This window comes from Ochotona princeps, chromosome 5, assembly GCF_030435755.1.
Source record: "Ochotona princeps isolate mOchPri1 chromosome 5, mOchPri1.hap1, whole genome shotgun sequence".
NCBI classification, from domain to species: domain Eukaryota; kingdom Metazoa; phylum Chordata; class Mammalia; order Lagomorpha; family Ochotonidae; genus Ochotona; species Ochotona princeps.
Genome location: NC_080836.1, coordinates 19815269 through 19876216, shown reverse-complemented (window position 1 = coordinate 19876216; position 60948 = coordinate 19815269). Strand labels below are relative to the sequence as shown.

The window sequence follows — 60948 nt, the reverse complement described above, 5'->3', positions numbered from 1 at the left end:
GCTTTTTCTATCCTGGTGTTGATCCTTCCTTTCTCCCCAGTACGACTGTGGCTCTTCCAAAGTAATGATCAAATTGCTGTTACTCCTAATTTAAAATATAGATGCCAAGTCTGGAGGAATTGTAGGATTTCTCTCTTTTGCAAGCTGATAGCTAAAATTGTTATAATATTTTTATACATGAAAAAGCAAACAGGTGACAGTAAAGGCAGAATGTTAGACTACAGCCATCCACTACTTCGTTGGCTCCCGTATAATTTAACTCATTTCTTTTGCTCCTGCAGGGGACTCTATGGAAGTAGCAAGATGAATAAAAATAAACTTATTCATGATTTCCTGGAAGTCGTTTCCAGAGGTGATGTGGAGCTCATCTGTGATCACATCGCCCAAGTCCATTCAACGCTTGGAATCCTCGACTTTCAGCACCCACAGACTGGGAACACACCGCTCATTACGGCCGCAGAAGGAAATCTAGCAGAGGTAACACATGGTGTGCTGGACTGAGGGGAATGTTCTTCCAAGTTAGAATTCTGAGACTGAGATGTTTCTGAGTAACCCCACCCCCCATTTGCACAAAAGAGATACCCTGGATTTAGACAAACACCGTCAGTCAGTCCACAGATACTCCTGCGATGTCCAAGGCAAGGGACTGGACTTCCCATGGATACAAAGGCACATCAAACAGTGGTAGCACTCACAAGGCTGTTAGGCAGGTGGGACCACACAAGAGGTTTTCTTCCTTCCCCACTCTCCTCTCTTAGCTCTATAAGTAGCTGGGAATTAAGTCTCTGTTCTAAAAAAAATAATCACACTTCACCTAAAGTAGGAGAATAGGAATAAATAAGTGAAGACTGCACTCTCTGTTTCCTGACTGCATCTCCAGGTCCACAGAGTTGACACATCATTGCCAAGTGAACAAATCGAAGACTAGACTCCATTCAGGTCTTACTAATAATGTTTATCATTGTGTGCAGGAACTTGTAAGATCCTTCTCAGCATGGTAGGCAATAGTGAGAAAATGTGAGCGCTTGGAGTTGGGCAGTAAGCACAAGGGGAGATCCTGTCCCTGTCTTCCAAGACTGTTTATTGTACAAAGAAGTTTGAAAAATAGTCTGAAATAAAGGCAGCCAGTGCCTCTGCTCACAAGAATTTCAGAAATGTGGGAAACCCATGGAGTTTTGTCAGAAATGTCTACCACTCCTTTTTATATTGTCTGGGTGACTTTTCTTGTGAGCCCACTGCTCTGTTAGCCATGCTGATTGAGTTGGCCAACATTTAGATAGAATCTCTGAATCTGTCTCATGCAACATCCATGTCAAGGTCCTGGGCTCCTTCATTTGAACAAATTCCCTAACTCATCGGGATCATTGGCCCCAGGCATCAATGAAAGTAGAATAACATGTATTAACAATTACACAGACTTCACTTCAGCCTGCAAAGAGGAAAAAGTGTAAGGTAATTTTATCATCCTTAATCTCTGTGCTAGTAATTTGAGCTAACGTGAACGCCATCAAGGAAAGAGATGGTGTCTTGGAGAACCAAAATCAGGGACAAAGTTTCTTGTACCTTTTCCTGATTGCTGATGCCTGTAGTAAGGAGAGGTCATAGGTGACAGGCCAGCCATCCCTTTGTGAAAGCTCTGCCAGGTAGCCAACAGAAGCTTCAATCATCTGAGGGCTCCATTCTCTACTGCTGGTATTTGTTTTCCTTAAACATTAATACCTATCCAAAGGTATTAATCATGTTTTTAGGTGGAAGGCAGGTTAAATTCTGGCTTTCATAACACAAATACACTTTTGGGGATCCCTCTGAGGGAAATAAGGTGATGTTTGACATTTTGCCACCTCCCTCACAAGCAGGATCTACAATGCTTGGGGGTCACAGGTTGATAGTACCTCTAAAGTGGCCTCTTGGTTCTCAGTTAGGTTTGAATCATTGAATCTGGCCCTCAGTTCTGGAAGATTTTCAAGCTTGCCTGTCCATGTCAAGAACTGAATGACATTCATGTGCCCTGTGAAGTAAGATGGCTTTGGAGAATGGGCACGAGGTACTGGCAGGATTTTACATGGAAGGTTCAAGAACTACAGCTGTTGGTTGCTGTTTCTAGGGAGATTTCTCAGTAATGTTAAGGGAACTGGTGACCAAACTGTGATCACAGGCACCTGGGGTAGTAGGCCCAGCAGCTAGTAAGTTTTTTTTTTTTTAAAGATTTTTATTTTTATTACAAAGTCAGATATACAGAGAGGAGGAGAGACAGAAAGGAAGATTCTCCGTCCAATGATTCACTCCCCAAGTGAGCCACAACGGGCCGGTGCGCGCTGATCCGAAGCAGGAACCAGGAACCTCCTCCAGGTCTCCCACATGGGCGCAGGGTCCCAATGCATTGGGCCGTCCTCGACTGCTTTCCCAGGCCACAAGCAGGGAGCTGGATGGGAAGTGGAGCTGCCGGGATTAGAACCGGCGCCCATATGGGATCCCGGGGCTTTCAAGGCAAGGACCTTAGCCACTAGGCCACGCTGCCGGGCCCAGCAGCTAGTAAGTTTTAAGTAAACTTAGACCAGGGTCCAAGAGAGCCACACACTGCAATATTTTTCTTCCCGAGGAAAGCTCCAAGGTTGGTTCTGGAAGACAAAGATCATTACACACTCTTCCTTTCCCTGGACTTCCAGGGGCCTAAGATGCTTTCTTCCTAGATAAGATGGTTGTTGGTCTCCCTCCACCACTACAAAGTAATATATTCTGTTTGAGGAGTTCCAATTTTACCCCCATGTCAGAAACATGGAGTCCTTCACTTTGTGTCTCTGATGATAGTGCTGGCCTGTGTGGGACCATGATGAATCCAGGAAGTAATAATAGCCAACTTTGAAGTATTTGAAGTCATTCCCCATTTGAATCTAGCAAGTTAGGCTGACACAACTAGGATCCTTGCAGAAAATGCAAGACTCCTGAATTGGAGACAGGTGAGAGTTTATTACTCACAATAGTCAGAGGTGAGACACCAGCATTTGCTTCACTTTGCTGAGCCCCAAATTGCCCAAGGCAATGTGAAAAGAGCAAAGTATATTCTGCCCATACAGAATTATTATGGGAGAGGAATTCTCAGCTTTAGGAATCTGAATCTTCTGAGTGGATAGTAAGCATGCTTTCCAGTTGTTCCCGAGGGAGATACCATCTCTGTCTTCCAAGGTTCTTCACCATGGAAACATCTGTCTAAAACAACAACAGTGCCTGCCTGAGACCTGCGTAGAGACAAATGACTTCTAAAGAATATTCTACCAGCCTATCCACAGTGCTTCTAGTTCCTCATGTTCTCAGACTGCTGCAGCCTGACATGTGTTTCTACACTCTATTGAAACGGCTCTTACCAATGTTATGCCCCACTTTCAGCGCTTAGGAATCTTGAAGGCAATTTTTTTTCCTGTTGTTTTTTCTTCCATTTATTTCTTCCTGATTTTTTTCCCTTTGAGTTTCCTGAAAAACTTGCTTTAAAAATTAATCTACTCATTATTTGAAAGAATGAGAGAGAGAGAGAGAGAGAGAGAGAGAGAGAGAGAGAGAGATTTTTCCACACACTGGGTGGGAATGGCTGCACTGGGTCCCAACATCAGGGGCTTGGTCATGCTGGAATAAGGGGCCTGGTACTACATTTAGGTCTCCTTTGTGGGTGCAAGGGCCCTAACAGTTGGGCCATCTACTGCTACCTTCCAAGGCACGTTAGGGGAAGCTGGCTTGGGTGTGGGAAATCTGACCTTAACCAATTGTGCTACAAAGCCAGCTCCCCCAGCAAACTTCTATCTGGCCTTCTTGATAGGTTCTTTTCATCCCTGAAATATTGGTGTCCCTCAAGCATGTGGAAACAGAAAGACCGGTGGGAACAGAATTTCATCAGTTCGGGTCCCTTGAGGGACTATGGTCATTTGGTCTACAGAAGCAGCAGAGAAAATGCATAAAAGTGTACCAGAGGCAGAAACTTAGGTGTTATTCTTGATCTCTGGCTTGCCATTAGCTCCCCTCCCTAGTCAGTGACCACACCCTGTACACTCTGTCTCCTAGATGTTCCTTGATTTTGCCCTCCACCCTTCCATCACCAATGCAATGTTCCTGCCTCTCACCACCACATTTTCCGGAGTCCCCACACAGCCTCCCCACTTCCACTCTTCCCTCACATCAATCGATTGCAGCAGAGTGATTTCTAAACACTGATACCTAATTTCTCCAATTAAATGTTTCACTAGTTGCTTGTTATTCTGAAAACACAGCTCTGACTCTTCATAGGGGTTAATAAAGCCTTTCAGGGTCTCATGGCAGCTGACTTCTCCACCTGGGTCTCCTTCCCTTCCTCCTCCTATTTGAGCTCCAGCCATATATAATTCCTTCTAGAGTTTTGATTGTTACTTGCCCTCTAGTTCACAGTACTTGATTCACAGTCTGTGCTTTACTTGGAACATTTCTGCTAATCTTTACCTGGTTATCTGCATCTAATCAGATCCCAGCTAAGACATTATCTACTCCAGAAAGTCTTCCTGGGCATAATGGCTTTCTTCCTCATCTTTTAAAAAATATTTATTTATTTTTATTAGAAAGGCAGAGTTACAGAATGAAGAGAGAGAGAGAGAGAGAGAAGACTTGAGCCACTTTCCACTACTTGTCCAGGACATAAGCAGGGAGCTGGATTGGAAGTGGAACAGTTGGCATTCAAACTAGTACCCTTATGGGATGCCTACACCACAAACAGAGGCTTAGATTGCTATACCACCACACCAGACCCAAAAGCTTTCTTCTAAGTGATCCCCTCCAGCCTTCTGTTTTCAACTCCACCGTTACATTCACCACACTGTATTGCAATTGTCGTTTTATTTGTCTCTGTTCCTTTGCTAGACTACAAATACTTTAAAGGCTAGCTACTTGTCTTTTTCATTCTTGGAGGCTCAACACTGGGTATAGATTTTGATACACAACTGGAGGTGAAACCATGTTTGTTGAGTAAATTACCTCCTCAGGGGTTGGGTATTTGGTGAAGACACTGTCAGGATGCTTGTGTCTCCTACCAGAGATCCTGGATTCAATGTCCAGCTCACTGATGATGTGGACCCTGAGAGGCGGCAGTGATGGGTCTAGTGACTGCATTCCTTTCATCTGCGTGGGTGTGGTGAGGTCTGAATGTCACAGTCTAAGTTATAGACAATTGTAAAACTTTCATGTTTTGTGGATTTAACATACATTATGAAGAACTTTACTATACTATACTATACTATACTATACTATACTATACTATAGTATCAATATAGAGGAACTCAGTGAGGAGGGAGAGATTTGGGGAGGGGATAAGGGAAATCCCAGTGCCTATGGAACTGTATCATAAAATGATAATAATAAAAAGAAGTAAATGTCTAGTCTTGACAAATCATACCCAGACAATATCCACATTTGTTTCCTATGTTTAAGAAGGAAAGCAGCTACCTTCATCTTACTCAATCTTTAATTTCTTAATTCCTTTCTTGTTCTCCTTTCCTGTGTTATAAATCCAAGCCACATCCGTTTTCTGCCTGGTCCTGAGAACACAAACAGTATTTGACAATAAGAACATTGTGTTGCAGGTTGTTGAATTTCTTCTGGAAAAGGGTGCGGACATCACTCTCTGCAATTATAGCAACCAAACGGCTCTCCATGTGGCTAGCTATGCTATCCAAAGGCAGCTCTTGGCTATCAGTGGAAACCAGGCTCCCCAAAGGCAACTTCTGCAAAGTGCATGGCAAGGCAATCTCAACCAACTTCAACATTTACTGGTTAGTTAAATGGGTGTTTGTTTCTGCCTGTAAGTGGGTGGATGGCAAGAAGGGCACAGGCCTACAGGGCTCCATAGGAAGAAAGTTAAATTATTTTCAAACTCAATCCCAGAAAGTTTCTGGCAAGACATTGGAGAGGAGCAAATCAAACAGGATATTGGAGTGAAAAACAAAATACTAAACGCATCTCACAGTGGCTTATTTCCACCTTGCTACGACTGGATGCTAGCAGTCACGGAGCACCCTGGGGAATGCTGAGCTCCCAGGGAAGCCCCAGAGGACCACTGCCAGCTAGCTCACAGATGCTCCCCTGACATCATTGCCATTTGCACAGTTGCTGTTTAGATCCCTCTGGACCAGCTGCAGTTATTATCTTTATCCCAAAAAGGAAATCAAAGAGCCTATGCCTTACGTAATATTTAGCTGTGACTCAAAAAGTTAAGAGGACCCCCCCCTTTTTCAAATGCTGCTTCCTTGGGTTATTGATCCTCCTGTTAAGATTTTCAACTTCCAGCTATTTTTCTCCCCAAAGCTTCAGTGAGGTCATATGCATCATCAAGGACCTTAATTATGGGGTTGCCTACTTTTGGCATTTATTTTCACAGATACTGTCTAGACCATGTGACCTTCCAACTGAAGGAAAATCAATGGCTGCTAGGCAACCACTTTCTCTAATCCCTTAGGGGAAAGACAAATATAGACAAAGAGAAATGAAAGCCATTCTAATCTTGTACAATTCAAGGATAAATGTAGTAAAACCTAAAGACACATTACATCTGTTTTGTTGCGTTAAATGATAGTCTTAAATTGACATGTATGGTGAACCAAACCTTTGAAATATTTTGAAAGATGATAAATTTTATTTTAATGGTAGCTTCAATAGTTGAAATTCTAACCTGTTATCTATTTCCATTCATGTGTTTCTGCTCGGTTTTGAGAAATGGTGACTATAATGGTTTGCAGATCGTAAGCACCAGATGAATTCATGTGCTATTGCAAGACTATTCTCGGCTCAGAACTTTTTATTTGTTCTAACTAACAATAAACACTGATGTAAGAGGTGATTTCTTTTTGGATCTGAAAAAAAACGAATTCCCTCAGCACCCTGCTGAGGTAATATCATTACCGCTTTTCCCTAGAGAAGCTGGGGTGCAGGCACTAAATACGCTAATGTGACATACAATGAAGTGTGGATAGAAAGTACTGGATTTTGTCTGCAAAATAAGCAATTTGGGTATCTTGAGCTTCCTGCAGTTTTCCAGTTCTATATTATTCAAAATAAATTTTACTTTCATTGAAGCAACAAGTAGCATCCACATACCCACTTCCACTTGATTATACAAGTGTAACTTAATGAGCAACCTTATTATGCTAATTCATTTATTTATCTAACCAATGCTAACTGAGCATTTACTGTTAGGCATTCTGATAAGTGCTTTTCATATTCCATTAAAATAATCAAAACAACCCTAGAAGGAAGACTCCAGTTTTCCAACTTCTCAGGTCGAGGACCCTGAAGTTCAGTAGGTAAGGTTGTTAACTTTTGCATAAAAAAATACAGGATATCTGGTTCAATTTGAATCTGTGATCAACAATAAATACTTAATTTTACTATTTGTATGCCCCCAAATAAAAATTAATCATCATTTAACTGGATATCCTTTGTTTTATCAAAATAACTGAATTGCTATTGAACAAATGAGGCTGCATAAACAACTCAGGAAGCTATGATCAAAACCAAATCTGTCTTTCAAACTTCTGTTCTTTGGCCACAACACCTCCCTTTAAGGGTAGATTTAGGAAAAGAATACATTGAAGCTAAATGAGAAATTGGCCAAGGCATGGCAATGTCATTACTAATACAAAGAGCCAGACAAAAAAAAAAACACAGTGGAAACAAAACTTCATGTTTTTAAAGGCATCTGAAGAGTTCCTGGACATTAATTTTCCAAACCAACATGGCTTGACCCCTCTGATGCTTGCTGTGAGAGATGTCGACCTGTTTGAGAGTCTTGAGATGTCAACAGTATACAGACCCGCTGAAGTTCTGTCTGAGCTCCTCAGGCACCATGCGTGAGTATGAGGGGTTGGCCAGAATCAACAACAAGTTGTCTTTTCCATTGTTATTTACAGAAGTCACACATCAACTAGATGCATAGATTGTTTTTCTGTTATGTGAGAGGCTTCCCCAAGCTTCTGAACACTATTTTTTTAGTTTTGTGATTCATTTTCCATGAGCTTTTGGAAGTGTTCTTGAATTTACTAAATGCACCCTTGCATCATCATAAAAGGGAATTTGCAACTGCAAAATGATGTACAGAAGTAACAATTTGATCTCTATTACTCTTTCGGTACCAAGTTCTTCGTTTCAGTAGTTACTATGAATGCCAAATAATGCTCAAGTATGCAGCAGCTTACCCTCAGGGCATTACTAATTATCTTGAAAAGCATTGTCAGTCTTTTGACTGATTAATAAGCAGTCTCTTCTGTTAGAATTATAGTTTCCTAAAGCTTTATATGGATATCTAGGTATCAAATAAGAACAACGGTTCAAGCTGTTTCTCAGTATTTCATATAATTTCATTGTAACAAAAGAAAAAAGAAAAAGAGCTTCAAGGAAAAAAACATACAAAAGGATGCAAGTATAATGGAATGAAGGTGGAATTGTAACAGTTACCAGCAGCTTTAGTGTTAGAAAACAGCAGAGGTGATGTTAAAACTGGAGACTACTGCGCACTACCGCAGACAGGGTTTGGATGGAGTCCTCAATATGGGAGATCAAAATATGCTGTATGGGGCCCGGCATGGTGGCCTAGAGGCTGAAGTCCTCACCTTGAATGCGCCGGGATCCCACATGGACATGGGTTCTAGTCCCGTCAGCCCTACTTCCCATCCAGCTCCCTGCTTGTGGCCTGGGAAAGCAGTCGAGGGACACTGCACCCGCGTGGGAGACCTGGAAGAGGTTCCTGGTTCCCGGCTTCGGATGGGCGCGGCACCGGCCGTTGTGGCTCACTTGGGGAGTGAATCATTAGACAGAAGATCTTCCTCTCTGTCTCTCTTCCTTCCTCTATATATCTGACTTTGCAATAAAAATAAATAAATCTTAAAAAAATATGCTGTATGGAGAAACAGTAATCTAGGCAGATAAGCCAGGCAAGACCCAAAAATTTAAGTGAGCTGCTTAAGGCCACATATTAGGCTTGTGGCAACCTATACTATAATTTTGAATTATGACCTTTGATGAAGAGGTCCAGGAGAATATCATGAAGATCCATGAAACAAATTCGAAGGTTTTAGGTTGAGAGATTGTGATCAACTTGCTTCTTATACTAAAGCACGACAAGTAGGATGAGTTTTAGCATTGTTCCCTTACTATAATCTATTAATAATTTCTCATCATGTCTCCTTTATTTCTTTAAGAGGATTTTTGTTTTACTTGAAAGAGTTGCAGAGAGAGGGGGTAGGAGGAAAGGAGGAAGTATGGGGGATGGGGAGAGATATCCCTAAACTGCTGCAGTGTCCAGAGCTGGACCAGTCTGAAGCTGGGAGCCCAGAGCATCTTCTGGGTCTTCTATGTGGGTTTAAGAGCCCAAGGCCTTGGGCATCCTCTGCTGCTTTCCCAGGCCCTTTAGCAGGGAGCTGGATAAGAAGTGGAGCAGCCGGCACTCGAATCAGTGCTCATATAGGATGTTGGTGCTACAAGGCATAGAATTAGCTTATTATGCCACTGCCCTGGCCCTATCATCATTTATCCTTTAAATTTGTGTAAACTGATAGCTAATGCTAAGATTCAACACAACAGAGAGAATTCTAAACTGTGGTTCATGTTCCCAAATGTTTATTTTGGCTGGGGCTTATGCAGAGCCAAAGGTCGGGACTCAGTTGGATCTGCCATGTGGGCAGCAGAAACTCAGTCACTTGAGCCACCACCAATGTCTCCCAAGGTCTGCTCTGGCAGGAAGCTAGAGTCTGTCGCCAAACTTGGGAATCAAACCTAGGTTCTTCAGTGTTGGATGTGGATATCTTAACTACCAGGGTCAATGCTCACTCCCATTATCAGTTTGATTTTAAGAGAGATTCAATACTATCCACCATTTTAAATGCTCAAAAAGCTATCAGTGGGCCTGGTGTGATGCCCTAGTGGCCAGATCTTTGGCTTGCATGTGCCAGGATCCCGTATGGTGCCAGTTCGTGTTGCAGTTACCCCACATTCCTGCTGGCCCCCTGCTTGTGGTCTGGGAAGGAATAGCAGACGGTCAGAAGCATGTGGGAGGCCCGAAAGAGGCTCCTGACTCCTGGCTTCTGGCTTGGGATCGGCTTAACTAACTTCAGCCGTTGCGACCACTTGGGAAGTGAACCAGCAAATGGAAGATCTTTCTGTATCTCCTTCTCTCTGTGTATCTGCCTTTCCAATAAAAATAGACAGATCTTAAAAAAAAAAAGGCAGCAGTTAGTATTAGGAAAACAAAATAAAAGTATTTAGTCAAGCCTCTGGGGAAAAATGAGTGATTTTGGATGATAAGAAAACAGTTTATTAAGATATTTTTCTTTACTTGATTTATGTACCCTTAAAGAATTATGGAAAAATTTCTCCGAAGTTGAATGTCTTCTGCAAATCTGTTGTTAGAATAGGGAAGGGGAGGAAATAGGTATAGAACATACACCTTTTACTTATAAGTTTTAAGAAAGTTACCCCTTGTGTGTAACATTTTAAAAGTTACACTTTTAAATCCCTATTTGTAAACGTCATAAATTATTCTGTTGAATATCAATGTTTTTATCTCTCATATTAATTTTTCTTTTTTAAAACAAGTTTTGCTAAACCAATTTTTGATGTTGATTTTATTCTTTATAGAGATCCTAAACTCTGTGATTTCAGCGGAAAGTCAGCAATACATTATGTGGCACAGATACAGAGTTTGAGGAAACAGCAGTTATTGGACATCCTAATGAATTCTATGCCGAAACCAGGTAAATATTTCAATTCCATGTGCAGAATTCTTTTGCTGAAAAACAAGAAAAAGCTCTATTAGAAATCTTTTTTTCCACAGTGGTCTGATGGGTTGACTTAAAGAAATCCAGCCCACACTGTTACTACTCACTGATGAGGCCCGTGGAGCTGTCAGGGGACTTCATGCTCCAGACTTAGAAAAGTGTGAAAACAGTCAGGGTATGTCACTTAAGTGAGAGTTAGAGAGTGCTGGCTGGTAAGGGGAGCAGGAAAGTTTAGTGGTTCTTAAACTCTGGTGAGATATGGCAAGGTTTGATACACATGTAGAGGAAGGATCTCAGAGAAGGCACAGACACTGTCACAGGGCAGGGTGTCCTGAACTGTGTGCCACTGAGCAGCCGGTGACTTGGGAGAGCTGCTTGGCTTGACTGAATGGCTTTCACGTGAAGCTTCTCAGGCAGCAGACAAGCTTATGCCTAAGAAGATTTCCTGAAACAGGTAAATCTCTGATCCTTGCAAAGAGGAAGGGATTTGATTTTGTGGTACAGAGGCACTATGCTGTGAGTGAGCTTGGCTTATCCCAGAAGCCCCCGGAAACCTGGAACCAAATGTCCACATCATTAGACTACTAAAGAAACTCAGGACAGACTTACGTGTTAGGCTGAAGGACGTGTGTCCCACAATAAAGTGGAATCACCGAGGAATTTATTTATTTTGTTAAAAATCATTTGTTTTTATTGGAAAGGCAGATCAGATTTATAGAGAGAAGGAGAGATGGAGAGAAAGATCTTCTGTTCGCTGGTTCACTCTCCAGGTGGCCACAAAGGCTGGAGCTGAGCCAATGCGAAGCGAGGAGCCAGGAACTTACTCCAGGTCTCCCACACGTCTCCCAAGTTTCTGGGCTATTCTCTTTTGCTTTCCCAGGTCACAAGCAGGGAGCTGGATGGAAAGTGAAGCAGCTGGAACATGAACCTGGGCCCATATGAGATCCTAGGCATGCAAAGCAAGGATTTAAGCAGTAGGCCATCGCACTAGGCTCAGCCACTGAGGAATTTTAACCCTGAGAATGACGAAAGCCATGTTCTAGGAAAAATTCACCTATTTTTACTGTGTCAGATGGATTTCAGGGAAAAGGCAGAGATCTCATTTAAGAAGTCATAGAAATGCCCATATATGGAGAACTAAGGTCCACAACAAAAGAGTCTTTGGATGGAATGTGGTGTTGCATCGAGAAGTATTGGGTTTGCTGAATCTACTGTACAAGAACAATTCACAGAACTTAGAGATGTAAAGTTGATGGAGAAGACACAGAAGCAAAAGCTGAGAGAGATGCATTAAACAGGCCCAGGGCTGGGCATTCTGTCATAGCATAGCCGCTTGGGATGTCTACAACCCGTATCCGAGGATCTGGGACTGAGTCCCAGCTCCTGTACTTGTGATCCAGCTCCCTGTTAATGTCCCTGGAAAGCAGCAGATGATGACCCAAGCACCTGGAGTCCTACCACCCCTGTGGGAGACCCAGATGTGTTTCTACTTGAACAGTCCTGGCTGTTGCCAGCCTTTATTGAGCAAGCCAGTGGATGGAAGACGTCACTTGCTATGCATGTTTTTCCCTCTCTGTGTCACTCTGACTTCGAAATAAGCAAGCAAACAAATCTTTTAAAAATAAGTAAATTGGGCTCAGAACGGTAGCCTAATGGCTAAAGTCCTCACTTTGCATGCCCCGGGATACCATATGGGCGCCGGTTCTAATCCTGGCGGCCCTGCTTCCCATCCAGCTCCTGCTTGTGGCCTGGGAAAGCAGTCGAGAACGGCCCAGATCCTTGGGACCCTGCACCCGCATGGGAGACCCAGAAGAGGCTCCTGGCTCCTGGCTTCAGATCGGCTAAGCTCCAGCCATTGTAGCCACTTGAGTGAATCAGCAGAGGGAAGATCTTCTTCTCCATCTCTCTTCCTTTCTGTATATCTGACTTTCCAATAAAAATGAATAAATCTTTAAAAAAATAAATTAAATGAAGATTCAGGCCTCAAAACTGAAGCGATAGAAACACAACCAACAACATAGCCTAATATTCTGCCATAGTAAGGGTATGGGATGGGAAGGCAATGAATTTAAAAACACTGACTTTGAGAAAAGCTTGAGAATTTCAGGTAGCAGCTTTCTATAGGACTGGAGTGTGGAAAAGGAAGGCTTGAAGGGTCCGCTTGGGGTTCTCTGGGTAAAGGAGAGTATGAGGATTGGAAAGTGCGTGAGATTTTGAAGGGTGGATGATGGTGAGAAAATGGCAGTGTTGAACCGGGGAGGTGTAACCACTCTTAGAGAGTGATGAGCACCTTGAGATTTAGGAGAAAATGGGACAGAAAGGTGCTGGGGAAGGGAAAGAGAGAGAGAGAGAGAGAGAGAGAGAGAGAGAGAGAGAGAAACAGGCCAAACTGGAAAAAGCTTACATCTCAGATATGGTAAGGAAGTGAGAAATTTCAAGGGCGGAATAGAGGCAGAAGATAGATTGCAAGGAGTGAAAAAGGAATATACGATGAAGAAATGGAGAGTCCAGGCATAGATTTTTCAACTAAAGATGAGTAGAAAAGACACAGGGAAGCTCAGTTTTGTTATGAAGAGCCCATCCTTATTTGAAGTGGGCAGGGTAGCGGGAGAGGAATACGTAAGACAGCAATGTCTCCTGGAGACTCATTGGATATCACACTGCTCTGTGTTGAGAACCCTGTAGATTGGATGTGGTTTCAAGTGCAAGGTGTGGAAGAGCTCTCCTGGCAACTGTGCAGCAAATGTGATTTCCAGCTCCCCATAAGGGAACTAACTTAGCAGTTTTGTCTAAAACACACCTGCTCACCCCCAAATGCTTGAAGTGGTAAGTTGACCATTATTTAATTCAGTATCTCTTCTTGCATTCACTAAAGACAAAAGCTGTATGCTCTAATTTTTAAAAATTACTCAGTGGCCTGGACAACTGTGGCTTAAGTGGCTAGCCTTTTTGTGTTGTAATCATCCTTACTTGCCACAAAATGACTGCAAGTGGAGACTCGAAGAATGAAGCTTCTGCACTGACTGAGCCACTACCTGGCCAAGGCAGGCAGGTGTTTCCACCATTAGGTGGGAGAAACCAAGAAACGTTTTTTTTTGTCCATCATGAGGGACATCCTTATGAAACGTGAAGGCTGAAATGTGTCCTTGCTGTGTGTGTGGACCTCTATCAAAGAGGGCACCATCTCCCTGAGGCAGCTGTTAATCATTTTAATGCTTAAAATGTCTTCTTTACATCCCAATGCCCACAGCAGTGCTTCCTTGAGGACATTAAGGCTGAGATGACTGGATCTATGTCGAATCAAAATGTGATTCTTGATTGCTTTCAACTCTTAAGGTTTGATAGGTGCTTGGAGGTTGAGTGATTTCACTCTAACTCTTAAAAATATATCACTTGCTCAAAATATTAAATATCTGTTATTTTTCTCTCTGAATAATAGCAGTTGCAATTTTAAAAAGATTTTTAGAAAAGATTTATTTATTTTTACTGGAAAGTCAGATATACAGAGAGGAAGAGCTTCCATCTGTTGACTCACTCCCCAAGTGGCTGCAATGGCCAGAGCTGTGGCAATCTGAAGCCAGGAGCCAGGAGCTTCTTCCCAGTCTCCCATGTAGGTGCATGGTCCCAAGACCTTGGGCTGTTCTCAACTGCTTCCCCAGGCCACAGGCAGGAAACTGGATGGGAAGCAGGGCTGCCGAGATTAGAACCATCGCCCATGTGGTATCCCAGTGCATGCCAAGGAGAAGACTTCAGCCACTAGACTACTATGCTGTGCCCAACTGTTGCCGATTTTTACAAACTGTAAATCATACATTCCATGGACTTGTTTTATTCTCATACCTCTTCCCATAAAAATTATTACATGGAGGATCAACATTATTTAGTTGATCCTTCAACCATTTCAGGAAACTCTGTGACAAATGGAGCTGATTATAGACTCTAGAACAAGATCTGCATGTGCAATTGCTGGAAATGAATCTTTTCAATCTTTTCTCTGACAGAAAAACATGCTGAGTCATTGCTTGACATCTGTCATGATGCGAACTCTTCTCCAATGGATGTAATGACAGTCACCGAAACCCAAAACATAATCTTGCAAAGTATCAGTGACAGTGAGGTAAGAGGCTCCTTTTAAAGAAACTAACAAAGGATGGATACTTCCCCTGACACCGATTGCACCATCTGTGTTGCTTGAATTTTTTGGTAATAATCGTATATTATGATTATATTTTAATGTGTTCATAAAAACTAAATTGCTAAAGCACAATTAGAAAGATAGTCTTCTGAGTTTCTTCTCAGAGCAGTAATCAGCTGGTCTGTGCTGAAAATCACACTTAGAATTGGCATATGTGTGTGTATGTGTTAGTCATTTGGGATTACTATTTAAAAACTACCATAAATTGAGAGGGTTATAAACACCAGAAATTTATTTTCATTGTTTTGGAGGATGAGTGCCTGCGTCAAAGTGCCGACCTGGTTGGGTTCTGGTGAAGGCTGTTTCCAGATTGAAAAATGCCAATCTGCTCTTGTATTCTCATAGGATAGAGAGAGACCTGGCTAAATCTAAGAGGTGTCTTCTATAAAGGTACAGATATCATCATGAGGACGCTTCCCTCATGGCCTCACTTCCTCCAAAAGGCTTCACTTTCAGCCACAATAGGATTTTAACAGATACATTTTAAAGGAACACAAACAGTTGGCACAAAACTGTGTGTGTCTAATTTCACAGATTTTTGCAGCTGAATCCATAGTAAGTAATTAAATGTAGTTGGTCTTCATGCATATTAATATTGAAAAGCAGATCATTAATCTGGTCATATCCATTCCATCATAGGAATCCATAAAGAGGGCATCTCCTGTGGCCCTTGTCGTTATTCTGCCCTGATTAATGATTCCACAAAGTGTCCTGTTCAACACAGCAAACAGTACTAGTAACAAGCATCATGACCCATAGAAAACTGAATTGTAGCACAATACCCAAGGTACCTTACAAGTGGTACAGTGACTTCTCACAGAGAGAAATTTAGATATACTTATTTCTACCTTTTGAGTGTTTGTGAGAGTTAACTTAAGGGCCAACCCTGTAGCATAATAGGCTATATTATTACTTGCAATGCAACTGTCCTATTACAGTGTGCTGATCTGAGTCCTGTGTGCCTTGCTTCCAACTGAACTCTCTGTTAATATACTGAGGAAAGCAGTGGAGAATGGAGTGTTTGGGACCCCTGTCCCCATTTTGGAGACCTAGATGGAATTCCAGGTTCCTGCCTTAGGCCTGGCCCAGCCCTTGCTGTTGTGTTCATTTGGAGCGTGAATCAACAAATGGCAGCCTAGGGTGATATCCCCTTGCTCACTTACTCTTAGAGGACTAAGCTGCCACACATAGGGATTCTCCAAGGTCCACCTCCCTCTCCCCCCTGTTACTGCAGGCTTTCAGGGGTCAGAACCCTGGACAGAGGGAGTAACAGGAGGTGAAAAGAAACATCAATCAGGCCTTGACTTGGGAGTGACCGATGAATAGGGAGTGGGAGAGGTTCCGCTTGATTTTTTGTTTGTTTGTTTCTATTAATTTTGTACCGCTATGTTTGAATCAAGGGCAGGAGTAGTGACCAGACAGAGAGAGAGAGAGAGACAGAGCGAGAATATGAATCTTGATTTAGGTATTAACTCAGCTTCTGATTGTAGCTTCTTATTAATGGATATTTGATCAGCAAATAGCTCAAATGCCTGGACCTCTGCCATCCACATGAGAGACCCAGATCATACACCAGGTGGCTGCCCAGCCCTGGTTGTTGCAAACATGTGGAGAGTGAGTTGGTGGATAAAAGCATGTTTTCTTTTTCTGTCAAGTAGATGAAAACAAATAAAACAAAAACAACCCACAAAGTGAGAAAATATATTTACAAAACATTTAGTTGTAATGACTCTGGTATTTATTGAAGGAAATAAATTTTAAGTTTAATTCAAATGATATTTGCTTAGTATATTGCTCATGAATTTATGCTTATCTTAAGTGAAGAGTCCACAGTAAAAATTATGTGTTGTAGCTATATTAGGGAAAAACAAAAGAAATATGATTTTTATGTTAGCAGTGTTTTCTAGTTTGGAGTACAGCTGACTTTCTTCTCTTATTTTCTAAAAAAAAAATGTTCTCTTTTTTTGCATGTAAAGATAAAATCCTTTTCTCTGAAATTGGATAGGAGAGAGAGAGGGAATTACTCAGAAGCTGGCAGAGTTTTTAAAATACAATGAAATTGGCAATGGTCTAGGGACAGGGTGAACCTATGTGTTATTGCCAACCAGGATGTTCTGAGATGTAATACCAAATCTTTGCCGGTAGGCTAATCCACTTTTAAAAATATAGGAATAAGCATTTGGTCTCACAAGCAAAATGCCAGTTAAGACACCCGTGTACCATCCTGAAGTTCCTGACTCTTTCCACTTTCACACGGGAGGCTGTAGTGATCACTCCAGTGACTCACATGGGAGACCAGGATTGAACTCCTGGCTTTGACTCCATATAAGCCCCTGCCTTTGGAAGTATTTGGGAAATGAACCAGTAGATGAAAACTCTATCTGCCTCTGAAATAAATGAATAGAATTTTATTTTTATTTTTAAAAGTATGGGGAGGGTTAGATGCAGTGGATTGAGCTACCCCTATCCTAGAGTATCTGAGATTGAATCTCATCTCTGCTTTTGATTCAACTTCCTGCTAATGCAGTTGGGAAGTGACAGATGCTGGCCCAGGTGTTTGGGTTCTTGCCACCTGTGTGAGCAACCTGAAATAGAGTTGTTGGCTCCTGGCGTAGGCCCGGTCCAGCCTGGGCTGCTGTAAGCATCTGGGGGAGTGAAGCAGAGGAAGGAAGATATCACTCCTGCTCCCTCAGTCTCAGCCCCTGTCACTCTGCCTTTCAGATGAATTAATCTCTTTTTTTAAACAAAGTGTGGGTTGCCACATGAAAGTAAAACATGGCAACTAAGTTACTGATTAAATATCTAAAATATTCTAACAGCAATATTCATGGAAAGATTTTTTAAAGATTTATTTTTATTTTTCTATTGATAAGTCAGATATACAAAGAGGAGAAACAAAGAGGAAGATCTTCTGTCTGATGATTAACTCCCCAAGCAGCTGCAACAGCTGGAGCTGAGATGATCCGAAACTATGAGTCAGGAGCCTCTACCAGGTCTCCCACGCACGTGCAGAGTCCTAAGGCTTTGGGCCGCCCTCACTGCTTTGCCAGGCCCCAACCAGGGAGCTGGATGGGAAGCGAGACTGCCGGGATTAGAACCGGCACCCATATGGTATGGGATCCTGGCATGTGCAAGGCATGTACTTTAGCCGCTAGACTACCGCACTGGGCCCTCATGGAAAGTTTTAATTTTATTATTTCCAATGGTAATTCAAACCAACCTATGATAATGTAGATCTGTCCTCAAATCTGCTTTAATCCTTGAGAATAAATGAGCAAAAAATCAGAGACATTTTGTGACTAGCCACTTGTCTAAATTGTCAGATAACGGGCATCTGAACTCAGGATAAAGCCTTTTTATTCCACAGTCCCCTCAAAAAGGTGAGTCCCCCAGCTCCTGAATGCCAACAAGCCAGTTGTACCCGCTGGATAGTGATGGGATGCTTTACCAGCACTTGCATGTGCTTCTGTTCCAAAAATATAAGTGTACAAAATCACCAGCAACCACTTCTAGCAAAGGGATCTTTGGACAACGAAGAAGTCCACTAAGAAAGCTTTTTTCTTTAGGGAGTTTGGAAAAGTTTTTAGAAATTGAGTTGGCATTCAGCCTTATTTGCCATCAGAAGGGATATATTCAAGATGGTAAAGAGGCAGTTTGAGATGTTGCGTGCTGTGATTAGAACAGCAGACTATGCTAGGGAATGCTCTAATTGGCTTTGCTGCCTGCCTTCTGTGTGGGACTCGATCTGCAGCTCCCACAAAGGCACTGCTTTCCATCCACACTGTAGGTAAAAGATTCCCCGGGGGAAGGTGGTGAGGAAATGCTCGCGTTCACTGTGACTATGGCCAAAGGATTTTTTCCAGTTTCCCACTCTGATGGAATTTGTGGCAGCTTAGCAGCCTGGATGCTGAAATGATGAAGTATGAAATATCGACTTTCTGTGTGTTTGTGTGATTTCAGCTTTGATCTTCATTTTTGATTATGCAATTACTCACATCCATGGCTGTTTGAGCCTGATGCTCCAGGGGGCAGATATTTTCCCATTATTTTAGTTCTAAATACTTATCCTATTTAAAAGAAATCCACAGTGTGAAACTTCAGCTCTGAAAAATCAACAGCCACTCTGCCAACCCAGTAGAACAGTGAAGAGCTGAGCTTTTCTGTTATGCTTTTGCAGGGGTCTGACCTAGATGAAAACTGCAGTCACTCCATATCAGTTAGAGAAGAAGGAGACCGCAGTGGCGCTGTACATAGCGGACAACCCAGGATTGAAGGTATCTGGCTTTTGTCCTTGATGTGTATTCACAGATAACATTAAAAATTTGAGTGACCCTCTTAATTTCAGAAATACTTGGTTCAGAACCTTGAAAACACAATGAGACACAAAGGACTATCGAGACCACTGCTATCTATAAATCTGAATAAGCCAGTCTAGACAACCTACATCCTGCCATTCCAGCAGCTGTCTGCTGGATCGTTGCCTTAGTCCAGCCCACTCCCGCCTCCCCTCTCCCCAATCCTGTCTGCCGCTGTCCTTCTGCCTCAAATCATGCTTTCACTGTTGCATTTGGGCCAGTCTGCTTTCAGCTCCAAGGCGCTGTGCCCTTCCAGAATCCCACATTTCTCCAACAGCTGTTGCCCTTGAGCAGTTGTTCCACTTCAGGGGAAGGTAAAGCATCAGTGTCCCACGTCTCAGTCTTTTATTCTTTGAGGCTGGACGTCTGCAGTTTTCCACAGCACTCGTTTCAAATACAAGGATATTTCACAATGTTCGTGGGGGCTGGGGGTGGGAATGGCATTAGGAGATAAGTTTGGGGCAGATGTTTAGCCTAGCAGTAAAGGTACCCTTTAAGATACTTACATTCCTGGGTGAGGGCACCCACCACCAGCTTCTGATGTCTAGCTTCCTCTAATCATGGGTGCAGCAGATGCTAAATTGAGGAGCTGTGTTCCTGTCACCCACATGGAGACCTGGATTGAGTTCCTGATGCCCAGCTTCATCCCAGCGCAGCCCTGGACGGTGCAGGTGTTTAAGGAATGAACCAGTGGATGGGAGCTCTACCTGTCTCTCGAATTGACACAACAAACCCTCGTGGTTTATTTGAGTGCAAAAGGCGTTTGAAAGTTATGCCTGCATGAGGTATTCAGAAAGCTCATGAGAAATGAGTACGATGTACAAATTTCAACATTTTCTTGCACCCACGTAAATTAATCTTTTATTCTGTTTTCCACAAACCTTCTGAAATCTCTTCATATGTTCCCCAGTGATACCCATAAGTGCCCTTGTGCTTAGCTGCTGCAGACATAGTTACAGATTCTTGCTTTGGAAAGCAGTAGCCAAGGTTATTCCATCTGCCTGTCATCTCTGTCTATATTCCATAACTCGCTTCAATGAAATGCTGATGCAAATGGCAACAGTTTTTCCCGGGCAGTTCTCTGGCCTCTTCTCACCCTCCAGGGAAGCTGCTGTTGTAGAGGCTGCTTCTTCTCATGCCCTTGGGCCTCCTCAACGGCTGTCATTTCTTCCCTCCTGCTGCCATCCACTGTCCCTTGTACCCAGGTGGACATCTTCCACCTTCCTCAAACGCACTGAGAATCTTTTTCCCCTAGATTGAGGGCAGAGATTGACCAAGTGAAAGTTAAGATGATGCATTCCATGAAGTCTGTGATTAAAACAAGTCTCCACAGCCCCCTGATGACCCATCCTTGTAGTCTGTCTGCCTTTCGTAATTATCAAGGATGTGTTCTCAGAAGCTTGATGGTGTCCCAGGCATCTTCCAGGGTGCTGAGTGTTTCATTTATTCTGTTTGACTTGTAGATGTCTTGTCATCTGTATGCTATTCTTTTCAAGTTGATTTACTGTTGGGTTCGGTGTGCCACCTCTATCACCTGTACGGCCTCTCTACTAAGCTCTTGCAGGTGCAAGCTTTAATGCCTTATGTTACGAATAGGAAAGAAACAGTGATCTTTCTGATGCACCTTGTTTTCAAAATTGATGGTGCCTCTAGTGGAGTTGATTTGTTCTTTTCTGTCACAAAATTAGATGGAAATTTGCTCAGAGTATAGTGTGTTGCAGTCATCTTAAATGCCCATTTAGATCTCAGGTCTTTAAATCCTGTTTGCATGTTATTTTTAACATACCCAAAGTTAGTAATTCTTTAAGTTCCAAGTTTTCAATTTGGAGAATATTTCAGTAAAGCAGCACTTATCTTAAAGTTTCAATAAATGGTATACTGACTGTTCAACTTAAGTTTTTATAGATTTCTATTCTTAGGGCAGCGGGACATATTCGTGTTTAAAGTCACACTTCATGGAGGCCTTTTGTGTGGCCTTAATATGTGTCAGTACACATATTAATCAATGTTTGTCTATTGTATGTTCCATTGAAAAGGGAACATCAGTGGTTAAATAAGATGTGTGTATATGTCTGTATTGTTTATACCGCTCCTATAAATCTTAACATTCTTTCATGGAGATCTTCCATATTCCTGCTACATGCATTTGCTGTATTATAATGTAGAATATAATATATAAAGATATAATGTATAAAATAGAGTTTCTGAACCTCCCAAAAATATCCCTTATCTTTTCCCTTTGTACAAAAAAAATCTTGGGGCTGGCTTGGTGGCTTAATAGGCTAGTCTTCCACCTGCAAGTGCCAGCGTGTGTCCCAGCTGCTCCATTTCCCATACAGCTCCCTACTTGTAGACTAGGAAGGCAGCAAAAGATGTTCCAAATCCTTGAGACCCTTCACCCATGTGGGAGACCCTGAGTAAGCTTCTGGGTCCTGGCTTCAGATCAGATCAGCTCTAGCTGTTGTGGCCATCTGTGGCAATGAACCAGTATATGGAAAATCTTTCTGTCTCTGCCTTCCTCCGCAAATCTGGTCTGCCTTTCCAATTAAAAAAAAATTAATGAGTCATTATCCACTAGAAAAAGAGCTTTCTCTAAGTTAGCTTAGAAAATAAATAATTAAAAAAAGAGAAGAAAGCTATCAGAAAGTTTATGAGGGCTCAGTGCAATGGCTCACTGGCTCAATCCTTGCCTTGCATGCACTAGGACCACATATGGGCACCAGTTCATGTCCAGGCTGCTCCATTTCCCATCCAGATCCTTGCTTTTGGCCTGGGAAAGCAGTCAAGGACAGTCCAAAGCCTTGGGAACCTGCATCTGCATGGGAGACCAAGAAGCTCCTGACTCCTGGCTTTGAATCATTTTAGCTGTTGCATCCATTTGAAGAGTGAACCAGTAGCTGATGGAAGATGTTTCTCTCTGTCTGTCCTTCTCCCTGTATATCTGATCTGCCTTTCCAATTATTAAAAAAGTTCATGAGTCATTGAAAATGCCAGAAATGAGAACTATCTTCATCCAGTCAGCTACAAGGGGACACAGTGATGCAGACTGGGCAGCTCAACGAGTGAACGTTCACTTACCGACAGCTCCAGAGGCTGCCAGGTTCACCAGCAAGGTTCTGACTGGGGACCCGTTCTAGCTAGGGGCCTCGTTCCAGGCTTGACAGGGTCGCCTTGTATGACCAGCCCTTCCTCTGTGCATGAGCAGAGAGAGAGAAGCAGAGAATGACATCTCCATTGTTTCTTACAAGGACATTAGTCCCTTGGAATCAGAGCCCCTTTCTTATGATCAGAAGGAACCTTACTTGCTTCCTGAAAGACCTACCTCCCTGGAGGCTGGAGTGTGTGTCTTTGAATGGGGGGGGTGGGACACATAGACATTCAGTTCTTATCAGGAAGCTGTTAGGGTAGTTCATCTGGAGCAAATGCCATAATTGCACCACAAACTGGCTGCCACTAACCCCAAACCATGCTGCCACTGCTTCTGCTATGCACCCAAATCCTGCCTCCCTCTACTGACACCCACATCAGCCCAAAAGGTGCCAGCGCCTAGTCCTCTGTGTGTGTGTGTGTGTGTGTGTGTGTGTGTGTGTGTTATCTCACACACCTCACATGCATTAGTCTCAGTAAGCTTTTTGAACTCTTAGCCAGACAGGAGGCTGGAAAATATAGTTTTTGTTATTCTTCTTTTTTCAAATTGATATATATGTTTAAGGGGCAGAAAGAGAGACAGAGAGGAATAGAAACCAGAAGAGATCCCTTCTATTGGGTCACTCCCTAAATGGTGAGCCAGCATAGGGCTGGACCAGGCCAATGATGGGAGCTGGCAATTCAACCCAGAGTTGTGGGTGGCTGGGACCAAATTACCTGGGCCTTCCCAATTACCCTGCAGCCTTCCAAGCTTTGTATTAGCAAGAAGCTGGAGTATAGGAACTGGAGGCCAGAATGGAACCCAGGTATTCTGATATGGAATCAGGTGTCCTATTATAGTCCTCGCTATTTGGGTTCTTTCCCTGTGACCATGAAGTGTGACAAACATCAGCAAAGAAGGGTGAGCGAAACAGTGAATGTTTATGGATGCAAAGGAAAGTTTTATTTTCCCACAGTGGGAAGAGAAAGTTGTCTAGGGGTTGTCCACACTCTGGGCTATGGGGAAGTTTATGCCAGATTTTATTATGTGTCATTTAGTCACTTATGACCTTCTCATTGCTGCAGCTGGAAGGGTCCGGCTGCAACTGCATTCTGATTTGTTTTATTTCTCTATCTTGTTCTTGAGTAGTGAGGTATTTTGTTCAAGGCACAGCCCTCTGCGTATCAGGCTTGCATTTCTTAACTCTTGAGCCTTTTTGTGTCCCTGATTATTTACTTCACACTTCAGCTGTGATCCGTTTCTACCACCATTTGACGTCTCAACCACCAGACCAAATGTCCATTCCTATGTGATATTTTGTTTTGTTTTTGTTTATTTAAAGAATATTTCTATTTATTCCTTTTTTGTGATTATGCTTTTAATTGACTTCATAATGAAAGGCTTGTTGGTTCCTCTCATTAAAGAGCTCAACAAGCAAGGAAAACAACCACAGTCCAGCAGGGAAGCCAGAAACACACTGCAGAGAATGGAACTCTGCCCAATTTTTATGAGGTCAGCATCACTCTGACACTAAAATCAAACAGACACAACACAAGAAGCAAACACAGACCATTATGCCTATGAACACCGATACAGAAATCTCAATAAGACAGTAGCAAACTGAATCCAATACAAATCAAAAAGATAATGCATTGCAGTCAGATAGGGTTTTATTCCAAGCATATAAGGATTTTGCAAATCGATAAATGTCATATGGCACACTAAAAAAATTCAGAACCAAAACCATAAAGTCATCTCAATAGATGTGGAGAAAGCATTTGATGAAATTCAACATCATTCTGGATTTAAAAAGAAAAGTTCATCAAACTAAATATAGAAAAGATATACTTCAAAATAATGAAGACTATATATGACAAACCAACAGCCAATACAAAGCATTTCTATCACCATAGAACGCCTCGCAATCACTCCCTTCCCTCTCCATCATAGACAATGATGTGTGTCTGCCTCTAGAGTTTCGTTCGTTTCCTTTCTTTGTTTTCTTTCTTTCTTTCTTTCTCTTTCTTTCCTTCTTTCTTTCTTTCTTTCTTTCTTTCCTTCTTTCTTTCTTTCTTTCTTTCTTTCTTTCTTTCTCTTTCTTTCTTTCTTTCTTCCTTCCTTCCTTTCTTCTTCTTCTTCTTCTTTTTTTTTTAGAAGTCTGTGTTGAGGACCTGGTGTAATGGCTTGATTGGTTACTCCTCCCCCTATCAAGCAACTAGGATCCCATATGGGCACTGGTTTGTATCCTGGCTGTTCCACTTCCCATCCAGCTCCCTGCTTGTAGCCTGAGAAAGCAATCCAGGATGGCTCAGTCTTGGAACCCTGACCAAAGCCTTGGGACCCTACACCTGAAGACCCTGAAGAATCTCCTGGCTTCAGATGGCTCAACTCAGCTCCAGCTGTTGCAGCCATTTGGGGAGTGAACCAGTCAATAGAAGATCTTTCTTCTTCTGTCTAAATCTGCCTTTCTAATAAAAAATAAATAAACCTTGACATCAAAAGACGAATTGAGATTCACAATTTAGGGAGTTACCAAAACATGGAGGATATCAAAACGTTTTGAACCCTGATGCTTACAACCCAGTCAGAAAAGCACATTCCTTTAAAAAGAATAAGCAGATACCACATAATTTAAAATTAAAAATAAAAATATATTTTAAAAAAGAACAAGCAGAACAGACAAGAAAGTAACATTTTTTCTGGAGAAAACAATTTTCTTCATTGAGTGAGTTCAACTGGGGCGGATTGTAAGTTTCCACTTAAATAATGGCTTCAACACAAACAGCAAACTAATGATCGCTTGCTGACTCTTTGAATGTCATTCTCACCTCTTTGGTGAAGAAAATATATTTCTTGCTACAGGGCAATGTTGCTTTTAAATTTCTCTCTCAGATAATACTTTTTATGGGGTTAATTTACACCTCCTTAGGTGATGAACGAGCCAGGATAAAGTGTGGGAGGGTTTTATTTTTGATTGTGACAATACACGATCTTTCCTGGCCCACTGGTTAAATTCAGAGATGTGGTTCACGACTTTTTAGTCACGCACCTTATTCAAGAACAGAATAAAGTAACAAAAATGTATGTTGTTAGTTGATTTCATAGTCAGTGTATTCTGTGATTTCTTTTTCCACATAGAATTAAGACTGAGGTGGCTGCTATTAGTTTTTTTTTTTTAAAAAAAAGATTTATTTATTTTTGTTGGAAAGGCAGATTTATGGAGAGAAGGTGATATAGAGAGAGAGATCTTGTATCCACTAGTTCACTCTGCAAGTGACTGCAATGGCCAGAGCTGAGCTGATCCAAAGCCAGGAGCTTCTTCTAGGGCTCTTACACAGGTACAAGGTCCCAAGGGTTTGAGCCATTCTCCACTGCTTTCCCAGGCCACAAGCAGGAAGCTGGATGGGAAGTGGAGCAGTGGGGCATGAACCCATATGGGATCCTGGCAAGGCAAGCACTATTGCACTGGGTGCTGTTAGGTCTTAATTTCTGAAAAGGCAAATATTTCTTCTACCCACTTATTGTATCTTTCTTCCTTGCTTTAGAAAAAGACAACAATGAGCAAATTTTTGATAAAAGGCATTTGCTTGAACATATTCTGAGTTCATTTATTCTCTCTAATTGTAGAAGTCTAGGGCCCGGCGTGATGGCTTAATGGCTAAATCCTCATCTTGCAAGCGTGGGGATTACATATGAGCATCGGTTCTAATCCCAGCTGCTCCACTTCCCATCCAGCTCCCTGCTTGTGGCTTGGGGAAGCAGTGGAGATGGCCCAAAGTCTTGGGACCCTGTACCCATGTGAGAGACCTAGAAGAATCTCTTAGCTCCTGGCTTCAGATTAGCTGAGCTCTAGCCATTGTGGCCATTTGGAGAGTGAACCAGCAAATGGAAAATCTTTGTCTCTCCTTTCTGTAAATCAGATCTGCCTTTCCAATTAAAAGAATTATTTTCAAAAAGGAAAAAGTCTAGGAATTCTTATATATGTGCTCATGTAAATGTATTCTACTCATTTTTCTGGTTTCCATAGTAAAGTACAACAACCCTCTCAAATTCATGGAAATTTAAAATAAGTTAATTTCGGTGCAGAAAAATTCTGAAATCCATGTTTGTGAGAATTCCCCAAAATGTTCATAAAGAATAGGAATTTGGAAACATCTCTACTTGCTTTTGAACTTTTTTTCATATTTATTTATTTATTTGAGGCATAGCAACAAGAAGGAAAAAGGGAGAGGGTGAGAGAAAAAGAGAGAAATATTCCCTTCATTAATTCTTTTTTTTTTTTTTTTTTTTTTTTTTTTTTTTTTTAATTATTTATTATTTAACTTCAGTAATTACATTGTATTATGTGACACAGTTACATAGATACTTGGGTTCTCCTCACCCCTCCCCAAACCCTCCCACCATGGTGGATTCCTCCACCTTATTGCATAACCACAGCTCAAGTTCAGTTGAGATTTCCCCATTGCAAGCGTATACCAAACATAGAGTCCCCTTCATTAATTCTTGTACCCACTGGGTTACTCACCAAAAAGCCAGGCCAAAGCCAGGAGCCAGGAACTCCCTCTGGGTGTTCCATATGGATGGCAGGGGCCCAAAAACTTGAGCTGTCATCTCCTGCCTCTCCAGGTACATTAGCAGGGAACTGAGTTAGAAGCAGAATAGCAGCTGGGATTGGAACTGACTCGCCAAGCAATGGTTTTGCCCAGTACAATGCTGGCCCTGACTTTGAACCTTTTTGCACCAACATAAACTTACTTTTTTAAAAAACTATGTATTTGAAAGATAGTTATGGAAAGAGAGGGAGAGGGAGAGAGAGAGAGAGAGAGAGAGAGAGAGAGAGAGAGAATGAATTCTAACCCTTGGTTTATTCCCCAAATGGCACAACAGCCAGGACTGGGTCAGACCAAAGCCAGGAGACACAAACTCCATCCACGTCTCTCACATGGTTGGAGGGTCTCATGTACTAGATTATCATTTTCTGCTTTCCCAAATGTATTAGCAGGGAGCTGGGTTGGCAGTAAAGCAAATGGGACTCAACCCCAGTGCTCATATAGAATGTCAACATAGCAGGCAGTAGCTTACTTTGCTATGCCATAACGCCAGTTTCTAATTTTTTTGTCTGGCTCCATTTTTCCTTGGATGTTCTGAAGCGCCTCATCCTAAGTGCATCTAGCCTTGTGCAAGTACACCTGCTTTCACTGACAGTTGACTAATCAGGACTGTAGGCTGTGTTTTTCTCTAACACTGCAGTTGAGTTTTTACACTCAAGGACGACTGCAAAAAATGCTTGGAACAACGTCTATTCTCCTTGCTAGCACGATAATGACCTTGAACATGTCATCCATACTTCTGCCCTTCAGTTCTTTGTCTATGAAATGAAGGGCTTGGGGAGTGATTCCTTCCATTCTTTCCAGCTCTCTAATTCCAGCCCCTCTCATTTCACTCTAATAAGAATGGTGACAGAATCTTTGGAGTTAGACAGCAATGAACCAGTCCAAGAAAACATCATTATTAAGGGAGCATTCCTTGCTGTTGTATTAGAAAGGCACAACAAATTGTCCTGAGAAATATGAAGAAAGGGCAACCTGGATGTATTTTCGTAGCTCAAATTATACTGTTGAATGACAAAGTCAGTAAATACTATTGTCATTTGCTAGATCGTAAGTACAACCTATCCTCTTACAAATGCTTAATTTTTTTAATGCACTGATCTCATTAAATGCACAGGTACCAAAAAAATGGAATAATTAAAGTGCTCTTGCTGTGGTGGTTTCTGTGTATTTGGAAGGATAGTTAAAGTCCTTTTAAAAGAATGGAAATTAATGGAACTAATGATGATGACAATAACTATTAAGTAATTCTCCCAAGGGCACCCAGGAAGTGGCAGAGGGGGAAATGTAGACCAGATCTTCCTGATTTATGTCCTACCCTTATCCTGTCCCTATACAGCGCTACCTCAAAAAGGTTCACGAAAAATGGAATCGAAGGATACATTTATTGTGGTGCAAACAATTTTTAAACCCCGTTATTTTTTTCATGGCACACTTTTTGTAATTTGTAATTTCATGTAGTTTTCCCCTGGCATTTATTCAGCAGAACCTGTGAGAAACAGTACTGCTGTGGATACATGCAGAGTGAGTAAATGTGACACATCAAAGAACAAGAATAGATCCTGGAACAAGCATCACGTTCTCCTAGAAGGACGTGCTGTGCTCCCGCAGCATCACTTGCATACCCCTGTCTCAGTGCTTACCTTGCTGCATTTTTGGCTTGTTTGTTTCTCCTAGGACCACAGCTGTATGCTATTTATACCTTTAGCACCAAGCTCTTGACTTGGCACATAATTCACCGAAGTTTGATGATCAGGAAAAACTGAAGGAATGAGTCTAACATTACAGGCAACTTTTAGATGACTCATGTTCATTTTCTTGCATCAGTTTGTTTTACATGCTAAATTTTAAGCAAACATCTATTCTTTGAGTCGGAACTTTCTGTTTTACAGGCTGTAGAGGAAATGATAAGCAAGTACCTTTAGGGTTACATCAGTTATCCTATTTACTCATCACACCAGTTCTGGGAGGCAGGTGTCACCACTCACTGTATATAGAAAGAGGCCTCGTTGGGGCCAGTGTAGTGTTATGGCAAGCTAATCCTCCGTCTGTAATGCCAGCTTCCTATATGGATGCCAGTTAGTGTCTTTGAGAACTTCTGCACACCACTAGGATCTACCACTTCTTTCTTTCTCCTCTTACTGTTATGTTTTTCTACAGGTATTGAGATACTTGTGACTTTTCCAAGAAATGCCAATCATCCCCAAGATATGAGCCCAGAAGATTTCAAAGCAAACAGGTAAGGAGTATTCTTTGAATCACTAGGTTGGCCTTTAACCATGAAGGGATGATATGGTGACCTACAATTTTAGTAATTCAATCTAAATTCTAAAATAAGGCTCACAACAGATATTTTGTGAAAGGGGCAAGATACGAAATATGCCCTTATCATATTGTTGATCATATGCCCTCTGTTGCAATGATGCCACTCTGTAATTATCGCCTGAAGGCAGCCATAGAAAATCTGTAAACAATATTGCATTACAGTTGGCTGTAATCCAACTCAGGTTTCGAAAATAAGCCAGAAGAGAGCTTTGGCCCATGAGGCATAGTTTGTTGATCCTATTCTAACGATGTTATCCAAAATGTGGGTTCCTGGTCCTGTTGTCAGTTCGTGAAGACATGTCAGTACAGAACATGAAGGGAAGCATCTAAAAGGTTATATAGGGGGAAGGGTGTAGGGATTTGGCATGACAGCAAAGATATTCCTTGAAATGCTTGCATCCTATACATGTGAGTTCAAGTCCCAGCTCCTGTCTGAAGTCTGAATTCCTCCTGGTAGGCACCCTCTGAGGTGGCAGGTGATGGCACAAGTAGTTAGTTCTCTGCTTCTCATGTGAACGACCTGGGTTGAGTTCCAGAAACTTTGACCTGGTCCAGCGCCAGAGATTTAATGACTCAGCAAAAGGGAACTTTCTCTATCATTCTCTATCTTTGTTTTTCTAACAAAATAAATATTACTAAAGTGCTGGAGAACACCACTGCATATTCAATTGTAAATAATGAAAATATTGGGGCTTATATTCTGCAGGGTTTTTCCCTGTCATTTTTATATGAATCTACTTTTATCATATCACACAAAAGTGTCAGTCCACAAGGGACTGGAACATTTAAAAACTGGTCCTTCGCCAAAGGTAGCTTGAGCAACATTGGATTAATCAATGGCTTTGGAAATAAAATATGATATTCTGCCAATTTCTTGGCTCTGGGAAATGGGACTGGAAAAACCAAAGAAGTCTGACACGTAATTGAGGTGACAGATTGTACTGGGCATGGAAGGAGGAGGTTGGGATGGAGTCAGCGTGGAGAGGGCTTGTCCTTTGAGAGCACAGGCACTCCAGTTCTTCAGACTTTTTTTGTGATGTCGGGGAACTGGAGAGCCAGAAGAAATGACCAGTGAGTGTCCATCTGACATGACCAATGAGCCCTGTCTTCTCCTCCCCCACCTCTTTAGTCAGGGAGCTTTGGGGCACCCGGAGCTGGCAGGAACACCATGTGGTTCTCTTCCAAGTGAAGTGAACGCAGTGGATCTCAGGACAGACTTGCAGACCACGCCACCTCTGCTTCTCAAGAAAGAGGAGGGCTGTGAGGAGCTCTATCATGTCAAGTTGGGCTTTTTGCTGCCAAGCCCTTGCCTGGGACCCACCATCTCTAAGTCTGTAACCCGAGAAGTTGATCCTTGTTTTCTGAAGTGGCCGCAAAGAAAATCTGAAGGTAAGTAGGGACGTTTATTCCTACAGCAATTTCCTGATTCTTTGGTTCAGACAGCCTTTATTTGCTGTGGTAGGCACCATTGGTATGAATGCTGCAGACACAGTGGTGAAAAAGACATTAGTTATCTCAATCCTTATGGGAGTTACATTCCTGGAGTGTGGAAGGCAGACAATAAACTGTTAAACAAGTAATACACAGTGCATCAGACAGTGAGAAATGCCATGGAGATGAACAGATGGGGCTTGGGAATGAGGCAGTGTCTTCATCCATTCGGTCCACTACACACAGAATGCCACAGAGTCTAAGTACCTTCTGAACAGCCCAAGTCTCTATCTCACAGCTCTAAAGGCTGCGAAGCCCGAGATCCAAGTATCAGCAAACTTGGCGCCTGTGAAGGCCAATAGCCAGGTTCACAGATGGCTGTTTCTCACTGTGTCCTCACAGCATGAAGTTCCTTGGTTCCATTTATAGGGGCACTCATCCCACTCAGGAAGGCTCCCCATTCCTGACCTCATCATCCCCTCAAGGTTCTCCTCTTAATAAGATTTCAATAGAAACACAGACATTCAGATCACAGCAGGTTCACTGAGATTTTAAGTAGGGTGAATGAGATAAGTGTTTGGCCTAGTGGTTAAGATGCTGGTTGGGATCCCTGCAGCTCATATCACACTTCCTGGATTTAGTGCCTTAGTTTGAATCCTGGCTGCAGCTACCAGGCCACTGCAGACTCTAGGAAGAAGCAGGTGGTGGCTCAGAGAGTAGGGCCTCTGTCTCCCCCTCTGTCACACACAGGACACCTGGATTGAGTTCCTGCCTCCTGCCTTTGGCCGGACTCAGCTCAAGCTGTTGTAGTCATTTGGGGAATGAATCAGCAGATGGAAAAACTTTCTGTCTCTCTCATTAAATAGAATGAATGAAACATATCATCATTGAGAATGTAACCTGTGCTAACACCTGAAGAAAAGCCAAAAAAAGTCACATGCGTATTTCAGGGGAGAATGTTCTAGAGAGCAAAAAATCAGTATGGATCCCAGTGCCATGGTTCAGTGGCTAAAATCCTTGCCTTGCATGTGCCAGGATCCCATATGGGTGCTGGTTTGTGTCTCAGCTGCTCCACTTCCCATCCAGCTCCCTGCTTGTGACCTGGGAAAGCAGTAGAGATGGCCTAAAGCCTTGGGACCCTGCACCTGCATAGGAGACCTGGAAGAAGCTCCTGGCTCCTGGCTTTGGATCAGCTTAGTTCCAATTATTGTGGACACTTGGAGAGTGAACTGGTGGACAGATCTTTCTTTCTGTTTCTCCTTCTTTCCGTAAATCTGCATTTCCAATAAATACAAAATTAATCTTTTTATAAAAAAAAAAGAGAAAGAAAGTATAGGAAAGCAGAGTAAGTGGTGCAAGAATGAGGAAAGGAAATTCAAATTGTAATGGATTGGGCACAGATTAGAAAGCACCATGCCATGTGTCAAAAGGATTAATGGGGATGTAGACAAACTTCAGGGTGTGATCTACAATGCAAGCTTTTTAAATAAGTACAGAACTATAAATCATGTCTTCAGATTTCATCTCTCCTGAATTACCTGCGGTCTGAGTCCAGAGTCCAGAACCTGGTTTACATTGTATGTTACTATTTCTTTTTTCATCTTCCTTATTACAGCTAAATAGTATTCTGTTGTGTCATTATATCACCACTTGCTCATTCAGCCTTTCTCTTGATGACTGCTTCCACTTTTTAACTGTTGTAGGTCAAATTGGCATGAGCATTCTTTTTCTTTTTTGTAATTATTTGTTTTACTTGTTTGAAAGGCAAAGTGACAGAGAGAGGGAGGTAAGAGAGAAAATTCTTCCTGCGCTGGCTCACTCCCCAGAAGGTTGAATTAGTTAGTGCAGTGCCAGGGGAAAACCAGGAACCTCCATCTGGGTTTTCCATGTGGGTGTCAGGAGTCCAAGTACCTGCACTATTTCAGTGGCTGTTTTCCCAGGCACATTAGCAGGGAGCTGGCTAGGAGATGGAGCAGCTGGGACTTAAAATAACTATCACTCTGATACAGGAAGCTGTCCTCCCAGACAGTGGTTTATGATCATTCCTGTATATAGTTTTTTTGCAAAGATCTTTCTTGTAGGCAAGGTGTGTTCCTGAAGATAAAATTGTTGAGTGATAGTGTGGGTGAAATGTGCCATGTTTAAGAAGCAGCCAGAATTTTCCCAAGTAATTGTGCCACTTAAAAAAAACCTCACTTTCTTCATATTTTCTTGAATGTTTCATATTGCCAGTCTTGAATTTTAGCCCTACTATAGCTGTGCAAGGGTGTATCATTGTTATCCATTCATTTGTTTTTACTTAAATGCAGTTTTGGTTTCAACAATTGCATTTTATTTCTAAAATGTCTCTTTTCCAGATATTCTTTCTTCAATAGTGAGAGTATCATTTTTCATGATTCTTTTATTTCTACACACATTTGAAACACTGATCTTTTTATATTCTGTATTTGATCATTGCGTGATTGGACATTTCTGGGGTCCAAATGTGTTGTTTCTGATTTCTACTGACTTGTACTTTTGTTGATCCTTTTCCTTGAAGGTTTGAAAATCTTTATTGTGACATCTTTGACTGATGTTTATCTGTTGAAATTTTAGTGGCCTCTGTTAAGGACTTGAGCTTGCTTCTGTTAGGTTCCAGGGTCATTACTGACTTGAGTCCACCTTAGCCTTATTCCCGGATCCCTGAGTTAATGTGCGAGTGTAAGAACCCACTTCCAGCTACATGGAAGCCAAAACTTATTTAGCAAATAATGGCACTGATGCCTGCATTTCCCTTTAGGATAAGGTTGCCTTTGGAATTTGCTTACCACTCTGCTAAACCAATCGGCCAAAACCAACAGAGGTAAACCTATAATCCAGTAAGTTGCATTTATTGGCTTATTGCAAATAAGAAACTTGCATTCCAGAGGAACCATGGTGAATCCCATCAAATAAAAGAAAAAATGGAATAATTATTATTTTAAGCTTTTTGGAGAAGGGTACAATTAAAGTGACATTTTAAAAAATGATTTATTTAGCAGTCTGGCGATGGAAAGCTATGTACTCTTTCCCTCCCCTCCCCACCACCATGGATCTCTCTCTCAACCACATTCCCCTCTGACTCTTTCCACCCCTACCAGTGGCCCACCTGGATCTGCCATTCTCATCTCCTCACTTCTGTACATTGTAAGATTAAACAAACAGGGGGAAATGATCTATTTGAGACACACAGATAGAAAAATAAAGACCTTCCATCTGTCAATTTACTCCCCATATGCCCACAGTGAATGTTGACTAGGGCAGTTTTTATTTTAGAGGGAGAGAAGATGAAAGAAAGGGAGAGTGAGAGACAGAGAGATCTGTTACACACTGGTTTGATGCCCAAATGCCCACAACAGCAGGAGTTGGGATAGGCTGAAGCCAGGAGCCCAGCAATCAATCTGGTTTCCCATATAAGTAATAAAGACCAAAGCGAGCCACCAGTTTCTGCCTGCTAGAATCTACATGAGTAGAAAGCTGGATTTGGAAGTGGGACTAGGACTCAAATCCAGAAATTCCAACATGGGATGCAATGCGCCAGGGGTATCTTAACTGCAGAACTGAATGTCCAAGGTCTTATTCCTCAGAAATCTACAAAGTTGGTCTTGTGAAGAGAAGACATTTGGTTCATTTGTAAAGGTGTTCAGCTATGAGTAAAAGATTACTATCAGGGGCTGGTGCAGTGGCTTAACAGGCTAATCCTCAACCCTGTGGCACTGGCATTTCATAAGGGTACTGGCTTGCTCCCCGGCTGCTGTATTTGTTATTCACCTCTCTATTGATGACTTGGGAAATTAGCATGGGATGGCTCAAGTGCTTGGGACTTTTGCACCCATTTGGGAGGCCCAGAAGAAGCTCTTGGCTCCCAGCTAGGTCAGGCTGAAGCTGGAAGCTAAGAACTCAATCCAGATCTTCCATGTGGGTGGGAAGGGACCCAACTGTTTCCATCATTACTTGCTGTTTCCCAGGGTGCCCATTAGCAGGATCCTGGAATGGGGTGGTGGAGCTGGGACCCAAACCTGGATACTGTGATATGGGATACAGAGAAATCAAGCAGATTCTTAAATGCTAGACCAAACACTTTCTGCACTCTGTGATATTTTAAAAGGCTTTTGACCCACACCGTTAACTCCCCTACCAGAGAGATCCTTCCTCTATATTCCTGCTGTAAATCTTTCAGAGTACTTTTCATCCTGCATCTTTTCTAACCAACATTGGAAAGGTTTTCCACTTGCCACTTGCTGTTGTATGCCTCAACTGCTGTAATGTGTAGGGCTGTGAAGTCAGGGGTCAGGAACTTCATCATGTCTCCCAAACAAGTGCAAGGAACTCAGTACTTGGGCCGTCTTCCACTGCTTTTCCAGGGACATTAGCAGGGAGCTGGATTGGAAGTGGAGCAGCCAGCTCTTGAACTAGAATTCATATGGAATGCTGGCATCGTGACAGAACACCAGCCACTTCATTCCCCGTTTCAGAATTTATGACCCATGTAATTCAAACAGCTGTTTAGAGGCAATTAGACATGAATGTTTTCATATTTCTGTACAGTCCAGGCTTTCCAAACAAAAGTACTATGAACTGAGGCTGAAAGATAGCTGGCTGGCCAACACGTAGAGATCATAGACTTGGCAACCAGAGGCTGAACTCCCCAGCAGCTGTTTGCTTCCATTCTGAGCTAAGAAAACCTAGAGACACCTTTGAGAGTCCTCAAGACATCTGCTGACATTTCATAGTTGAGATCTGACTTTCTTTGATGTGAAAGATTGGCCCAGCCAACCTCTGTACTACCTCAGTCTCATCATTGCAGGATTCCTACTTGTGTTATGGGCAGGTACACTTCTGGCTGTCATTACCTATGAGAAACCAGGTGTGGGGAGCCACTATTGTGATGCTCTGAATAGTTGGGGTCCCAGCACAATGACTCAGCGGCTAAGTCCCTGCCTTGCATGCACCGGAATCCCATATGAGTGCCAATTCATGTCCTGGCTGCTCCACTTCCCATCCAGCTCCCTGCTTGTGGCCTGGGAAAGCAGTTGAGGGCGGCCCAATGCACTGGGACACTGCACCCGCGTGGGAGACCCGGAAGAGGTTCCTGGTTCCCGGCTTCGGATCGGCGTGCACCGGCCGTTGCAGTCACTTGGGGAATGAATCATCAGACGGAAGATCTTCCTCTCTGTCTCTCCTCCTCTCTGTATATCTGACTCTGTAATAAAATAAATAAATCTTTAAAAAAAAATCTTTTGAGAGAGGACAAAGTCACATGAACTTTTATGCAGTATGCTATTATTATAACTGCTCTATTATTAGTTGTCATTATTAGTCTCTTATTGTGCCTGAGTATAAATTTACTTTACATATTTACTGTATATATTTGTTTTTATTGAAAAGGCAGATTTACAGAGAGGAGAGACAGAAAGATCTTTCATCTGCTGGTTCACTCTCCAAGTTGTCGCAACAGCTGGAGCTGAGCTGATCTGAAGCCAAGAACCAGGAGCTTCTTCCAGGTCTCCCATGGAGGGGCAGAGTCCCAAAGTTTAGGACAATCCACCCTTGACTGCTTTCCTAGGTCACAAGCATGTAGCTGGAAGGGAAGTGGAGCTGCCGGGATTAGAATCGGTGCCCATATGGGATCCCGGGGCGTTCAAGACGAGGACTTTAGCCGCTAGGCCGCGCCGGGCCCTCAAAAGATTTTTTTTCTATCTTGCTCACCTGGCTTATTGTGAGGATAAGAGATGCTGTAACACCTAGGTGATGAGATGAAGTGAGGAGAAGGATGCAGGGATCATGACCTGATTCTTTAGGTTCTTCCTGAGCGTTGCTTGAACACAAGTGCTGTGATGCTGCGTCTCCCTGACGGGTTACCTGATAGCTGAGAGTGCTTGCAGATGGGAGCAGGTGGGAGGCATGCTTTGTGCGAATACACTGGACACAGAGAGGGCTCCCGACCCCGGAGATAGAGTCAGATGAAGTGACACTAAATCACACTATTTGCAAGGTTATGCAATTTGAGACTTATTTATTTCTGGGATTTTCAAATTAGTATTTTCAGACTTTGAAACTGCTGTTAACGGAATGATTGTATAAGACAAGCCTTCCTAGTGGCACAGCTGAAAGTTTTGTGTAACCATCCCCTGCTTGCCTCCAAGTGGATTCCACAGGGGGACAGAAAACAAAACAAAACCCTTTTAGTTTCTTTTTTTTTTTATTATTATTATTGGAAAGCCGGATATACAAAGAGGAGGAGAGACAGAGAGGAAGATCTTCCATCCGATGATTCACTCCCCAAGTAAGCTGCAACGGACCGGTGCGCGCCTATCCAAAGCCGGGAACCAGGACCCTCTTCCAGGTCTCCCACGCGGGTGCAGGGTCCCAATGCATTGGGCCGTCCTCGACTGCTTTCCCAGGCCACAAGCAGGGAGCTGGATGGGAAGTGGAGCTGCCGGGATTAGAACCGGCGCCCATATGGGATCCCGGGGCTTTCAAGGCGAGGACTTTAGCTGCTAGGCCACGCCGCCGGGCCCAACCCTTTTAGTTTCTACAACTTTTCCTCAAAGCCTAACATTTTGATCATTCTATCTACAAACTCTGGTTTAAGACCATGCTCTCTTTACGACCCCAAATACCCAATTATTGTGTGTTTCTCTTGTAGACTTTTCTACATCTTACACAAAGCAAAGTAGCCGAATAGAGGTAAGATTCGTTTTTGTATTTTTGACATAACTGAAATCAAAGAACCTTTCTTGTTAAAGATTAACTTCACCAAACAGTTCAGATGCCAGTCACCAGAAATTTCATCTCAGCAAAAATAACAACTCACAAAAGCTTTCTAGAGTAGTCAGTCACTCCTGGGGGATGATGGGTTTTTGTGGGTCTGGCTGTTTTGTGGTGTTTCCCATTCTGTCCATAATAAGATGAGCAACTCTCACAGACCCATTGTCAGTTGCTTTTATTTTTTTTAACCTACCTTGAAATTAGACAATTTTTTTTTTCCAGTAGTGGAAAGATTTGTTTTCCACTCGACAAAGTTTTTAGAAAGCTATGGTAGTCCTTCAGTTTTCTCAGTCATCTGTATCCCATCACCCTTGGGGAAAAAATATTGATGTATAGGTGCTGCTTAGTGTTACAAAAAGAAATTTGTTGGCCTTTAGAAAATTTACTGTGTGTTACTAGGGAAGTGTTTAAGAACCAGAGGAATCTGCCTTTATCTCTTAATTCATTTTTGAGAAGTGGCAAATGTCTATGTATGGGGAACTTTGAGCCCGTGGACTGTGTAAGGCCTACAAAATTATTTAGTATAGTTCTACCAAGGCAACCGCAGGCATGACTTGAAAGTCAATAAATCTATATCAGGGTAAAAGTTGATAATCTTGCCTGCTCCCAAAAGATGTTATAAATATCCAAAAGACCATTGACTACATTATGCTGCATCTTCTAATGTTTGAGGTTCTAGGGCCAGGTTCCTCTGCCTTCTGCCTTACACTTGACATGAGATTGAAAACTGAACATACGGACTCGTGCCCTGTAAATGTGAGTGTACCTCAACATTTGTGAGAAAATGGATTCCAAAGACAAGCTTATTTTGGTGCAAAAATTTTTTGGAACTCATGCATAACTCTCTCATTATGTGCATATTCATGAACTTTGTGAATCTCTCCATGTATTGTGATTAAATTGTAAACAGGAGTTTATAGCTTAATGCCTGTGAAGTTGAATTTTATACATTGAGTTACACTGACCTCTAGAGGTTGGTGATAATAAAAACTGTCTTAGTTTGACAGCAGTTGAAGGCAACGAAAAATGCAAAGCCAACCCAGATTGCTAATTTTCAAGTATGGGCGCCTTTCTTCACAGTAACACATAGGGATGGGTAGTTGCGTTCCAGTACAAATTTCTCACTAATAAATCATCCAGTGAGCATTGCTAAGAGCAGTTTTAAACTGTTCCTAGGGAGCTTTCAAAAATATGTTTTTTAAAACAAGATTTATTTATTTTTATTGAAAAGGCAGATTTTACCGAAAGGAGAGAAAAAGAGGTTTTCCATCTGCTGGTTTACTCCATAGTTGGGAGCCAGGAGCTTCTTCCAGGTCTCCTGAGAGGGTATTAGGGTCCCAATGGCTTGGGCCATCCTCTGCTATTTTCTCAGAAAGTGGAGCCACCAGGATATAAACTGGTGCCCATATGGGATGCTGGCAGCATAGGGCTGATTAGTTTGCCACACTACCATGCCAATCCCTAAAAAAAAAAAAAAAAAAAAAACCTTAAATCAGGGAACATTTAGCCTAGTGGTTAAGGCACCTACGTGAGAATGCTTGGATTCAAGCTCTGGCTCTGACTCCTCATCTCAGCCTCTTGACAATGGGGTGGTAGTGGCAATGACCAAGTGATTGGGTTCTTAAGCTCGGTGTGGGAGACTTGGGTTGAGTTTCTCCCTTCTCTCACCTCTGCCCACCGCAAGCTGAGGCAAATATTTGGGTAGTAAATCAGCAGGTGGCAGCCTCCTCTGTGTCTGCCTCTTTCTCTGTCCCACAAATAAATTTAACTTCTTAAAAGTATCTTAATTCTATGGAAAGTTAAAACAGAAAAGAAACAAAATGGTTCTTGAGTTTTTAGTTTCTGTATATCATTTACTCACAAATACATAGCCATAAATTTTTACATTTATAATTATCTTGGGTTTTAAATGCATTATCTTTTTTGGGTCTAAAAATCTCCTGGGAATGAGATTTTAGTTTTCAAATTATGTTCCCCAAGAAAACTTTATACTTTATTTAAGATACTTCTAGGGGAAAATTACATGTACATAAAAAAATTACATGTGCATATTTCTTCCTTCATTGCCTATCTTTTCTTTCCTTTCAGTTCCCTCTGCCACCACTGTCACTACAGCCCATTAGATCTGGTATCTTGACCATTCCCCCAAATCACAAGTTTCCAAAGGAGAGAGAAAGAAATATTTCAAGTCAAACATCCTTCGTACCTAAGCTATCCAAGCCTGGTAGTCCATCTAATGAGTTTAGTCCATCCAACACGCAGCAGGAAGCCCCAGGGAAGATGCTGGTGGATCAAACTCTCAGGTCATCGGACAGCTCCATTTGGTCAAGAAATATGTGCTCATTCCGGAAGGCTGACCATCTAAGACGATATTCAGAGGGGGAGGTGAACAGGCAAGCCAAGGAAGGAGGAGGATGGGACAAAATGGGCATCTCCCACTTTGAAAAGGGGCATTCTTTGGTGGCCTTTGAGAAATTTAAGGAAGACAATATTCCTGCAGATACAGCAGTGAAGAATGACGACCACGGTAGGGAAATGAGAAAAGCAGAAGAGAATTCTCTATCCATTTCATCAGGAAGGAAAGAGGATTCAGGAGTCAAAAACTACAAGCAGGATTTAGAAATAGTGTGTCCCATTCCAACTAATCTCCCAGAAGCCCAGCATTCAAGAATAACTGCAAACCCCAGTGAAAACATTACAAATGGAAAATCTGATTCAAAGAACATTTCATTACGTACGAGTGAAACAATGGAATCCAACAATATCTTACAGGAGCTTACTGTATCTAAAAGCTTGACCCATGCAGACTCTGATGGTTCCTTTGGGAAACTCCTGGGAGATCATGATGATGTGGAGACAGACATAAAAACATTGATAGCAGAAGAAACCAAGCCAGCAATGAATGCAATGGTGCCTCTTGCCCAGATCACTTTCCCAGGAGATAGAACCCCCAAGGAACCCGATGTAGCCAAACCTAGTCTCCAAAAAAGAAAGAGCACCATTCAGAGCAGTAGCCATGCTTGTCTTGCACATCCAGAGAATGACAAGCGTAAGCTGAATACTCACAGGAATAAGTTGGATTCCAAGACCAAGACAAGTAACAAGACACCTCAGAATTTCATGATCTCCAATGAAGGATTGAGTAAGCCTACTATGCATCAAGCCAGCATAAAAACTCAGGTTTTCCCTGCTTTGAGACTGGTCGATGCCAGGCCTCGGCAACAGCCCAAGTTTCAAAGGATTATGCCACAGATGGAAAAGAAGTCATCAGTTTACTGGATTCAGAAACCTAAAACGCCGTCATTTCCTTGCATCTGTAAAAATTCAGGGATAAAAAAATCACATACTCCTCTCTCTGTTCAACCAACTGAACAAAGACTGAGTTACCTAGATCTCAAATATAGCGACATGTTCAAAGAAATCAACTCAGCTGCTAATGGACCAGGAATCTATGAAATGTTTGGGACCCCTGTCTACTGTCACATGAGAGAAGCTGTCCGGCATGCAAACAGATATTACCGTGAGATATGCTCAGCTCCATCTGGTGGATCTGTCACCAACAAATGCCGGTCTTCACACAACGAAAGGAACAGCAATGGCAGAACAAGACTTCCCCAGAAAAGACTACATATCAAACCCCCAAAGGCTGCGCTTGGCATTAAACCAAAACCCAAAGTTTTAAGTGTTAAAGAAAAAGGATGCAGGTCTGTAGAGAGCAACCTGAAAGATGCTGAAGATGTTGCTGGTATTTCAGAACCAGGTCAACAGACAATGTCTCCAGAAAATGACTTTATATCCGTCAAAGATGAAGTTCAGCCCATGGACTTGGTTCAGTCTCCTGAGACATCTACTGAACGGAACGAGTCCCTTCTTGTTGAAGGAGTGTCCATAGAAGAGTCTGCTAATGGAAGTGTTTCTAGCAATCAGATACTCACCGTGAGCCTTAGAGATCTACAAGAACTGGAAGGGCTGTACTGTCAGACCTCGTGTGTCCCTTCGGAAAACAGCTGGGCACTGCCCAGAGAGAAGAGTTCTGACAAGCATATATTACAAGAAAAGCAAGATGCAGCATCTCTTGATAGCCTAAATGCCAGTCAAAGATTCGCTAACAACTTGGAGTCTGATACCTTTTCAGATGTTTCTAAAATGTTCATGAGTTTCCCTTTCCAAGAGAAACAAGAAAGGCCCTCTTCCCCAACATATCAACACAGGACACGTTCAGTGGATCACGATAGTTTTGCAAATAGGTCAATCAGATATCAATCACTCAGAAAAAATTCAGTTTCCCATGAAAGTCTGGACTCCGTAAAGAAGGAAGAATTGACTGATGAGCTCTTAGGCTGCCTAGTGGCAGAACTGTTAGCGCTTGATGAGAAAGATAACAGCTCTTGCCAAATAATGGCGAATGAAGCAGATCCTGAAAACCCAGACCATGTCCTCAGTAGGAGAGGATGTAGCACGAAGGGACTGGGCACAAACACAACAAATGTCAAGATGCAGGTTGGTATAATTAGAAGCAGGGTGGAAAAGACCCCAGAGACAATTTGGTTCAGGTCACTTATTTGCAAATGGGGAATCATTAATCTTACACACAGAGTGTTGGCCAAGCGTCAGTGTTTGGTCACAAGATTATCATCCACGTCCCCTGGTTTGCAGGTCAAGATATTTTTGTTATGTTATCTGATTTCAGAAACTTAGCTGAAGTCGGCATTGCAGTGTAATCACTTGCAATAAATTAAGATCATATAACATTAAACCAAAACCCAGAGTTGTAAGTGTTAAAGAAAAAGGCTGCAGGTCTGCAGAGAGCAATCTGTTTCAATAGGTCAGTATTTTATTCAGTGACAACATTTCCAGTCAATTGCAGATACTGTTTCAGTTATCAGCTGAAAGAGAATTATAGGTAAAGTATCACTGTAGGTTAAGTATGTGAGACAGGAAGAAGCAAATGTAGACCCTGTCCTATGAGCAAAATGTGCATATGAAGACTTGAAATGTACATTTCTCAAAGATTCGGGGCACATGGGTATTTTTTTCTCAGCTGCTTCATGACTTTGACACGAAAACATGAGTACAGTCTTCTGGGGTTCTGTGTCTGGGCTAACAGAAGACATAGTAGTACATAGAACAAAGCTCTCAAGAAATATTCAGCAAAAATTTTAGGGAGGAAAATGTTGCATTTTTGTTTTAGATGGATTTAGAGTGGATGGGAGAGAAGAATATCAACAGATTTGGGTTCTGTCTGTTTGACTTTTCCATTAAATTCATGAACTTCCTGTGACTAAGTTTTAAAGACAAAAATGGTAGGTCAAATTGAAGTGTTATGTATTGAACACTAATTCAGATTATGTCATGCAGAGTCAACATGATAGGGGTAGGATGAACAGTAGTTTTTTCAGCATTTGGGAGGGGGTAGCTGGATTTGCTGAACACTTAGCATTTAGGATGTATATTGTATTTTTTACATCAAAATATCCCTACAAGTACTAAAGGTGCTAATACATTCCCATTTAATGGATGGAGAAGTTAAGGCCCAGCAAGTCGTGCAGCAATTGAATTCAGCTCCAAGCTTTTAAACAATGTGCAGTGGGAATATTCCTTATCCTAATAGGCCAACTCCAATCTCTGGGTAAACTTGGGAGGCAGTTTTTTGGGAAATGGGGATATGTGTGTGCACACCTTGTTGTCAGAGATGAGCCTAGCATTTCACCATTTCAAACTGGAGAAGCAATCAACATGCCAGAAGACAGAATCAGCTCCTAATGCCACTGCAATCGCTGAGTCAAAAGTCTGACCTTTTGCGATCATTTCTCTGCCAAGCAGTCCTTAGACATTAGTTTAGATAGAATGTAGCAGAATAAGTAGGAGAAACATAGCTTGTGCTTTGGAGGCATGGGAACAGTCATGAGTAGGACACACCTGCCAGATCTCTGGTTTCCAAAGTGCCCTCCCATGTCTCTGAATCCTCATGATAATTTACTTACCTGTTTGAAGGAAAAGAGTGAAAGAGAGGGAGGGAAAAACAGAAAAGCAGGGAGGGAGGAAGAGAGAGAGAAAGAGAGAGAGAGACAGAGAATCTTCCATCCACTGTACCAGTAAAGATCAAAACAGCATTTTGGGGCAGCCACAATGGTTCAAAAGGCAAATCCTCCACTTACAAATGCAAGTGTCCCATGTGGGTGCTGGTTCATGTGCCAGCTGCTCCACTTCCCATCCAGCTCTCTAATTATTGCCTGGGAAATCAGCCGGGGATGACTCAAGTTCTTGGGACCTGCACCCATATGAGAGACCTGTAAGAAGCTCCTGACTTTGTACTGGCTCAACTTTGGCTGTTGCAGTCATTTGGGGAGTGAGCCAGTGGATGGACGATCCTTCTCTTTCTGTCTCTTTTTTTCTGTAGGTCTGTCTTTCCAATAAAAGTAAATAGATCTTTGAAGAAAAAAAAAAAAGCCCATTTTGATCCTGATAAGCCAACCGGAAAAGTAGTATTTATAATGTGAATTTGGGGGGATCCTGTTGTAATATACACATTGACTCAGTGCGTCTAGGGTGGATATTTCGCAGGATTAACAAGCTCCCACATAGGGTTTAGGCAGTTGGTCTGGGGATTCTCCTTGGAGTAGCAGCAAGGGTCTTTAGGACCATCGTTCCTTAACCTGTTCGGCTGGCCTTGACCAGTGAAGTCTGTGTGTATGTATGTGAGAGAGACTGCGATGCATGTTTGTGTATGTAAGTTTATGTATGTGTACATGCTTCTGGAGATCTGTATGTGCCTGAAGATATGTGTGTGTTGTGGAAAGAAAGAACAGACAACAGTCATCAGCTCAGGGAGTCAGCCGCCGTCACTTCCGTTGAGAGAGACTCAGGCAGGCAGAGGAACCGGAGAACTTTACAGCTGACAGGTGGGAAATCTTCACTGGAGGCTGTTGGCTTAGGGAAGCAGTAGTAGGGTGTACTGTGTAATCTGCTAGAGGTCATGTTTGACTTTGTCTGACTGATCCTAAGTTTGAAATGGTAAGTACAATTAGAAAAGCTAGTATTAATCAGCTCACAACTGTTTAGGACTGGTCATCACAAGCGAGGCTGTGAGACAGTGGTCTAACTTCCTTCAAGTCTGACTGAACCTGGCATGCTGGCTCCCTGTGCTGGTGGCCGTGGCTAACGGCTTGCTTTGCTGGGTTGGTTCCTACAACTGTAGGTCAGAAGGATATTTTATTTGTGGGGTGGCCATTGTTGGGTTGTATACTATCTCTCAGTACCTCTATGGATGAGTATGTGTGATATCTCTGTGTGCATGATGTTGACGGATTATGCAGCATTTAAATTTAGATCTATGTACACTTATAAAAACATGTTTGGACATGTGTATGATTATGTGTGTTTCTATTGTGTGGTCAGGTATTTGTATGCTTCTCTTCCTTTTTTATTTAAAAAAAAAGAGATGTATTTATTTTTATTGGAAATGAAGATTTACAGGGAGAAAGAAAGAGATATTGCATCTGTCGGCTCACTCCCCAAGTGACTGCAACAGCTGGAGCTGAGCTGGTCTGAAGCCAGGAGCCAAGAGCTTCTTCCAGGTTTCCCAGCTGGGTGCAGGGTCCCAAGACTTTGGACCGTCCTCTACTGCTTTCCCAGGCCACATGCAAGGAGCTGGAAGGGAAGTGGAGCAGCTGAGACATGAACCAGTGCCGATATAGGATCCTGGCACATGCAAGGCAAGGATTTTAGCCACTAGGCTACCATGCCGGGCCCTATGCTTCTCTTGTCTTTTTAGGAGCAGGTTGAATATGATGATCCTGAAGACAGGGTTGAGGGTGGGGACCTGGAAGATAGCACACACTACCATGATCTTGCATTATAGGGACCTGTGGAAGGTCATTCTCAAAAGCCACAGGCTTGCAGGACTGTGTGAGTCAAGAGATGAATAGACCTATGGCTTTTACCTATAAAATACAAAAGACAAAATGTGCTTTAGAAATGTGTATGATTAGGATCCAACATGGTGGCACAGTGGATTAAGTCATGGCCTGCTACATTGGTATTCCATGTGAGCACCAGTTTGAGTCTAGCTCCCTGCTAATGCATGTGAGGTGGAAGTAGAGGATTGTCTGAGTACTTGGGTACCTGCCACCCACTTGGGAGACCTGGAAGGAGTTCTGAGATTCCTGGCTTCAGCCTGGCCCAGCTTTGGCCATTGTGGTCATTTTGGGAGTGAACCAACAGATGGAAGAGTTCCCTCTCTCTCTCTCTTTTTTTTCCTCCCTCTGTAACTTTGCCTTACAAGTAAATGTATAGGAAGGAAGGAAATAAGGACGGAAGGAAGGAAGGTAGGAAGGAAGGAGAGAAGAAAGGAAGGAAAGAAGAAGGAAGGAAGGGATATAAGTAACAACTAATATATTACATAGTTAATGGTTTTTAAAAATTTATTTTGGAGAGAGACCAAGCTTTCATCTGCTGGTTTACTCTGTCCACATTGTTCTCTTAGCTGGGATAAAACCAGAAGCCTAGAAATCAGATTAGGTCTTCTGTTAAGTTAATCGGAATCCATTTGCTTGAACTATCCCTGCCGACACCAAGTTTCTGTACCATTAGGAAGCTGGAATCAGGGGTAAAGCTGTCTTCTAGGCCAAACATCTGCTCCCAAATGGTCATTTTTAAAGAAATCTTTGTCTCAGAAAGTTATACATGAATGGTCAGAATGTCCATGGACAGACTTAAAAGGAGGACTCTAGCAAAAAAAAAGGGGGGGGGTCTTATTTATTTATTTGACAAATAGAATGACAGAGAAAAGTCTTGTATCCACTGGTTTACTGGAAAACCCTACTTTCTCTTCCGTCTCTACCTCCCAGTAACTTGGAGTTTAATAAGGATCTTCATCTCATTCTTACAGAGGTATAATAATGGGTTCAGGATACTTGACGGGGAGAAGCAGTTTCTCAGTGCAAATGAAAAGAAGACAGTTTCTGAGACTAGTTTAAAGAATGAAGACTCTATCCTGTGGACCAAGGGTGAAGTCCTTGGGAAGGGAGCCTATGGCACAGTAAGTTAAACTGCAAACTTGAAGTCAGAACTCCCTTCTCTTCCTCAATCTCTCCCTGTTCCCTCACCCTGCTCTTCACTTCCCTTCTGCCCACACTCTGTTTTTATTTTTTTACTTTTAATATTGTTTACATATTTGAGAGGGATGCATGCCCATGTGCCCACACTCTTGTACTTAGCAACCTTTCAGTTGAAAGAGAAAACCCGATCCAAACCAGCTTGCAAGAAGTATGTTTATTGTCTTATGCAATGGAAAAGTCTAGAGTAGTTTTGCTTTTGTGCAAAAATATTTTCATAGGCCAAACTATGTCATAAGACTCAGGTTTTATTTTCTATTTAGCCTCATTCTCAGGCTCCATATGACAGTATAATGGCCATTGCATGTTTAACTTCTTACCCTCGCAGGTTCAGGTTCAATGGGAAAATATTTCTCCCTTCAACAGCTCAATATGTTCTTGGAAGCTGTAAGAGTCATTACTGGGTATCCAAAGCAAAGGATGTTCCTTACATTTTGTGAATTGGATGTGAGACCACCTAAAATCTAGCACTTTGGCTGGTATTTGCATAGATGTAAACAACAGATTGTCCTCCGAAGAAGACCTGTACAATCTCTCTCACTGTAGATAGTCCAGGAATCAGTGAGAATGTAGGAAGACCAGAATCACTGAGACCGTATTAGAAGGGTGAATGTCACCACCTGCTTCCTTCCTTCTCCAGAGAGGTTTAAGGCTGAACTAGCCAAATTTCTTTTGCTCTGTGAGGACCTTTCTCAATCTCATACAGCTGTTAGAGAAATCCACGAGTGAAAAATTGTGACCTCAGCTGTACAGATAAGAAAAGCTGAAGTCATGTGGGCTATACAGCTTAAGATAAGTTATGTAGCTGGCAATGGGGATGCCAAGATTCTAACCAACCCAAAGCATGTGACTCCAAGCCCACGTGGCATCGGTCCCCCAGGCCACTCATCTCCATCTCCTGCTGAAGTACTGTAGTTGCTTAAATATTCTGCATTTTTATGGGGATGCATCAACTTTGACAAGACAAGGATGTGGGAAAAGAAGGGAGAGTCAAGTGTCACACAAGACATTGTGTGAACCAGTTACATTATGTGAATTTAATGAGATCTGGCTGTGTTTCTAGGTGTACTGTGGTCTCACTAGCCAAGGGCAGCTAATAGCTGTGAAACAGGTGGCTCTGGATACCTCTGACAAGTTAGCTACTGAAAAAGAATACCGGAAACTTCAGGAAGAAGTAGATCTTCTCAAAGCACTGAAACACGTCAACATTGTGGCCTACTTGGGGACATGCTTGGAAGAAAACACTGTAAGCATTTTCATGGAGTTTGTTCCTGGCGGCTCAATCGCCAGTATTATAAACCGGTTTGGGCCGCTGCCGGAAATAGTGTTCTGTAAGTATACGAAGCAAATTCTGCAAGGTGTTGCTTATCTCCATGAGAACTGTGTGGTACATCGAGATATCAAAGGGAATAATGTCATGCTCATGCCAACTGGAATCATAAAGCTGATTGACTTTGGCTGTGCCAAGCGTTTGGCTTGGGCAGGCTTGAATGGCACCCATAGTGACATGCTTAAGTCTATGCATGGGACTCCATACTGGATGGCCCCAGAAGTCATCAGTGAGTCTGGCTATGGCAGGAAGTCCGATATCTGGAGCATCGGGTGCACTGTGTTTGAGATGGCCACAGGAAAGCCACCCCTGGCGTCCATGGACAGGATGGCAGCCATGTTCTACATCGGAGCTCACCGAGGGCTGATGCCTTCTCTGCCTGCAAACTTCTCAGAAAACGCAGCCGACTTCGTGCGCGTGTGCCTGACGAGGTGAGAAATTGGAAGCAGGAAGGGGAGGGTGAATGCCCAGCGATTACGAAGAGCTGACATTCCTCTTGCAATTGAGGGCCCAGTAAGACCTTTGCCTTGATAAGGAGGTTGAGGAGGAGCAGTTTGGTGGTGAGATGCTCATTAACAGGCATATGGGATGATTGTGCCCATCGTTGTAACTGGGTATAGGGAGCAGTGCTTTAAGCAGGCAGCACCTCCGTCTGATCAACTCCTGACAACACCTCCCCAGATCAATGGGCTTGCCAATGTGCTAAATAATTACATAATCACCATGGCCCATGCCTTCCTACAGACTGGTGCTGGTGAAATGACATCACTTTGCTTTTAAAATGAGAAAACCAGCTTGAGCCAAACTTTCACTTGGAATGTTTCAAACATCAAGTTAAGGAGTGTTTGGGGAAGCAGAAAAGCCCTTAAAAAAAAAAAAAAAAAAGCCTTCCTGCTTTGCCCTTTCCTTTCTCCTCTCTATGGAATAAATTTTTGGTTAAAATGTTAAAGTGGCAAGTGAGCAAGGATGAACTAGTGCTCTGGTTTTCAAACTTTGGGTCAAGCCTCCTCTGATTATTTAAAATACAAACGAAGAGCATAGAGCATCAAAAGTCTAGAGAGAGAGTTCTGGTTCAAGTGTGTGTGTGTGTGTGTGTGTGTGTGTAATGGAGGAGACCTGGAGAGTTAGGTTGGGGTTTCTGGCCCCTATAAGAAGATGAAAAGCAAAATAATACTACCTACCCAGTGAGGCTCAATATCTGGTTACAAGAACAGCACACCCGAGGCTCAACCTTAATTTTCTGTCTTTTAAGGAAGTGTGCTTTCTTATCCCTGGGTGAAAACCCCGCGTGGAGCTTTTAGTAAGCACCAAGGGCCACCCCAAGCTCACAGGAGATTCCTTTTCCCTTTCTGAATGATGCTGGAAATCCACAGGCTTCCCGTGTGCTCAAGGATGTGCCTCTCTGCCATGTGCAGCCCCCCGCCCCGCCCACACCTGTGAGCCTGTCCTGGCAAGGCCCTGTGGATGAGAGCAGCAGCACGTGCTCCAGGCATGCAGCTCTGGACATCACTGGGTGCAGAAGCTTCCCTTGTTCCAGTGTGGATTTTGAGCACGGAGCTTTGGAGCTGCCTAACCCCACAACAAAAACTCCGCAGGAGGGATAGTGTGGTGTTACGAATATCATCCGGATCAGCTCTAGATTTGAAGGTTAATATTTTTTTCTTAAAATCTATTTATTTATTTGAGAGACAGAGTTACAGAGAGAGGGAGAGAGAGAGAGATCTTCTGTATGTTATTTCACTCCCTAAGTAGCCCTAACAATTAGGGCCAGGCTGAAGCCAAGAACCTGGAACTCCATCCAGGTTTCGCCTGTAGGTGCCTGGTGCCAGGCGTTAGCAGGAAGTTGAACTGCAAGCAGAGCAGCTGGTATTGAGACTGTATGGGGTGTCAGCATCACAGCCAGCAGCTTAATCAGCTATGCCGCAGTGCCAGCCTTGAAGGCTAATCATAAAGCTTGTACAGCTACTGTAGTTGCCTTATTCTGAATCTGACAATTAGGTATTATTGACTCACAATAGAAATCACCTGCTGGGCCCGGTGCGGTAGCCTAGTGGCTAAAGTCCTTGCTTTTCACACACGGGGATCCCATATGGGCACTGGTTCTAATCCTGGCAGGTCCCACTTCCATCTAGATCCCTGCTTGTAACCTGGGAAAGCAGTGGAGGATGGCCTTGGGGCCCTGAACCTGCATGGGAGACCCTGAAGAGGCTCCAGGATCCTGGCTTTGGATTGGTTCAGCTCTGGTCATTGTGGCCACTTGGGGAGTGAATCAGTGGATGGAAGATCTCTCTCCTCCTCTCCGTATATCTGACTTTCCAATAAAAATAAATCTGCTTTTAAAAATCACTTGCTAGGTTTTCTCATTTTCCTTCAAGTTTCTCTTACATTCTCACATATACACCCACACAAAGCTTTAGATAGAGTGCAATTTTGGGCCTGGTACAATGGTTCAATTGGTTAATCTTCACCTGCAAGCGCCAGCATCCCATATGGATGCCAGTTCATGTCCTGGCTGCTCCACTTCTCCTCCAGCTCCCTGATTATGGCCTATGTAAGTAGCAGAGGATGCCCCAAGTGCTTGGGACCTGCATCCACATGGGAGACTCTGAGGAGACTCCTGACTGCTGGCTTCAGATCGGGTCAGTTCCAGCCTATGTGGCCATTTGGGGAGTGAAACAGCAGATGAAAGATCTTTCTGTGTCTTTCTCTCTGTAAACTACCTTTCCAACAAAAATAACTAAATCTTAGACAAAAACAAACAAAAAAAACAGTGGAATGTTTTATTGCTTTGCTTTTGAACCATTCCTTCACAAACTAAGCAATACAAAACCCACATAATTTATAACAGGATTGATGTGAAAGTTAAGTCAAACCATATATATAAACAGCTTAGCACAGTATGGGGCACACAGGACTCCACAGGGAGAAAACTAACACCCTTTACCTAATTTGTGCCATATGCATACAATTACCTCCTGAAACTCTGTGGCAAAGATCCTAAGGGTTCCAGCATCTCACATGATGTGGTAACAATGGGCCTTGGGGTGTATGGATGGCCAGAAACTAAAGTCCGGGGCATTCCTAAGATTCCTAGAGGTCATTATGAACATTCCAGGAGCAAGGCTTGCCCAGAACACAAATGCACGTGTGGAAGCAATGAGAAATAAGTGCAAATGCAGGTCCTGCTACTGGTAGGCTGAAAATTCTGGAAAGCCAGGCCAAGTTCAGCCTTCCTGAATTAGAGAGTGAAGGTTGGATGCTACAAGGCATTTGAGGTAGAGAGTCACCTGCAGAAAACATGCGCTGAAAGGTGTTATAGAGAGGCTATTGCTGAGGCCAAAAGGCCAGGCAGGCACCCAGAGCTGGGACTCTGACTGCGTTGATTCAGTGGGATTGTAGGACTGGCAGGGGAGAAGAGTGCCAGGACTTCGTGGCTCTGAGTGTGGGTGATGTTAAAAATAACAGAAAAGTTATAAGAACAGGAGAGAAGTTTTTTTTAAGATTTATTTATTTTTATTTGGAAAGTCAGATATACAGAGAGGAGGAGAGACAGAGAGGAACATCTTCCGTCCAATGGTTCACTCCCCAAGCGGCCGCAATGACTGGAGCAGAGCCAATCCAAAGCCAGGATCCTGGAGCTTCTTCTGGGTCTCCCTTGCGGGTGCAGGGTCCCAAAGCTTTAGGCCGTCCTCAACTGCTTTCCCAGGCCATAAGCAGGGAGCTGGCTGGGAAGCAGGGACGCCGGGATTAGAACTGGTGGGCATATGGGATCCTGGTGCATTCAAGGTAAGGACTTTAACCGCTACGCTATCGCGCCAGGTCCAGAGGAGAAGTTTGAAAATGGCCCCCTTCATCTAGAGATGTTTGAAATTATGGAATTGGAGCTGAAGAGAGTCAACTAAAATTGGAAGTATGCCAGAGTCCAGCTCCGGCCCGGGGTTCAGAACTCGTGAAGTGTGCGTGGAGTCGGAGCAAAGAGAGAAAGAAAGAGACGGACCACTAGGATTCCATGATGATAGTGGACGACGCAGTAAAGCTGTCTGCTTTATTTATACAGAACCAGTCAAACTCTGGCTCAGACTTTCCACGTCATGGTCAAGTGGGTGTTTCTAAGGACGACCCTGCCATCTGCTTTATCCAAAAACAATAGAAATTCCTGCTACAATTCTTATCCTACAACCTAATCTTGTATCACAAAGAAAAGGAGAACCTAAAGATTAAGGAAAGAATGAAACTCTAAATACACGTCCCTTGATTAGCATAAGGTCAATGGGGACAGCCAAGACAGTAGGAATAATAGAAGGCCCTTTTGTAAGACATTATCATTGACATTAACCTCCAAGCTCACATTGTGTAAAAAGTCAGTCTCACAATAGCAAAAATGCCTGGGCAGATTAGAATTCTTCCGCAGGGTGGTCCGGTATCCATGCAAAGGAAGGTGGAGCTGCATCCAGGTGACTGTAGACATCCGCTGGGCCCTGCCTCAGCGGGAAGTTCCTTGTGGCCCTGCCTACAATGGAACAATGTCCTCACACCCTCGTGTCTCCCACATCCACTGCACGGACCCCAACAGAAGTACATATTTAAAAATCAATAGGAGGGGTCCTGGATTGGTAACCTAGTGGCTAAAGTCCTTGCCTTCCATGTGCCAGGATCCCGCATAGGCATTGGTTCATGTCCAGGCTGCTCCACTTTCCATCCAGCTCCCTGCTGGTGGCCTGGGAAAGCAGTAGAGGATAGCCCAAAGCCTTGGGACCCTGCACCCGCACGGGAGACCCAGAAGAAATTCCAGGCTCCTGACTTCAGATTGGCTTAGCTCCAGCCTTTGTAGCCACTTGGGCAGTGAATCAACAGATAGAAGATCTTTCTCTCTGTATCTTCTTCTCCATAAAAGTAGTGAAAAAACTTCCCAAGCTGAAGGAAGTGATTTGAAAGGTGTATGTTGGATCGTGGAATGTGCATGGCATCAGGGTAGTATGGAACTGGAGAAAGGAGCGAGGCACACGAGGTGGATAGGAGTCACTCTAGAATGGGAGAAGAACTGAGATTACAAGTTTCCACTGGTCTAAGCAGAGACTGCTACAGGTAGGAGGGAGGAACAAATATTCCAAAAGCAGCAGAGATGATGGGAAGGGAGGAATTTATTTTGTTTAATAGCAGTATTGGCTAGAGAACAATTTAGGAAGTAATAAATGGTGAAAGAAACACTAATAAGCTTGACTGTATCAGGGATATTGGATGGAATATTAGAATTAGAATGACAATCAGGTGGAAAAGAGGATTTTTGAAATCAAGCAGGACCTCCTGATGATAAGAAATAATGTATAAAAATGAAAGCAAAAAAAAACCTTATTTAAAAATTTTAATTTCCATTTTTATTTCTATTTTCACCTAAAAAGTGATCCAGTGGTCAATTTGCTTTTACAGTTATGAAAAGATAACTGATTTTTACCACCAGAATGCTTTGGGAATTAGGCATTGCAGCTGAACATTGACTACTTCATTAGTTCGTTGTCTGGCTCATAGTCTACTTCATGACTTCTTAAAGAAGAAAACTAAGCTACAATAGTACTGAGGAGTGGTCTCTCTTTATTCCGTGCGTGTCTAGGAGTGCCCAGACTGAATTACTGGAGTAAATCACCAAAGTATATTTCAACATCTTTTAAAAGTCTTTTCAATTATGGATTCTTAATAGCTACTGAATTTTGAAATATGGTGCCACTGTTTAAAAACATACAGAGAGGGGGACTTTTAAAAGTTCATAGGAAAATACTCATTACAATTTTTAGTATTTGAAACCACTGTTTCACTGCCTGAATGCTCATACTAGCTGGATGTGGGAGCTGAGAAATCAACCTAGGTCTCCCGCATAGGTGGCAGGGACCTAAGAACATCTGCAGGATACGCATCAGCAGGAAGTTGGAGAGTTGGGAGCCAAAGCCAGGCACCCTCATCCACTCTGCATGTGATGTGTGTCCCATCTGGCATCTTGACTGCCTGGCCCAACTCCTGCCCTTGCTTGATCTTTTAATTCCAGTTTCCATGCCTTTTGATACATTATTGTTTAATTTTCCTGGAGAGTTAGATTAGTGTTGTTGTCACCATTTGACTGTGAAGGAGAGTTTGAATGTTTTCCTTAAGACACTTCAACACTAGACTCCCATTTGTCTGTCAGAGGTTGTACTTCCAGTTTTACAGTGGGCATTTGAGTGGATCTTGCAGAGCTCAGGGCTGTCACTTGATCTGATGGTCCTTCTAAGATGCTGTTTCCTTCCTAGGGACCAGCATGAGCGGCCTTCTGCCCTCCAGCTCCTGAACCATTCCTTCATGAAGAGAAGCCACTGAACCTCCATCCACAGTGTCTCCCCAATTCCACTGGAGATGCTGTTACCGCTTCACTGTGGGTTGTGATGGTTAAGGGAGCTTTGTTTTCTTCCTGCAAATTCAGGCTAGTCTCCCTATTCAGGTCCTGCAGTGTCACTAACTCAGTTCCATTTTAAGCATTCATAAGCTTTGGGCATGATTAACCCCCGTGCAAGAAAAGAAAGTCTTCTTCAGCACAGGGAAATTATTCTAATGTTTACAGTTTGTGTAGAAACTACACCCTCTCTTACTTTATTTTCCTTCTGCTTTTGGACAGTTCTAAGGTCTTTAGTCAAAAAATAAATGGCAAAAACACCTTATGTTTTCTTGCCTGGTGAGTAAAGACACTTAATTCTTGCCAAGGGGACTAGAGCAAGGTGAGAAGGAAAGTTCCAAGAAAGGGTAGATTGTTTACGTGGGCAGCAATCCTAATTGTAAAGATCTCAGGGGCTTTCAGGTCTAATAGCAGCAGCAGAGGGTCTTAGCATCTCATTAGCTGAGGGTCCCAGAACTCCAGACTCTCCCACGAGCTGGAGTATTTAAGGTGAGGCCACAAAGCTGAGGCTGCCTTCTCTGTAATTAGTCACAGAATGCTCGCGGGACCCCACCAATTTATAGCTGAACCAAGTCTTCAGCATGTCTGGAACTAGCTAAGCCTGAATCGGCTGGTGGGGGGGATAAAGATCTGAGAAAAGATGAATGGGTCTGCATGTAAACATTATGAGAGATGTTTACCCATCTCATTTGAATGAAACACCATCTGTGAAGAGGTCACTCTTCAAACATTGCTTTTCAGAATGTTGGTAAAACTTCCAGAAGTGAAAGTTACCAAGACTATGTATTCCAAGCCCTTTCCCTTTAAGTTGGTGTGCTAGACGGTTTTGCTAAGGTTTCCATGATCTTTGCCTTTCCTTTCACGTACTCCTATTGCTTTCAGTGACATCCACATCGTTGTTATTGGCTGCCATCACATCAAGAAGGCATAATTAAAAACTAATGTTATCTGGATTTCAACAGTTGCACCAGGCTTTGTCAAAGTCAAGTTCCTCTGTTAGAAGTTCTTGATAAATAAAAGTGAGAAGTCTAGGTGAGATGAGGTAAATCTACAATCAGGTGGGTCTTCATGGGTGCTAATTTCTCTCTCTGAAACTTGCTGAGTTAAAAATTTTTTTCATAGTTGATGAGTAGTTAAGGGCTGTGTTCCTTACTTTCTTGTAAGACTCAAAATGCAATCTTATAAAGCCATTTTTTTTTTTATTTTGGAGGGATATTTAGCATTCTCTAAAAAATTGAATGCTGTGCTGAATTTTGGAATGGTTAACTACTTATGGGCAAACATGTTAAACTGTGGGGAAAGTGCAGAATGTAGATTTGTTTACATGGTGTGTCCAGATCCCAGTAACAGACATATGAAAATGGTTTCAACAAATTTACCTCTCCTGTATTACTATATAAGAGCACTGGTCCTGGCACGATGGCTCAGTGGCTAAATCCTTGCAAGTGCTAGGATCCCATATGGGTGCCAGTTTGTGTCCTGGCTGCTCCAGTTGCCCATCCAGCTCCCTGCATGTGGTCTGGGAAAGCAGTTGAGGATGGCCCAAAGTCTTGGGATCCTGCACCTGCGTGGGAGACTTGAAAGAAGCTCTTGGCTCCTGGCTTCAGATCAGTCCAGCTCTGGCCATTGTGGCCACTTGGGGAGTGAACCTGCGGACAGACTTTTCTCTGTAAATCTACCTTTTCAATAGTAACCAATACATTTTTTTTTTTTTGAAAGAGTACTAACTTCAGCTTTCAAATTAAAAAAAAAATTCGTTATTTCTTTGAAAGGTAGAGTTTCAGTGAGAGAAAGACACAGGGTCATACACACACACACACACACACACACACACAATCACTGGCTCAGCCTTCAAATGGTCACAACACACAGCTAGGCCAAAACCAGGAGCCAGGAGTTCCATTTGGGTTTCCCATGTAGGTAGCAGGGGCCCGTCATATGCTGCCTTCCCAGGTGCAGTAACCAGAGACTAAATCAGAAACAGAACAGCCAGGCAGCAAACCAACATTCCAATATGGCATGCTGGCATCACACGCAATGGCTTAATTTTTTTAAAAAGATTTATTTATTTTTATTACAAAGTCAGATATACAGAGAGGAGAGACAGAGAGGAAGATCTTCTGTCCCATGATTCACTCCTCAAATGAGCGCAACGGCCGGTTCTGTGCTGATCGGAAGCCGGGAACCAGGAACCTCTTCCGGGTCTCCCACACGGGTGCAGTGTCCCAATGCACTGGGCCATCCTCCCTGCTTGTGGCTTTCGCAGGCCACAAGCAGGGAGCTGGATGGGAAGTGGAGCTGCCGGGATTAGAACCGGCACCCATATGGGATCCTGTGGCATAAGGCGAGGACTTTAGCCGCTAGGCCACGCTGCTGGGCCCAACGCAATGGCTTAATTTGCTGTGTCACAACACCTGGAACATTATACAGAATCTAGCAAATATTTTCACCCACCGATCTTGGTTCCAAGAGCTTTCTGTTTTTTTCTGTGACATGTTGGTTTTAAGATAGAACCAACTGTTTGGAATTCTACTCTTCATTGTTCAGATGTACGTCCCTACCAGAGGGGGACCTGAGTCAGCAAGGCAAAGGCCATTTAACTCAGGCTGCTGTCTCAGATGGCAGAATTACTCTGCTTCAAGAATCTGTACATGGTTTCGCATTAACCAATTTTCTCAAGGCTAGCCTCCTGATGAGAGCTGAGACTGCCACTCAGATCTGACTTAAACTCTTCCTTGCTGCCTCCCAGATTCAGCTTACCATACCAGCCGCATTCTGAAGTTTTATTCAAGGTACTACTGAAAACACTGATGAATTCACCAGTTCAGATTGTGATGGAGTACCTTAGTGAGGGGACTTTGTATCCTAATCTTTATTCTGGGTTTTTGATTCAGAAATAAGAACTCAAAGCAGAGGTATAAACACGGTTTACAAATAAGAGCGGGACTTCTTCAAGTCTGTGGGCCACCCCACATGGAGGTACCTATCACAGGGCTGCCAGTGAGGCGGGTGGAGGGAGGCACGGGGTACCACCCAGGCATTTTCAGTCTCTTGTGTTTGGAGTGGTGCTCTAACTGAATATACACCCGGGACAGTCTGGATGTGTGGTGTGCATGAAGAATTTCTAGGATTGTTCTCACACCATCCATATGGCATTTCACATCCACGTGGCTGTCATGGCATCTCCTTCCTGGTCCCACTAAATTATAGGGACATCATAGGCAAGTAAATGTTCTGGATCTATGGGTAAGGTAGTCAGAGTGCATGGCTGGCAGAAACTTCAACTCATATATCCCTAACTTCCTGCCAGGTTCTCTGTGTCACTTTAATGGTGTGAAGAGCTTTCTGGTTCACGTAGCAATACTTCCATCCCCCTTCCATAAACCATGAAGAACAATGTCCCTTTCTGACAACCACATTACGCTCAGGGCCCAAATTCAACCACAGAAACTTTACCCTTCAAGTAAAATCTAGAGTAATTCACAGTACCTGCTTGGGCCTACTTTAGCATTATACTATGGATACTTTGTATCTGAATTAGGAAAGCTGCCATCACATAGCACTGGGACTTGCAGTGTGGTCTCACTCCAGTGGTGCTGCCAACAGCTCTGGGCAATTCCTATGCAATAACCCACTTAACTTGCTCAAGAAGCAAACACCTTGATCACCTGTCTGCCAGGCTGTCTTCACCTTTTAACTTCCTGTGCTGGCAACTATTAATGCAGCTTAGAGTACCTATTTAAATGCAGATCAAATAATAAAGCATCTTTCCAGCAGATGCTGACTTTAGACTTTGAGGGGTGGGTAGCCTGTTGTTACTGGTAGTTTATTTTTTTAAGATTTATTTTTGAAATGTAGTTAGAGAAAGGACCAACCTTTCATCCACTGGTCCACTTCCCAAATGGCTCCAAAGGCGGAAAACAGGCCAACCAAAGCCAGAAACCTGAAGCTTCTTAGTCATGTGGGTGCAGGGGCCCCAACTCCATTGTTTTCCTAGGCCATTAGCAGGGAGATGAACAGGAAGTAGAGCAGCCTGAACTTGAACCAGTGTCCACATAGGATGCTGGAGCCAGAATGGAGGCTGAATAAGGCAATGCCACTTTATCCTACTGTCTGGGAGTCTTAATTTATCCAAACTGCAAACTGACTAAACACTGAGCGTGGGTGCATTCCAGGACACTGGAGAGGCCCGAGCTCTTCGCAGTCTTGACAAGCACTCTGGTTAGTGAGGTCCTGCATTATTCCAGGAGGTAGGAGCATGCATAGACCCTCACGCTAAAATGTCTATCTTTGATCATTCTGAAAACTTGCAGGAGAAAAAGTGGCTAAGTCAACCTGGATGACTACTGTTAACTTTGTGAAGTTCTGTGAAACTTACTATATCCTAACAGGACAAGTCTTCACTGGTGTAAAACAACTTCTGTGACTTAGACACTTACTTTACTTTCGGGTTTATAATGTATTTTTAGAGGGAAATTCCCTAATTTTTATGAATTTATTTTTATTTTCTCTCAATTGGAAGGTGCAGGAAAACCAGTGGCGAGTGGTTTGGACTGTGCAGCCATGATAAGCAGTTTACAATTGAGGGACAGTTTCACTTTCAGTTAAGTGCAACTACTCTTACCTTTCATGACAGTGATTTAAAAAGTCTGACAAGGCCAAAACATCAATCATAATAAATTTTCTATTTAAGAGGCAGGGAGAGAGATCTCCATTTCACTAGTTCACTTTCAAAATGGCTGCAACAGCCAGGGCTAGACCAGGCTGAAGCTGAGTGCTACAAACTAATACTTAGTCTCCATGTGAATGGCAGGGGCCCAAGTACTTGGTTCATCATCTGCTGCTATTGTCAGATACACTAGCAGGAAGCTAGATGCAAAGCCAACATGAAAACCCATCCTGGGCACTCCGACAGGAGTCCCAAGGAGCAGCTCAATCTGCTGCTGTGCTATGCCTGTCCACTGCTCCCTGGCCCCACCCCCGCCCAATTTCAGAAATTCTGGACACAGCAATATGCTCAAGCTGGATTGGCCTCATTACATTCAGCATCCCAAATCTACCCTCAATTTTCTTAACCACCACCTATTTTACACAGCCCTCCTAGACTACCTGTGTCAGAAACTTCACAGGAATGGCAGACAGCTTATAGAAAAGGAAATCAAGGAACAAAGTCAACTCATCCCAGGTCATTCTGCCATTAGGTTCTGAGGCTCTGAAAGGAATGTAGTCTACCTGATACTAGAGGCCTTATTCCTGGATATCTGAAGTCACTTGAAGAGTTAATTATATTAGAAACCTTCCCATATTTCCCAAGGATCCAGAGTTACTTCAATCAAGTTAACAAGACATGTTAGAGCCTTGGACTTATGGTGTCAATAAATATTTATTAATAATTGTATAAATAATGAAAAATTAAGAGACGGATTCATGCCATACACACATTTCTGTTTTTGCATTTTCTATCAGCAAGCAGCCTACTCAATCCTTATTCCTTGGTGGTGGTAGTGGTGGAGGGGTTTGAGTACATTCAGAAAAGGAAATCTCAATCTGCTAACATCAGATGGGAACACGTTAAGATTTTCTAATCATGTGAAACAGCTTGAAACACACACATGACTTACACGAATGTACTCATTATTAAACAATGGGCAACCCCAAATAAACAAATATCCAGGACTGGTTTTTTTCAATGAGGTTCCCTCCCAAAGCTTGGAAACAAAAGTAAATTAGCCTCAAGATTTGCTTTTTAGATGAATGGATCACAGTAAGTTGCCTTCATCACAACAAAGCTACTCCCAGCAAAGCTACTCCAAATGTATCTTGCTTACTAACCTGCTTGTCAGGCAAAGCAGATGACGGTGGATAACAGGACAGAAAAGGGGAAGTCACAGGCAAAAGCTGGCTGGGCCCAAACTGACACTGTGGAGTGAAAAACTGAAATCCTGCTCTTAGGGCTGAAACACTTGAGCATTGAGCCTCACTGGCAAGATGGATGTTTCTTTGCAAACTCCTGATTTGGCTTACCTTAGCTACAGCAATGAAACTATTTGCTGATTTGAGATACAATCAAAGCTCTGAGCCTTGGAACTTGATACTCTCAGAATGCGAGGACAGAATGTGCTGCTTTTCAATGTAACAGACCCAGTCTAAATCAGCGTTAGCACTAACGGGCATGAGTGTTGAACCTGGTTAATTACAGTCTCCCCAGAGACTGTAATTTGCTAATTCATTTGGATGAAGTTGCAGTTAACAAATCCTACTGTCTTTCAAAAAAGCCTCCTAAGACTGCCACACTAAGAAAAATACTGGATCAAATATTCTCCGTCACAAGAACTGTCCATCTTCTCAACAAACACACCCCAAGAATCACAAATTTATGCAGCAGGTGAGAAGCACTACTTTAGACAAAAGTTGAAAAAAGTGAGCTCATTCAAGAACAGTGGTGTCTTCTTTTTATAGTTGTCACTGAGCTTA

At 42.8% G+C, this 60948-nt stretch overlaps 1 protein-coding gene across 1 annotated transcript; it reads left to right on the top strand.

Moving 5' to 3' along the window:
* The first annotated feature begins 285 nt into the window (after nucleotides 1–285).
* MAP3K19 (mitogen-activated protein kinase kinase kinase 19) lies at nucleotides 286–54456 on the top strand. Its single transcript, XM_004589394.3, has 13 exons — nucleotides 286–477; nucleotides 5595–5783; nucleotides 7702–7856; nucleotides 10639–10754; nucleotides 14780–14895; nucleotides 19151–19247; nucleotides 29226–29304; nucleotides 30520–30779; nucleotides 37489–37529; nucleotides 39699–42110; nucleotides 46501–46650; nucleotides 47790–48487; nucleotides 54335–54456. Exons 1-13 carry the CDS (start codon nucleotides 304–306, stop codon nucleotides 54399–54401), a joined length of 4554 nt encoding a protein of 1517 aa, XP_004589451.3. The 5' UTR covers nucleotides 286–303; the 3' UTR covers nucleotides 54402–54456.
* Nucleotides 54457–60948: the final 6492 nt, after the last annotated feature.

Coding starts and splice junctions, on each gene's coding strand:
- MAP3K19 (XM_004589394.3), top strand. CDS start 304: ATGAATAAAAATAAACTTATTCATGATTTCCTGGAAGTCGTTTCCAGA. Junction 7,857..10,638: donor GAGCTCCTCAGGCACCATGC/GTGAGTATGAGG, acceptor TATTCTTTATAG/AGATCCTAAACTCTGTGATT. Junction 42,111..46,500: donor CAACAAATGTCAAGATGCAG/GTTGGTATAATT, acceptor TCATTCTTACAG/AGGTATAATAATGGGTTCAG.